Below are 72,089 nucleotides of genomic sequence, written 5' to 3' on the forward strand. Positions count from 1 at the left end.
TCACTTGTGCATCAAAGAAGTCTGACTTCTTGGGAATTGCAGCACAAGCTTTACTGACTTCTCAGTAATATTGTACTGCGAGCTCCTATTTAATAAAATTAGAAGCTAATTCATGTATGTTGTATGGATCACAGCTTAATTTTTCATGCTGAGTGGTGTAAGGTATTTATCAACTGGTTTACTAGATTAGATCTCTGCCTGCACCTCCCCGCACTCAGCTACGTGTGGATGGAGGCTGACAACTCTGCCTTTATAAAAGCTTTCCTTGCTCAACCCCATGACTAATGCACATAATTATTTTTAAAACAGCTTTGGTTACCACTGCAGTACACTTTCATGTGCACACAGAAATGTGTATTTATGTTCATCTAGAGTTTGTGAACCCCAGGGTTCCTTGTAAACCTTACTCTTACTCTGCTGTTTAAAGAAATACTTTGCAACTCTAGTGTCACAGTGGGGAGCCGGCTCTTGTGATCTGGATAGTGGGACATACAAAGCAGTGACTGTAAAAATATATGAATAAACACTTAAAGATATCTAATTTCATGTCACATTATTTAACTCCTGTATTACCAAAGTCCCCTGAGGTTGTTCTGTTTCCCTCAGTGACCAGTTATTTCTCCTTTCAAAATGTAGCTGGACATGGAAGAAAAAAAAAGCAAAACAAACATATCAAAACAAGAACAATAGGGAGGGGGATCACAAAACAAAGAAACCTCAAGTCTCTCTCAGGTTTTATATCCTTTTGTGGCAATGAGTTAAAAACTAGATTGATTTGATGTGGTCTTTTTTAATGAGTTGGTGATGGTGGTTGCTTGTAACTTGCTTGCTTACTACATGGTCACATCTAATTAGATAATTTGTTCCAGTGCTTTTCTAAGAATTGCAATCATTGGACATTTCAGTAATTTTGTTAAGATGACCATCTTGCTCTTCTCTTTTCTCATTATCTAGTGCCCCTCTTTCTTCAAGTGCTCAAAAAAAATTTTTGGTGGTTCTGACAAATTCACCCTGGGTGCCTTTCCTCACGTTTAGCCAGTAAAACAAGCTTTTAGGCATTTTCTACCTTACCAGACTAGTTTATGGCCTGCTCTTTTCTGGTAGCTCTTTTACCCTTTTCCTAGGTGTTATACTTCTGCCTGTCCACGTCCTGGAGGTGTCCTTTTCAATGAATTCCTGCAGAGTAACATGAATTGTTTTAATCCTCAGGGCTAGCTACTCCCTTTCCCACTGAGAAATGATCATTATTGTCTTGCTAATTTATTAATTTACATAATTTCCTGATAATATTGCTGTTCTCTGGGCCTGTTCTGCGTCTTGAGCCTTTGATTTTACCCTTATAAATTCATGCTCTTCTGTCATGTTTCTGCTGAATAACTTAGCTTATGTCCTATTTTTCTTATTCTTCTCAAGTTTCAGGCTGTTTCATAGCTCCTAGCAGAGCCAAGTTGCTCTCCTGCTATGCTTCCTCCGCACTGGCAGAAATGTGTGTGTGCTTTTAATACAGTTTCTTCAGAGAGCTACCCATCCTCCAAAACTCCCTCTTCCGTTTACTTTGCAGAAAATCATTGCCATTGTATCCCAACAAGCTCTTGAATCTCTCACCTGTTTCATAGCTTTGAGTTGGAAAAAAAAAGGCTACCAGAGTTTTCAGCTAATGCCTTAAAAAGATTTTAAAAAAATAAAAATAAATTAAAACTATTTACCCATGCTGTTTGTTAGATGACCTGTAGCAGAACTGTCATGTGTCTCATGCTGCTTCTTTCATTTTCATTAAGTAGAGACTTCTAAGTTTATCCTGTGCCCTGTCTGAATAAAACCAGAATATATATATATATTAAAAAAATATTCATTGACGCACGAAAATATTGTTTTAATCTTGCTGGGCCTTCCTAAACAGCTATGAACTTGTTTCATAATAGTCTAGTCACGTGTCACCTATCAAGCTTTTGGTATTCTAGTTGCTTTGTAATCAATTACTTCAGTTCCTTTACAACTGGTCTGTTTTTTAAAGGAAAGTGTTCCTCAGAGTGTTTTTATTTTTAAAATAAATTAAAAAATAAAAGCAGTAAGTTTTGCTAAAAACCTTTTTATTTTCATGTTGATTCATTTAATGGTCAAATTAATCCCAGAAAAGTTGGTGGCTTTCTTTGGATTCTCAGTGCACACAAGGTATGGAGCATAGAGGGAACCTGATACAAAGGGATGGGAGAAGCCTCTGTGTGTGGCAGTGAGACAGGGAAAGCACAGTGGTGTCAGGGTAAGCAGAGAGCTATGGTAAATAGAAGGGACAGGTCATCCTCCCTGAATAGCCCTAAGCTCTGTTCATATTTAAAAACAAACAAACAAAAAACAAAACAAGAAAACAAAAAGCCCCACACACCTAGAGCTCTAACTTGGTTCACTCATCTAGCCCTTGGAACAGACACAGAGTAAATGGCTTGACATGTCCTTCTCACCACCTGAGACTTTCAGCAGTCCTGAGCCCTGATGCTGCTACAGCATTAGCTCAGTGGGAGACTCCCGAGGAGGCTCTTGTCCTTCCTGGAGCTGCTTGGTGAGGACAGAGGAAGAAGCCTAACAGTTGACTGATGTAAACACTGGCAGTGCGGCTGGCAGAGAGGCGTGAGGGAGCTGCTGTGTCTGGTCTTGATCATACCAGAGCATTTAGCTTGTAGCTGTGCCTGCTCTGGAGGCTGACCAGCAGAGATGAGAAGTTAAGCAAGTGGTTCCCCTTCATTTTTGTTATTTAACCTCTTGTGTTTAGCAGCAGATAAGTATAAAACCCCAAAAAAGTTTCAGAAAAATGTTATTGTGAATTCATAGGTCTGTTTTCTTTTGCTTTGCAGCCCACATCATTGATTAGCTCAAGTAAAATTGTGACATTTTATCCCCTTCCTTGAAAATGGATCAAGGACACTAGCAGGCTGGAGAAGCAGGTTACCTCAGCTGTATCCTGCCTCACCAGGAGTTCCATTGAAATCTCTTGGCACTTTGGACCAGCTTGGATTTTATATGGGGTTTGTTGTTGGGGTTTTTTTTTGCACATCAGTTTATTACTCATAATGAATCCAAGAACAATAAAGATGAATTTCCGCAGTCACCATCCCTCTCTTTCAAGGAGGCAACATGGTAGTGCATGCAGTGATTTTTTAATGCACCAAATATCTTTTCCCTCTTCTGGTGATGAAGCCATGAGCTGAGTGGCAGATCTGTACGCTGAAAACAGCTTGCTGTCCAATCCACCTGGCCTGTAAAACAAGAAAACTACTTTGCTTGCTGTTTTCAAAGTGTAAGGTGGGATTCTGAAAGCTGACCTAAATGGTTTCCATTTCTGTTGGATAAATTGGGCTTTCATAGTTCTTGTGGAGAGTGCTAGCTATTTACAGGAGTAAAGAACTTCTCACTATGAAAAAGAATACATCCAATAGAGATAATGATTTTTAGTCAGATATCATAATGCATCCTGAATTATATTTTAGCTTTTACCAGACAAGCTCTCTTGCCTGACATTGCCCATGGGGGAGCAGTATCCCTATACCCAGTGATGAACACTTTGGGTGAACCTGAGTGGGAGCCTCAGTGTGCAAAAGGGACTGGTCTCAAAAATGCCAAGGTACAGCTCTTATTAGGCCCTCAGTGGCACTTGGAGCTAAAACCACTCCCAGTATTATTTTTTTTCATCCCCATTTTCATCTAATTTTCAAGGAAAACTATTAACAGTGTGACTTTTTTTCATCAAAAGTTTTCCCTCAGGCTAGAAATTCATTTGCTGCCCTCTTGAAATTCTTGTTTGTTAGACACCAGGGGAGGAATGTAATATCTGAGCCTGGGATACTGAAGTAGCACATGTACAATATTCCAACAAGCAATTGGAAAGTGAATCCATTGTATTTGCATCTCACAGCAGCTGATATTAATGTGCAAAGTTAAAATAAATCCAGGCAAGTTCATAGATTTATGATCAATACTTATGCAAGTTGTTTTCTTAGTAATCAGAAAGGCTAATGATGATTAGTTCTGTCTGGAAATACACTGGCCTGCAATAAGTAACCTCCTTGCATAACGGAATTATATCTTTAAGCAGTGAAGGGCTCAAAAAGTAAACAAAATTTTTCCTTCCAGCTGTGTATATACTTATGAAAGCCTTAGAGGCAGTCTGTGGTTTTTTTAAACAGCAATAAGGGCATTAAAAGCAAAACCTGTTGGAACACTTCTGCAAACAGCCATTTGAAAGAGAAATGCCATGAACAGAGCCAATCCAGAGCAGCAGTTTCAGCCTGGCATGGCCATTACCTGTGTTAAGTGCCAAGCAGTGCAGGCCCATTTCCCTACATTTGTACAAGTGTTGAGAGGTTCCCTGGAGCCTGTGAGAGGGAATGGAAGGCCTCTGTGTTCCCTCTCTTTCACTCTTTCCTTTTTCTTGTTTCTAGATGTACAGTGTCCTGAAACAGCAGGGGTGCATGTGTATTCTGAGGCAGCAAATGAGTGGTTCACAAAGTCTCTTAGGGCTCTTTATTTTCCAGCCTCTGTGCACTTTGTGCCTGAAACTAAAATAACACTGAAGGGAACATCTGCAACTTGTCACAGCAGGGAGACAGGTAGCTCCCATGGCAGTGTGGCACCCATAAAACATAAAATGGATGCTCAGGCAGCCCAGGTTACAATACGTCTTAGACAAGCATTTTCCCATCCAATGGAGTGGGATGCCATTTTCCTGGCTACGGTGGGTGCCCAGGTTGATTCAGCAGCTCTTACGAAGAGGCTTGCTGCAGTTTAGTCTAGCCAACCCTCTGGTTAGAGAAGACCAAAGAGTGGAGACACACAACACCCTGGGCCAGTGCAGGAGGCAGAGCTGAGCCCCACAGCAAGGACAGGGACATCTCCTCCATGAAAGGCAGAAGAAGCTGCTGAGAGGGTGCATAAGAAATGCTGCCAGCGGGTAAAGCCACCCACGCTTTGAGGCTGATGAGCCACGGTGTTACACTCCTGCAAAGCTAATCAGCAGCAATCAGGGGTGGCCACAGGCAGGGGAAGGCAAGGGGTTGTGCTGGGCCACTGGCACCTGGTGAATGTCAGAAGCCTGCTGGGAAATGGTCACAGATTAAAATGGCTGTAAGTCTGGAGCTCACAGGTTTGCTACTCAAGAGGATTGTTTCCTAGAGCAGAGACTGCTTGAAAGGGAAGAGCTGGCACTCTGAGCAACGCTGGGGATGTTGCTATGGCCACCAGGAAAGTGGAGAGGGGGTGCATACAGGAGCACAGAATGGTGGTGACATGGCAGCTGCAAAGAAAACCTGTGTTAATTATTTGGGGGATAATTCCTGCTGATCAGCAGCACAGGGCAGCCTAACCTCCAGCTGAGGCCGTTCTGAAACTCTGAAAGAAGTTTACCTGTTGTTTTGCTGCACATGAGCACAGCACCTATGCAGAAGCATAAAGAATGTGTGTGTGTCTGTGTGTGTAGCCTGTGTCTGTGTCTGCTCTTGAATCGGTGAAGGGGAATTTAGTTAATAACAGAAGAAATGCAAAATTTTTTGCCTCCCTCAGTCCTCTGTAGCCAAGCTGGTATGATCCTCTGCTATGGTGCACTGGACTTGCATGTAACTGGAAAAATGTTTTCCATTCCCATGTATTATTCACTGTAAGATTTGAATATTTTATCTAAGGCAGGTTCTTGTTACTCACACTCACTTTTTCTTTCACTTTCCTCCCCCACAGCCCTGAGAACAACTAAGGTGAAAACACGCAGTCAGTATCCAACTCATCTCCTGCAAGCAAGAAGAGTGAGAGATGCTGATGAAAGCTGGCTGTAATTGGAAAAAAACTGTTGTATGGAGAAGGCAGAGAGAGACATGTAAAAAGCCTTTGTGTTTGCTTCAGTGCTTAGAAATACGTGGATAATTTATTCCTGGAATGAGAGTTGCTACTGTTGAAGAAAGGCATGAAGGCAGAGAAACATCTTGGAGGTTTTCTTGCATTAAGTATTCTTTATTTCAATATCTGCTGCATGTAGCATCTTGGCGCTTAACAGGGGACACATTCTCAATTTTAAGAAGAGTGGCTGAAAGGTGACATGTTTCTGTATAGCTCAGCTTACAGCTAGTCATACCTGCTGGCTTTAAAGACCACTGCAGCTCCTGTAGTGCTTGGGAGGGAACTCTGTCACTGGAATAGGAACTGGACACACCACTTGATCCTCTGTAATAATGAGAATTTCTAAGTGGTAAATGCCTCTTGTTGTGTCAAATTGCCTTGCTACTTCTAATTGCAAAACTTTCCTTGGAGCAATAGGTAAGCAAAAGGGATTCTCAGACAGCTCAGACAGCAGGTTTTACACCTGTTTTGCAGTCTCTGACACTTAATGTGATGACTTAATTTATACAAGGGGAAGGCTAGAACAAGAAAATAACCCCTGGAAGGCCCTGCAAATGGCCAGAAAGGTGGTCATGGGCTCATCTCAAAGCTCCGCTTGACTGGAAGTTGTGTCCTCAGGAAAGGACAACCTAGAGACTACCTAATCTTACATGTGGCTTGAGCCTTCCTAACAGCCTCCCAGCTCCCAGCACTGTGGAAGTCAAATGGCTTCACAAAATTGGAGGGGTTTGTTGTGGGTCTTGAGCAGACCATTTATGTTTTTGTTAGTCAGGATATTCAGAACTGAAATGTTCTGCTTTGAGAACCTGAGGTTTGTTGGCTTACTGAGGATGAAGCTATTTCAGCATTCAAAGAGCAATCACCAGCATTTCTGCAGTATCCAGGACAGATTCCGCTCCATTAGCATTAGCAGAGTCACTGGTGGATTTGCTGACTTGACACAAATAGAGAACTCCTTGCTTTTTTGTTCCGTGTAAAAACAGTGAGCATTTTAAACTGCATAATTTTTCTGGCTATATTGTGCCAACTGGACAAATATGCTCTCTGTCCACTCCCCTCCCCCTTGACACCTTGCTGGGGACAAAGATTTGCTCTATTTATTTCTGTGAATAAATTGGAGACCTATCTTCTCTGCTCATTGGTTTTTATCATCTCCTTGATTTGTGCTGTGGCAGCTGGTTTCTGGAGTATGCACGATCTTTAATTACAGCAATTATCAAGTGTTTAGATGGTGAGAAGGTCAGCTTACTGCTGAAGAGCCTAACTAGTCTTTGAGTTTTCCTTTATTGATGGAGTACCAACCACTCTGGTAGCAGAGGTGGCTGCTTGCAGGAAAAAACTCATCAGTAACTTTTGGGAGTTTGTATCGCTCACTTCCATGCAGTACATCCTCTGGTCCCACTGTTTCTCCCAGGCACTAATGGTTTCTTCTTTTCTGACCTTTTATGTCTCCCTTCTCCCAGCAGACCCAAAAGCAGTTCAGCACATATGCTGATGCTCAGTGCTCTTAAAATTCACAACACTGAGTAGTCAAGTAGCTGCACGTGGAATGAAACACAGAGCCTTGGTGCAGCACCTCAATGCTGGGGGATATGATTGTGGGACTTTTTTCTAGTTATAAACTCTTTCACTCCCAAACTGCCTTCAAATTGCAGCTATATGGGTGGTTGCAAGCTTCACTATACAAACAGTCTTGGATTTTTTAATGGGAAATAATTGTGATGAAAAGCTGAATGTTGCAATGACCTTCCAGAGAAGCACAAATAACCTTTTTGAGGAAGAGGAAAGGTAACACATGACAGAATTACAAAGCTGGTATGTTGTCCTTCTGCACTGCAGACCCAGAGAAATGCAGGCATCCATGTAAATGTTCCTTTTCTTCCTGACACTGAGCCAAACTGTAGAAAACTTCTGGTTTACCTTTCTGTTGAAGCAGACTGGAGTATCAGCTGCTCAAAGCCCATCTTCTTTTATTTATATGCAAAGGTTATCTCAAACAGCATACAAATAAACCTTTTCTCAAAGAAAATTCATTCTTATGAGCCCAGAGTTGTGGTTTTGAAGGTTTTCTCTCTAAATGCAGGAAATAAACCTCAGAGTAAGCTCCCAGCTTCAAGCCACGATTTCTCTCAAAATTAGACTCTTTTATTAAAAAAAAAAAAAAAAGAAAGAAAGAAAATAATTAAAAAAAAAAAAAAAGATAAAAATATCCCAATCCTTAACAGTACATTATTTTTTTGAAGATTAAAAACTTGCTCAGAAGAAATAGACAACCTAACAGGGCCACCTAGTGATACCACCAGCGACAAGGCACAGCAAGGACCATGGCCTAATTTCCAATCTGCTCCATGAAGCAGAAGAGGAACCAAGAAAGACAAGCTGGTGCCTGTGTTCCCAGGTACTCTGGGATCCCCATCAGAAACTGGCCTCATAGGTCTCTTTACAGTACATAGCTCAACTGGAGCACCTGGATGGACTAATGCTATTTCTAGGGAGAGGAAATCAATCATGTGTTGTGAAAGTCTGCAACAGATTCTGCCTCCTAAAGCTCAGGTTAATACCTTGTCTGCAAAGGTATTAACCACTTTGTTTTGAGGCAAAATTGTGACTAAACCTAGGTGTTTTTAACCTTTTTCCTTTTTTTTTCCTTTTTTTTTTTTAAGGCTATCTGACAAACCATATAATCATTTTATTGCTTTTTGCTGCCTGATTTCTCCATGCTTTAAGGGCAGTGTAGGTATCATACTTCAAGCTGCACCTTTGCATAAAAAGCCTGGCATTTAACTATGCTTCAAGGAAAGCCATTTATTTCTCCTATCAATTTCCCTACAGCCAGATGCACCTCATCTTCTGACTCATAAAACAGTAAGCATTATAGGGTTCATGCCTGAGGAAGCAAGAAAAAGCCTTGAGACAACAGAGTTAAAACACTGAGCAGATTCACTGGTTTCTTGTGGAACTCGCGCAGGGGCTGTTTAGCCAGACATTGTGGTCACCTTTTGCAGGAATACTGGTGGGTAAGACCATTTTGCCTGCTCAGCCTATCAGCATTTGTGGGGTGGCAGTTATGTTATAACCCCTTTCAATGATTTAGATGGGGATAGACCACGAGGTCTTAACCTTTGCAGAAGTTGGCAAATTGACATAACAGAGCTTTTGTATCTATTTTCTGCTAGGAAAAAGCTGGGCCAGGTCAGCCAAGGCAATCTGTTTTGGCAGCCCACTGTTTTCTGGGACTGTGGGAATGTGTGCATGTTTTCCAAGGAGCAAATTTGGTTTCAGTGATCATCTGATGAAGCCCACGCTTCGTGTGCAAGCTGCCTTCATCAAGCATGATCAAGGAGCTTGCACTGAGACCGGGCAGGGCTGTGCCAGGGGTCCCTGTTGTTCTGACAGGTCATGGGAGCTTTCTCGGGCAACAGGGTGAAGCCCTGCTGGCAGTATGTCACATCATTAATACGGAGGTTGATGAAAATTCATTTAACTTTCCTTGAGCTCCCTGTTACATTCATTTTTCTATGACTCTCGTCTCAAATAATACCATGGGTCTGTGTGTGTCACATTTGCATATAACTTGTACAGATTTTAAATACAAAGATACATGTGTCCTGGGCTTTATTTGAGCATACTTCTAATTATGAGGAAAATGAAATTAAACAGTCTTCAGAGTCTCTTGCTCCACAAGAAGGCAGAATCTCAAGAAAATGAGCAGTTTCACTTCATACTCTCTTTGCTGGGCTGCACTAATATTTGCAGAGGTGTATTATGTTTGATCAAACATTTTACATTACTTAGAACAAAATCTCCACTAGTAAGTCTTTAAAGAGAATGTTTGGGGTTTTTTAAATCTAAGTTTTGCTCCTAGAAAGACCTGAAAATATCCCTTCAGTTTCACAATGCCATGGGAAATTCATGGTCACCATCTGTTTTGTAGAACAATGGAGTGGCAGAGATGGATACTGACTGATTTGCCCAAAACCAGTTCAACAGCAATGTCAGGCAAATGAGCAGGATCCTGACTCTGTGGGCTGCTCTAGAAGCTTGAGCAAGGCTCTGGATCCTTATTAATATGCATGAGCTCCATCAAGTCCCTAAAACATTTCGCATGATCTTCGGGAAAATTATTTGTCTGACCAGCTGTTGGCTAGCATGTGCTGTACTAAGTACATCATACTAAGTACATACATGCACTAAGTATGATGTACTTTTGTTTTCTCTCTCTTGTTTGTAGGAACTGCTACACTGGACTCTGAGATCTCAAAGTTACCCAAACATGTCCAAGGTGCACTGCAGAGGGACCTTCAGATGTCAGATGCCGCAGAGCTAAAAACAAGCAGCAGTCACAGCTTCTCCTATTAAGGGTTTTACTGCAGCACCCAATATATAATATTCACAATATTCTAAATGCCAGTATAATAACCCAGATATGTGATCTCAGATCAGCTTCCAATGTTTTATATCAGAACAACTTAAGCTAATTACTTTTTCCTCAATTCATTCTGCTTTACTTCTTTTAGGTAGGCAGAATTGGAAGAGCTGGATTTGATATTTAGTTAACTAAATTTCTCTTAGTCTGATGAGCAGTAATGTAAATGAGGCGCATAGATTGTAAGCATCCCTGCTGAAAGGAAGATGGAAATGTGACATGTCACAACTGTGAGAGGTAGGGAATCACCACAATTCTGAGGTTCTGCGTGTCACTTGGGACCATACAGCATTCAAACAGTGGTTAAGACCTATAAATTCCAAAGCAGACAAATTAGCCATGAAATACTTCTCTTTCAGGGGTTTTATTCACAAACATCCCTGTTGCTTTTTCAGTGGTTATAGGAGATATTGTTCCTGGACAGCTGTTATTTACATGGCAAGACAAAACCAAACCATTTGTGCTCAGGGATGTTCTGCAATGATGCAGCTGCCACAGTCAAACTCTGGCTGCACTGGAAGAGACTGTACTGCATCATGGGCTGTGGGCAGAGGACAGTGGAGCATGAATCCCTCTGAGACATCTTGGCATTGTATCATAAATGAGCTATACTGGACTTGGGCTTGAACACTTGGGTTTAAATTTATTCACTCAAATGCAATACCTTCTTTTCTCTTTCAGCAGGCTGCCCAGTTTCTCCCACAGCAGTGCACCGGTGTGCCAATGAACGCAGCCTTGCAATAAGGTGTCATACTGTGAACACTGGTGGAAGGGGTGAGGGATGTACCCTACTCTGCTACAGGTGTGCTTGCTAACCCATAATAAAGGAGTGAGGCCAGTGGGCAGCAATGCCTGAAACCTGGACAGACAGCCTTCTGGGCAGGGCACCTGGCTGAGTGTAAGGGGCAGACAGCTGGGCAGGAATGGAAAGCTGTCACTCCTGTTGGCTGAGGCGGAGTTTCCCCAGAGTTTTTGTCCATTCAGTGATCTTGTGTCTGCTCTCTCACTGGCAGCCAGAAAGATCAAGCCTTGGATATAGATACACACAAAGGCTCTCCTGCAATTATGCCTATTCCCTGAGCAAAGGTTCAGAGGTTTGCCTACCACAGTCAGAAACTATTAGAGAGACACAGATGCTCTCCAAGTTTTTTGCTAACAGAAGGTAGTTTGTGCTTTTATGTTGCCTTCTGAAAGAAGCTTGATTTAACACCTAAGGAGTTACAAGAGTGTCATACTGATGTCTTTCTGTTCCTTGGAGCTGTGACACCTTGAAAATAGTCTCCTTCTCATAGTCAAATTGGCAGCTTTCATGCAAAGCTCTACATGCCATTTAATAAAAGTCTGAATGACTTCATTAGGCCAAGAGGTTTTTCTGTGGCAATGATACCAGGGAAATTGCAGGCTCTTCTTTGCATTTATAACACAGTATAGTTGTGATGAAGGAAAGGATGTGCTGTAGACCACCCAGCATGCTATAGGACTCTGGGCTTACAGGCAGGCCATACCAGCAAAACCAGTATCATTTTATTCACAGTCCTTCTGATCTGCTGCCCTGGGTACAATATAGCTGACTTTGTCATCCAGCTATTGCAGAGTTACATCTGCTCCTACATCTCCTGTGACACACAGGAGATGTATTGCAGAGAGGGCACTTAGGGGAGCAGCCCACAAGTGAGGAACAGAGGAAGCAAGAGGTCAGTAGCTTCTACTACTACTAGAAGTTTCTGACACAGCCATAGCAGGACAGAGTGATTAGTTTGCCCCAAGTAAACTGGGACATGACTTGTAACAGGACAATGCTAACTTAGAATACATGGCTGGGTTTATCAGTAAAGAGATTAAAAGAAAATAAACCTTTGGAAGCATCTTGTCCAACCCATTCTGAATTTGTGTGTGTATGTGAGGATTGTTGGTTTCCCCTGGAGAGCCCTTTCTCTGCAGATTGGTGTATCTGAAAAAGGAAAAACCTCCAACCCCAAACACAGTTAGCTTTCATATTCGAGAGCTAAAATCTGCCTGCAGTCATATCTGTGAGGCATTTTTATATTACTGAGGTCTCCCTGGCACAGTGTATCAGAGTGTAAAATGTGCAGTCAGTGACAATGCACAGCTTAGATCAATGATACTTCTCGTGCTGTTTGCAGGTGACCCTGTTGCCACACCTCATCATCCTTGTGTACCTGCAGGCATACCTGGCAGTGCTAATCAAACCCGGGATTGCTGGAGAGTAGAGAGGCTGCATAGAGGCAGGGTTGGGCATCCAGTTAAACAGCTGTGAGGGCAAGACTTGCAGGCAGTGTTTAATTAGGTGACCACGTCTCTCAGGTCTCACATGCTCAACACAGGGTTTCTCCTTTGGTCTCCTACTGAGGTGCTCAAACCTTGTGGATGCTACCGCACCTTGTTCACATTAGGAGATGAGGTGTCGCCCTCATAGAATCACAGAATCATAGAATCATAGAATCATTTGGGTTGGAAGGGACCTCCGAGATCATCAAGTTCAACCCTTGATCCACTACCGCTGTGGTTGCTAGACCATGGAACTAAGTGCCGCATCCAGTCTTATCTTAAAAACCTTCAGGGACGGAGAATCCACCACCTCCCTGGGCAGCCCATTCCAATGCCTGATTACCGTCTCATGTGTACTGTCAGGACAGCCTGGTGCTGCCAGCCCTCTCCCATGCCTACCTGGGGGCCCCCTGGCACCAGACAGGGATGCTCCATCTGTCCAGCAGCACAGCAGAACACAGCACAACACAACATCTGTGCCATGACCAAACCACTCCCTGTTGAAGGAGTCCTGGATGCTGACTCATGAGTTAGGGAAGGTTTTTTTCAATGGTATGTAAAAAGGGACAGAGCTCTATTTCCAGAGGAAGGAAATAATAGAAAGAGAGCAATAATTCAGTGGTTTGACCTTGTGCGGACTGCGAGCAGCTCCAACTCCCAGTGTTCATAACTGAAAGATGAAAAACTTTTCTTTCACAGGTCACAGAGTAATGCAAAGAAAAGAGCTACCCAGCCAGCCTTAAGCAGGTGGGAAGATGTTCATACCTTGGCTGCCACTCCCCTGCTCTCACATCCAGCAGGCAGCCCCATCTGGAATCCAGTCAGAGGGAAAGCATTGGGTGTGTTTGTCTGGCAAAGAGAACAAGCTCCAACTGTCACTGCAGGTATTGTTCACCAGCAGTAATCACACCCTTTCACTTCCTCCTCTCACCACAAGGTCATCTCCAGGACATGTTTATAACTGAATTTAGTATGCTCATTTGTACTTTTACCCTTTTCATTTGGAATTTACCTGAAATGCTTTCACATACTGCTTTCACAACACAGATATACAAAAGCTAAAACAGAAGATAGGAAGAAGCAAATTTGTCTGAAAGGTCTGAAATCGCCTTTGTGAAAGTGAACAACTAGATCAACAGGGTTGCCCACAGCAGTAAAAGATGTTAGATGGTTGCATTTGATGGAAAAGTGTTTTCATGCAGCTGTTCAACAGATTGAGTCCAATGTCAATAAAATCAGTCATTCAGCAAATAATTTCTATCACTATGTTTGGATGATGTGCATACACATATAAATGTGTGTGTGTTGACTGTGTGTATGCCTCACCACACCATTACTTAGTTTTCTTACTGTCTTAGACTGCCTATTAAGTCTTTACTTCATTTTCTAATTAATCACTATCTGTAAATGTCATGAACACGTTATTCATCTTGTCCAGGTCACTCATGCAGATGTTAAACAGGACCCATACCGAAGAGGGTTTCTCCCTGTAAACCTTTGTCATATTTCTGATGACCCAAGAACTATGAATTTACCAAGCAAATGGGTGAACTTGCCCTATGGCCATTACCTTTGTGGGTGAGAGATGACAAAGCAAATTTTTCTCTAAAAGTACCTTTCCCATATCTCTTCTCTCAGAATCCTGGACCATTGAACCTTCCAGAGTTTGACAGAGCCTAGTGTCAGAAACTTTTGAGGCAACATTGATCCTTTACATTTCTCTGAAATAGAGAGGACTACACCTCTGTGCTTTTCTGGGTGGGGGTATAAAGTTTGCTGCAGCTACTCATAAAATTTGATTCCTTTAAAAATCTTCTGTTGTGTGCTGACAGCTACCTCCCCAAACAAGGCCATTCTTTTATATGGTCAATGCTTAAAGCCACATCTAATAGCTGCTGGGGCAGACCTTTTAAAAAGGTGGTCTGAATGCTGATTTGTGAGACTCACACGCTTATCCTGTGGTACCTTCAAATTCTATCTCAGCTGTATCGCTCAAAAAAACATCCAGAATTTGTATGATAAGCTAGATACTAGTTGAAAGCTTTTCTATCTGTTCTATCTGTTTCTTTTTAGATTTTTTGTTTGCTTTTTTTGCTAGACAGATTGTCCAGAGATTGTCTCTAAATTCTCTATTAAAATACACTGATGTCTCTTCTGAATTGATGTACTCCAATCAGTACCTAGCACCATTTGGAAAGAGTTCAAACTGTATATATTTAATCTGACAATGTTTTGTCTGTTTTTCCACCTTTTTTTCCATTTCCCCTGGAATACACCCAAAATAGCTCTGTGTCATCAGCAAATCTTGGAAATGGAACTCAGACAATGGAGAACTGTTTATGGACATTGGTGTATTCCAGCTACTCTTTTTTTTTTAAGAATTCATGTAATAGTTAATTGAGCACAATCCATCTTCATTTTTAAGCCAGTGTTTAGGTGTTAGTGACAAACTGTGAAGGCCCCATACAGTTCTGTAATCTTCTGTATCAACAAACCCTGGTCCCACCTGAAAGACTAGAATATTTTGAGAGTGGAGGCCATCTTCTGTGCTGATGAACAGGCTGCTGGGACTACCTTGTTCCTGGGGCCTGGTCTTCCTGTTGCACAAAACCCTTGAACATTTCAAAAACAGTTTAAGAAATATTTCTGTTATTTTTCTAATTGTCTCAGTTTAAAGAGACTGGAATGTTTGCTAAGGAGGATGAGTTATGAGATAGACCAAACTCCCCTCTCTCAGCAATTGTAAATCCAAAATTAAGAGGCTCCAATCGAGGAAGTATGGAAAAAAAGGAAGAAATAACAACCCTTTATTAAAATACATATGTATGTTGGCAAAGACAGTAACAGAACACAAAGAACAACTAGACAATAGTCTTGTACCCAAAAGTCCCCTTCAAAAAAAAAAAAAGAAACAGTCTGAATACTTCTCTGTCCTCTAGCACAGTTCTAATCACGGTCGGCAGGGGGCGCTGTTGGATCGCTGGAGGTGCAGAGCCTGCAGTGCTCTGTGTTGGCCTGCAGGGGGCGCTGTTGGGCTCTGGAGGTCACTGTATGGGGCCTCGGATCACGGGAGAAGCCAGAGTGGGGCTTTCTCCCATCAAGAGGGGGAAGGGAAGAAAGGGAAAGAAGGGCAGCCCACTTCTCATGGAACTCACCGCTGTCCTCGGCTGGCGGTGCTCAAGGCTCGTCTTTTTCTCCCAAGGAGCACAAACTCTCCAATGGAATTGCAGCAGGTTCAGGCTGGAGGTAGGAGCAGCCTGCAGGCAAGCCGAGGCGAGTGGTCAGAAACGACCAGGTTGAGAGGAAGAAAAAACGGCCTCAAAGCTTTTCCAAATGCGCACAGCCTCCCTGTCTCCATTCAAGTAGAGAAACCAAACTGTTCTCCCGTTTGTGAGGAGGGCAGCAGCAAAAACTCCTCCTCCTTCCCTCTAGTCTTAGGTGGACCATTAGCCGGGAATGCAGTTTTTGCCAACCAGCTCTTTTGTACAGTCAATTGCCCCTTCCCCCAATCCCACAGTGGGGCAGGGGAAAGGAAAAAAATTCCCGCTTGAGTTTTTTGAACAAGCCAACCTACAACACTAATTTTTCTAATCTGTAAACCAGTGGCCTGGGACTTTGGCTAGATTTCAAATATCAAAGAGCTGACTGAAATACTCTGGACTGACCCCATAAGGAACACTCTGTAATCCTTTTGTTGTGCAGGCATTAGTTTCCCTTGAGCTATGATGATTTATGGATTCAGGAAGATAGTGTTTTCTCTGTGAACCAAAAGCTGTATATTTTTTTTCAGGAGTCAGAAGTTCTTCTGGGCCTTATCATATACATCAGGGATGGGGTTTGTCACTAACAGCTTTACAAAGGTGTTACTTCTCATCATCTACAATGCGTCCCACTGCTGTCACACACCTAACCTCTTCCCGTGATTACATGGTTCATAAACACCTCTTCAGAAGGCTGGATTTCCCAAATACATACACACAAAGTGTGGGTGGTACAGCCAGCTAAGCTGGTGTTTATGCAGAGGTAAGTCTCTGTTCTCAACCAGGTACAAGACTGGATGAAATGCTACAAGAATGGTAGCTTCCTTTCATACTCAGTTTTCAGAAATAAGGTAGAGCACAGCTGCTTTTGCCACTTGGCCCCGAGCAGGTCTCCACCGAGGCAGGAAAAGAGCAGTGGTGTCCTCAGAAGAGGTGACGGTGAAGGAGGGCTGTCGTTTTTATTACCCTGCAGTCCCAGCATCATGTGTTGCTTGTTGAACATCCTCGTCTTAAAGAAGAAATATCCCCTCTCTGCACATTTTGGTGATTGGCAAAAAAAATAAAAAATAAAAAAAGCAGCCCAGAGCTGTGTGAAAATGCCAAGTAAATAAATGAAGACCTCTTGCCACAAGCAAAACATTCATGACTCAGGGAGTTTAATTTAATTTAATTAATTTCCAAGTAACATAACCTTTTAATAACTGGTTTTGTTATTGAGGGGAAAAATAAGGGGCTGATTGATAAAACAAACACTGAGGGAAATGCCTTTCTTCTCCTTTCCCCATGCTGAGCTTCAGTCTAACACTTCTCCTCCACCTTTTCTGATATCCACTTTTCACTTATTTTCACTGCATGTTGCACTTGGTCCCTCCCCATCCCTTTGGGTGAGGTGACAGGTGACACAGGAGGTTGCGCTGGTGCATAGCAAGTCTTCCTCTGCTGATCCATGCCACCCAGTGCTCCTCATCCTGGTGTGGGTTCTTTGTGGGCTGCAATCCCTCTAGGGTCTCCCTCAGCAAAGGGATCCACCTTCCAGCTGTGTCTCTCCAGCCCTGTCCTCTGCTGCTTGCCTCCCATATGTAATTTCTCCAAATTTTGGAAGTCATACCAGTAAAGCATTATTGTCCCTGTACTGTCCAAATTTATTCTCTTCCTTACATATCAAGCTTTTTCTTCAAATGAAGTTATTTCTCTTTCCCTTGAGCCACTGCAGGCTGCCTACACCAGCCCATTTGTTTTTTCCACCTTACGGTAGTCCTCAAATGTCTTTTAGTGTTTCTTTTTCCATGTGGAAGCGCTAGTAAAACCAAAGTTCTCACTGGCAATTCCTGGCTGAACAGTTCATATTTTGACACACATCAAAACCTCTCTTTTTCAAGTATTCAAGGCCATGCATTTTAGCGGTGTGACTCTTAGATATCCTCTCTGAAGTTTACATTGGAAATTTGTGGAGTGTGTGCTCAATTGAAGGAGCACTTTTCTGTGATTGAAATGGAAAGGTGTGAGTGCTCTCTGGTAAGTCGAAACTGCTCAGCACATAGAGCAATACACTTGAGCCACTGTGATGCAAAAATAGCTCCTTTCTTCTGTTCCTCTTGAGGGATTCAAGACACAGGAGTTTGTTTGTATAGATTAATTAGTAACTGTGCAGCTTACTAGTGTTTTCAAACTGAGAATTAGCTATGAATGTCCAAACAAAAGTGACAAAGGATTGTAGCAGAAGTTTCTGAAAAATAGTCAATGTAATACAAAGAATGATTTTTTTGGTTATAGGTTCACTGACAGAACTGTGCTTCCTATCTACATGTAGATATGGATAAAGAGCAATTTTCTTGGCCATTTAATAATGCAGGGAAATATGGCAACAGGTCTGTCTATTCAGGTCAAAGTTCCTCAACTCTGTCATTGTGCTTGGATACAGGTACAAAAATGCTCCTCTTTGGTTGACTGAGAAGTCTTTTCAAACAAAAAGCACTCCAGTCTAAGACCTTCAATCCAGTGATACAGAAAAATACTTTTTTATTTCTTCAGATATTGTGGCTTTGAGAACTTCAGCTTTATCTCCATGTTCCCATATCTGTTTCAGTGCAGGTAGATTGGTCCTGTACAAATTATTGTTACAAAGCAGTTTGATATAAAGCAAATACTCTTTCCAACTGAAGCAAAATGTACATGCTAAAAGGACATACATGTGGCCCTGAACTATTTGCCATCCTTATGATGGTTCTGCTGGGACATGGAGGAGTGAGGAGGTTGACACAGGCTATCACTTTTACAGATGGGCCCTTCAGAAATTGCTCTCACATATTGGACAGCACAGCAGGCAAGGTCATCTTTGCTGCAGCATGTATCCAAAATCCCTCTCATTGTTGCTCATTGTTGGCCTGGTGGAAATGATCTGTGTCCACTTCCAGTGCAGTTAGCTATCCTCAGAGGGGTAAAAAGAGACAGAAAACAGTGGGCAGTCTGCCCATTCTATGCTTTGCATCTGAAGTCCTGGGCACAGGGCCCTTACATTGCAGATGCCCTGAAAAATCCCCAACAACTGCTGTCCAGATGTTACGGTGATCCTAGAATTGCTTACCCCTCTGCCCCACCATTATTCCACCCATAGAATACCCCATTCTCCTTAGGCTCCTCAACAGGACTGCTCACAGGCAGGTAATCCAGCCAGAGCTGGCTGTCTCCTCTGCTGGACTCCATCTCTAGTGCACACAGCCACACCATGGTTTCAAGCAAGTGCTCTACCCCTGAGTCTCTGAGTTTTTCACCTTCAGCTATGGAGAGCTGGGCATTCTCTTATCTAATCTCAAGCTTGAGAAAATTACCTCTGTTGAAACATGGCTTTTATGTTAGGTTGTTCTTTGATCTTGTTTTTGTACTACTTTGGGAAAGGCTGGGCCAGTTCTGTGTTGTTCTGTGTTACTTCAATGCAGTGCTGGTTGCTGTACCCTGATTTTTCTGGATAGGCCAGGAAAAAGTGGAAGGTCTTATAAAATTTAAATATGAAATCTTATTTGACTACCCCTCATGAGGATAAAATCACAGGGAAAACTTTCATTATTTGGAGCAGAAGCCCAGCCAGTGTCATTTGTCTGTGAAGGCACACTCCTGAATCCTTTTTCAGCTAAAAAACAAGTATAAAATAAGTAAAAGAAAACAAGCAAACCAAACCAAACCAAACACAAAAAACCCCCCAAAACCAAAAAACAACCCACGAAAAAAACAACCCAACACACAATAGAAAAAAACCACACAGATTTTCTCAACTGTATATTAACATCTGAGCTGTTTACTTACATGTGTAAGAGATAGGGACCTGACTGTGCTGCAAGTCATTGAACTTCATCTTAGGGATGAAATGAAAGTTGTTTTCATGAAAAATTTCTTTGACCCATCTACAGGCAAAGTCACTCCTGGTCTTTTTATCTTGTCTTTGCATCCTGCTGAGATAGCAATGCTGAAGCCAGAAGCTGCTGAAATGAAAGGTTTTGCTGCCTGTTTTGTCACAGTAAATGGGTTGTGGAAAGGAAACATTTGAGGGTGGTGACTCCAAGAAGTCATCTCAGCATTAGTTTCTGTTGCAGGAGTGCCAGACATCTCTTAAAAACAGCTCTCATAGCCCTTGGAGATGACATTCATGGAAGACAGATCCAACTTCAACTTCTATGTGCTTTTCTAGCAGTAAAAATACTTATTTTCTGGAAACTTTAGTTTAACTCTTTAGAATAAGTTTGCAGGGAGAAAATAACTAACAAACTTTTAATATACAACAAATTGATCTGGTTATAGCTATTTGTTGCTGGTTCCGCTCTTTCAGCTGCACCAGCCATGGGAATAAATCCAATCTGTTTTGAAAGAGGAACACACTCCTAATCCTTAGATGTACAGAAAACCTTTTTAAATTCAAAGTGTAGCTTGAGAATTATTGGAGAGCTCAGGTAGCAAAAATTAGCGCAGACCTGTGCAAGACGTCTCATTCCTTATACCTGAGGAATGCAAGTGATGCAACCTTCTTAGCATTAGAATTAACTAACACTGACAGCTGAAGCTAAAATAAAATTGTCACCTACCACCGAATATCTAAGATCTTTAAACATGATGTGTGCTGACTTCTTAAAAGTCATTTCTATCTGTTGAGCATTTTAAAGAATGGAGTTTCTTCATAAAGAGGTGGGGGGACATATCTATTTTTCCTCCCCAGTAGCTGCACTGTGACGTCATTTGCATGTTAGACAGCTTTGGAGCTACCACAAACTAATATTAACTCTCTTTATATTGGTGAAAATAATAAGATCATTCTGATTTATACCAGTAGGCTTTTATTTTGTCCATTTCTGACACGACTCAGTTTGTAGATGTGTGTAAGGACCTTAACTTTTAAGGATTTGCATGACACAAGCCATGAAGGCACCCCAGTTATTGCTGCCAGAAGGGAAGCTTCACCTGGGCAGCGAGCTGTACTCATACAAGCACTCCACTGCTGTATCCCAGCCATTGCCACACAAACTGCATTGTGCATGAAATACAATAGCAGAATATTATCCCATGCTAATAACGGCAACCAGCTGAAGTACTCTCTGCTGTGGGATGAGAGTGAGCTAAACCAGCTGTGTAGTTAAGGATATGAAACCAGGGGGAAATTGGTACAGATTGGTGAAACTCCCTCCAAAACCACTGACGATGTGAAATATGGATTTCCTAAAATATGAAAGGAATGACTTGTTCTCCCATCATTAGCGGCTGAAGGCAAATACTCGTGATATTGAATTAACAAAACTACTACCTTTATAATACCATGGCTGAAGGCTCTTCAGGGAAGACACTGACTCATATGACTGCTCTTGCTCATCCTTTTCAGCCTGAGCAGGAGAAGGACGTGCACAGAGGTATGACACATGCTGCTTTGAATCTCAAGCAACTGGGGGAGGTACCATTGTTTCAGATACTAACCTCAGTGTCAGGAACAAACTGATATGCTGGTCAATTCTAGGATTTTGAATGTGAATATTTACATTAGTAAAATAGGCAACCTTATTTTGCATTAATTTTCAATTTCTCTTCTTATTTACCCCTTTTCTAAAAAATGAAAGGTCAAAAGTAGAGATGAACAGGTAAATTGGAGGAGGAGAGGAATTGGAATTGATAGCTGAATCAAAAACTTGGAGGGGAAAATAATTGTCTTGCATCTTCTTTTTCTTTGGTTGGAGTTTTTTTTACTTTAAAGCGAAGGGGGGGAAAAAGCCCATCAGTTTGAATTCAAAGAAGGCCTTTTGTATGAAACATGCTCTGTGAAGTTTTGGGGTTATTGCACTACTTTGTGGATGCATTTTCACAATTTAAAAATGTTATGCACAGGTGAAAATACAAAAGGATCGTTATTTTTTTTATTGAGAAAGCAAAACCAAACTGGTTTAGTTCCTTCAAATCCTTCCCCTAACCTCTTTTGTTTTGACAAAAGCTGTTATTTAGATTTGCTCTGGATTTCTGGGTTGTTTTAGTAGAGATTTGTGTTTCTGGTCAATTTTATTATATGTCCATATCAATGCAACCAGTGTGCAGTAATAAAAAAGACAAAAATAAGGATCTATTTTCATAACTCTCAGAAGACTTTTCTAAAAACTTGTCTTCCTGCTTTCTAGTTAATTGAAATTTCCTTCCCTTGACTCACTACTTTCAAGGGCAAAACCAAAGGGCATCTTCTGGGCTCAGTTCCCATAGAGGAATGTGCATGTAGTTGCTGCCCACTGCCTGGGAATGTATTTTCTAAAGATCTCTCCTGGTTGTTTTCAAATATATTTGTTATTTTTTTTTATTTTGTTTAATCAACTGTTTTCTCATTGGTTTTATTTACACAGTGTAACATGCATACAAATAGCAGTATATAAACTATAACATGAAATTACCACATAGCCAAATTTCTGCTAATACATGCTTACTTTTTCTTCTCCACCCCCCAAAACATCCCAACATTAAAGCAAAATAAAAGAAAAATACAAACCAAAATCCTCGAAAAAACCCGACAAAGACTTATTAACATTTTGGAAAATAAAAATAGGCCTAGTAATGCTCATTAGAAAATTGAAGCTCTTCCTATTCTTTTCCAGCTGAAGGGGCAGACCTTGTCCTTTCCATGGTGGTATCTTACAGAGAGAAAGGTGAGTCCTCAGGCAACCAGATCAAATAGAGGACGTTGGTTAAAAGCTACTATTACTGCTTGGAAATGTGCTGAAATTGCAGTAACATGTCCTGTGATAAATTTACAAGCAGTTGTGCCATTGCTTCTCACTGTGTATCTACACAGACTCTTGAGGTGTGAAAATAGATAAATCCTGGGTAAAGAAATCAAAGTTTTTGCTGTCTGGTAATACATGGCTTAGAAAAAGGTGAGGCATGCAATAGTGTGTCTGTGTGTGGGAAATACTTATCTGCAGCTATATTTTAATTACTGACACACATAGATTTTTTTAAAAGAGCTTTTTCCTCAGGGCTTGTATGGAAGGCCCAATAATGGAGGTACATGCATACTTTCCCAACTGATCTTGGACTTAGGCATGCACTATGGACATACATCACAGAAATGTGAAGGATTATAAGGACAAGGGAAAGATCAGAACAGGATAATACAGCCTAGGATGTGTTTCATAATGCCGTGACATATTACAGACCCCTACAAGGTACAACCTTACTCACTGTGTAACACCTGCAGGACTCTGTTGTACCATGCCCTTCTTAGTAATTTGCTGACATTTGGCTACTGAAAAACAAGTGCATATCTTTTTATGTTTTTGTACAGCCATATTCTCTTAAATAAAACCTATTAACTTGAAAATGCTGGAGTTAGATTTTTATCTCTCCTTCATGCTTGATTCTGAAAAATGTTCCCTAGTCCTTTCAGATCTACTATAATTCAGACATCGTCTTTAAATTAACATAAAATATTCAGAGAGAAGGATTTAGGTGAAAATACAATGGATGTAACATCCTCCTCTATTCACCACACATTTTCCATTGATTCCTCCCAATTATGAGAAATGCACTCTTATGTACATTGCTTTCTGGGATTTTCAGTTTCTGCGTATCATTTTTGGGTTAAGTGCTCTTTTGGTAATCCACGTCTATCTGTATTTTTATCGTGAACCCAATATCAAATAAATGTAAGTCCTCAGCTAATAAACACCTTGACCCCTGCTTTCAACGGGAACTGAAAGAAGCACAAAACAAATAATACACTTCCTTTACTGTTTAATATATAAACTGTGTCATACTCCTCAAGGTTTTTCTTTGAACCTTCTCCTAAAATGAAAAGTAAATTTGTAATCAGAGCAGATGTCACAATTTTTACTTCTGTGTACATCTCTCCATAGTGCAATGAGATGCTGTCTATTTGCATATGAAAGCTCAAGTCATCAATTGGCCCAGGTGGTTGTACTTATTTGACTTAAGCCAACGTGGGTGTGAAACCTTGGAATGAAAATATACACGTTGCTTGTACTGCTGCACAAATAACATCCCTGAAGAGAACTGAAAGGAAGTGGTAAAGCTGAGCTAACCTAACATGCTCTGTTTAATAAGGGTCTGGGGCTTTGGAGCAATGACATCTCTGTATTGCAGGATCACTTTTATTCCCACTAGATCTTTAAAAACCAGAACAACATATGTGCCTGTGTGGCATTGCTATCAGCCTAGAAAATACTTTTGGATCTGACCTGGTTCTGTCTTGTCCTACCAGACACCCAGAGATGTGTTCCCAATTTGTTTCACCTGCTTTTAGCCAGTACACCCTAGGAGCCACCACATGGTGCTGGGGGGAGCCCAGTCACACCCACAAGCTGCTGGGCAGCCAGTCCTTAGCTGTGCCAAGACCATGGGTGAACACCATCCTCTTGCCCGTCCCTCAGCACCTCCAGAGGCAGAAGCTCCACACCCCTTTTGCTCCAAGCAAGCTCATACATTCACACTTTTCAGCACTAAGGCTTTGCTTTTTGCTCCAAGTAGCGGCTTGCATTTTAAGTGGAGGGGTCAGGGATGGTGGTTTTTCTGGGGGGGAGGGGATTGCTTTTTGGGGGGCAGTGTGGTTGTTGTTGTTTTATTGTTGTTGTCCTATTATTTTTTAACAATTGTAGAAAAAATACCAGCAAATATTTTCTTGGTGTTTCACTTTTTATGACAATATTTATAATACTTCCTGTTGCAAATTTGTGTTGAGGAGATTCTGCAAATGAATATTGCCTTAATGTAAATTTCTAACTTTTCCCTAGGAGAAAATAAAATTTTTCAAGATATTTTGCAGTCTTTTTCTTAATGTTTTTCTCTCATGAAACCAAATATAACCAGTCTTTATTTTTTGGATTGCCACTTTGCTGCTGTCCTCTTTGGAGAGAAAAAAAAATTGAAATAGACTGAGGTAGTACAGAGGAGAAATAAAATAGAAAAATGTCTCCCAGGCATAAGTTACACTTTTTAAAATTGGTACATTTGGGAATCTCCAAAAAGGAAATATTAAAGTATGTGATTTCCCATATCTCTGCTTCTGACAGACTCTGATGGTGTGTTTTCAATAGCATTTCAAATTTAACCTATAGAGTATCAGAAAAAGATAATTATCATTCTGAGGTTTTAAATTGCTTCCCAGAAAGATACAGAGATGAATTCCAGGCAGATCGTGTTTGTCTTTTTAGGGGTGAGTAGAGGACAGTGACTGGATTTTTCATCAGGTCTTGCCATTTTCAGCTGTTTTTGCCTGAAGATGTATTTCTAAAAACCTGAACTATAGCAGGGATGGTGGGAAGATGTCCCTCTTCATTGTGCTCTGGGTTAAATGCAGATTTTGACCCTGGATCACTGTGATTTAGGAAATTTAGAGACTCGAGCCTGGGTACCTCCTTTAGGCTTTCCTTTAAGAGTTTTGTATCATGATGACGGGTTGGATGTCAGCTGTTTTGGACGGTACCTTAAATTTTGGGATGAATTTTAAAGTATTCCCAACTCCAAATGGATTTATTTAAGTCTGTGTATTAAATAACTGCAGTAGGATTGTATTCACATAGATCTTATATGGACCTAGAGAAAGCAAGACGAGCAACGTTCACTTCTGTATTGTATTTATGTTTGTGTGTGTGTGTGTAAAATATGGGGTAGGAATACTGGCAATTCCCTGTGTTCACTCATAGATGGCACTAGAAATTCTTGTACTTACTTTCTTTGGAAAGTGAGTAAAATCATTTTTACTCTTCTACCAATAGGTGGAACTAGTAATGCCTTTGCTACTTACGATCTGACTCAAGGAGCAACGCTTTCCTCTTCCTTGCTCCATTTAATGAAAAAGCAAAATGCAAGAAAACAATCCTCTATCATCCCAATTTTCCCATCAATGCCTCTCAAAGAGTAACCCTATCTCCTAAAACAATGAATAGTTTTGAGTTTATTTCAATATACAGCCAGAGCAGGGTAGCAGAGGAAGAAGAAGAAATCAATGTCATTTAGAAGGCAGGTTGCTGGCATTCTTCCATTCCCAGACAAGCTGGAAAGCCAGATATTTTATTCTATCCCTCATTTCTATGAATCTGACTTTCCATTTGAAAGCAAACTTTGAACGTGGTGCAGCACAGTGACCATGCTGCCTGCCAGCTGCTCTCAGGTGTTCACTAGATGCTAATCAGTATTCTTGAGACAATGCTAAATGCATGAAAATTAGGGCAAACAGTCTAATTTCATCACATCTAAATTAGGTTATGCTCACCCCTAATAGCTAAACTTAGGTATTGGCCTCCTTAGTCTTCCAGCATTTTTACTTCCTATACGATGTAGATGTTGCTGATTTAATTGGAAATGATCAAGTATGCAGGGCTGATGGTCTCCTAGATTAATGTTACTGGAATGAAGCACTTCAGGAGCAGGTGAATGAGGCACTGTCCAAAATGAAAGGATGTACTGAGAGCCCCTGAAAGGGTGAATACATCTCTTATTAACGTACAGCAAGGATGCCAGGATGAATGGGGCTGTGTGTGTATCTCTTCGCCTTTTGATGGGCTGAATGAATTAGGCAGGCTCAAAGGTTTATCAGTTCCCTTTCCTGGCTGAGATTTTCCTTTGACAGAATAAGGGAAGAGACCCAAAAGTCATCAGCTGTATTTTTCTCACCTCATATTCCATGGTTGCCTTTCAATGATTATATGTTTGTCTGTGTGTTCATGAGGAAAATAACCAAAAAGACCCTGAAATCTGAACATGTGGGAAAATAATTCCTATTTGTAAGAACTAGCTGAACAACTCAGAAAGCAGCACATTCTCAGACACTCTGCAGCACTGAAAACAACCTCCTTTCCAGATATGTTCCTACCATGTAGCTTAGTGGTGATTAAACACTGAACACAGGAGTCCCATACACAGGACAATTTATAGATTGCCCACTGCTCTGTGCTACATGACCTCTTCTGTTTTTCAAGGGTTACAAATGGTAGACACGACAAGGCATTATCACTGTGCAGGTAGGACTTGTAGGGATCTCTCAAGTTACTCTCCAGTTAGGAAATTATTGCAAACCCCTAACCTGCTCACTTTCATCTGCCTTGGCAAGCTCTCCTGTAGGGCCATACCTCGAAGAAGTGCTTTTTTGCAATGGGAACATTTCACTCCATGCCGAAATAGTACAGACAAATCTTCTCCAGGAGTTAATTTTCAGTAGGGTCCCCAGCATACGGATCTTGGAGGAGAAGAAAGTGGGGGGGGAAAAAGCCAGTTTTCAATATAACTTTGTCATTAAAAAAATGTTTCAGTTTTATTTTTAAATAATCATCCTCTCTTTCCTCAGAATGAGTCGTCTTTACAGCTTTTTAAAATGCTACATTCTCTGTATTACCTTGACTTTTAACACCATCCCTGTACCCGATGCCTGAAATATTCATTTGTACAATTGTAGTAAAAAGAAGAAAATGAATGAAAATAAGAGTGAATAATATTGAGAAATAACTAGGATTTTGCTTGTTTTCAAGGTCAGTAAAGCTGGTAGGTCAAAATGTCAATATAGCTAACAAAAGGATGAGTTCTACAGTACTGAGGGGTACAGTTTCTTTATATTATGAAGTTCAAAAGCCTAACATTAGTTTGTTTGGCTGACTTGGTTTTTTGTTTGTTTGTTTGCTTTATTTTTCCTCTACTCTGGATTTCTCTGCAGAGCTGCTCCAGAACTTTATCTTTTTGATAGTTAGAAACCTTTAATTTCCATAATGTTCATTTATGGGTACTTTATTCTTAGCATAACTATTTTTAGCTGACTCTCTCCTCTTGGAGTCTGTTTACTTTTCAGTGTGGAGAACTGAGCTGCTGGTGTCCATTTGCACTTTGAGGACGAATATATACATAAAGTATTGTCTACCATATTACCTTAAAAACAGTTGTTATTTTCACATAGAGAGAGAAAAAGAGGAAAAGCTAGTTCAGAGGAGGAGCTACATTTTGAGAAGGCACATCCTCAGGCAGCACACCTGTGTGTCCCGGCACAAGTTTGTTTGTTTTGCTGAACACCCTAATATTTGTGCTGCTCAGAGGACCAGTACTCCTAAGGCTGGTAGATCAGTCTTGTACTATTTTCATCAGAGTCATACTAGCAATGCAGTATGTTTCCTTACAGAGACCATCGGAAAAGCAGTTTTCTAATGAAGAGATTGGATGAAGAAAGGCTACCTCATCCTATGAAAAGAAGTTATATCAACTTCAATATATTTCCTGTTCTACCTGTCTAGAAACCTGCAAATTTAGCTCCAAAAAGTGAGAATATTTTTAGGACAGCACATCCAGCTACCTAGTGGTTAGAAAATTCATCTAAGGGGAAAATACCCAAATTCAATTCTCTACTCTGCCCTGCTACAGTGTCCCACTTAAACACAAGTTATTAATTTATTTTCAGTCAGTGAATAGCTTCTTAGCGGTTCAAGTAGCATCCATTAGTTGTGTTGGTTATGCTCAGAAATTTCACCCAGAGCGTAAATAACTTTGCTGTTAAATGTTTCCATTTGGAGGAATCATCATGAATAACTATGTTGTCAAAACAACCTCTGCCGGCGCCTGATGAGCGACCAAGGAGCTCTTACACAAAAGCATGCAGGAGTGTGTGCAGTAGGGACACTAAATGTCAAGTGTTCATAAACATATTCTCTTGTAAATCATGGGGAAAGCTGATTGAATCTCTGAACTTACCGTGCATGAACTTACAGTGTATGGAGCGCCCTAAGTTCCTCAAGAAAAAACGGGAGGCGCCTCCTGCTTCTCTGGTAGGGGGACACTAGCCTGTGGCAACTTATTTATGCTTTTTGTAAATGCAGAAAAAGCTGTAGGACAGCAGCTGCAGAAAAGCTGTCTGAAGGGCAAGGCCACACAGGCCTTCAGCCAGATCCTCATTCAGTCGTGAGCCACAAATCCACGTGGAACCAGTAAGAGCCCTTCCTGGGCAATACCCAAGATCAAGATCACGTCCCAGCTACTTAATATTACTATCTCCACACTATTATTTAGTTTTCCCATTGAAGCATCACAGTAAAGAGCAACGTGAAAGAGAAGAAAATACTTCTGAGTGAGGTAAGGGGAGAATGACTGGACTTGGTAGTTTTCACTTGTTGTACATTGAACCTGAATTCAAAAGCAAAATGATTCTAGGGTGGAGAGTGCTTGTATTGTTAGCTCTTGTGTGAAGTGGGTTTTGACATATATTCATTTGTACTTACATGAAAATACAAGTTTCTTCATGCAATGTTTTAGAGACACACAGTTTAAAATCACAGGACTACTAGGTGTTGTTGTTTTTTTTTTAAATATTACCGTAAATTATATATAACTAAAAGACATTAAAGGGGAAAAACCTCACACTTCCACTTGTCCAGACTAAGTATTTAATTCTATTTTGTACAAAATTTCCAGTTTGCATCTCCCATCAGTAGAGGAGAAAAAGGTATTTTAAAGAATGGCAAAGCCCAGCTGGAAGTTTGACAGACAAAGAGAAGGGACAGATGCTTCCCAAACTCACCCCTCAGGTTTTAATTTTAAGTTAATTGTACCCTTAAGAGGAACAAAAGTTCATTTGTTCCTGTTCTAAGGCTACTCAACAGCTACAATGCATCTAGAACAAATATGTAACCCGACCTGTTATCTTGTACACATAAAAGAAACCCCAAACTCATTGTTCTGAATGTGGGTATTGCTGCCCTGGTAAACAGAAACAGAGACTTTTGATAACCAGGAATATTGTTAAAATAATAAAAGTTCATGAAAGCTGCAACTAGAGAGAATTTAGATACAGAATAATTAACCATGAAATTATGATCTCAGCCAAGAAAGAAGTGCCAAGATTCATTCAACTAATTTCAGAGGCTTTTTTTCACGGTCATTAAAAAGACAGATAGGAGAAAAACGATCATATCTTTCTTTTCTCCTCCCACTGTGCAAGAGAGGGATTGCCATTACTTCCTAAGCTGATTTGTCTGTAATTACATTCATTGGTAAAAAGATAAGACAGTTTAGGGTATAAAAATGAAATAACAAGCCTGGTTTGTTGGTGTCAGTTGCTCACAGCAGTATCACAGGGATTTGTGCACAAAGATCAAAGACTGGAAAGTCCTGCCAGCTGATGGCAGGGAGGCAGGATCACATCCCTGTGGCAGTACTATATCACGGTCAAGCCTGACTCGACTTGTGCAGAACGACCTGGAAATTTTCAGGACTTTGAATTGACCTTGATTTCTAAATTTTCTTCATTTCTTTTCCATCTGTGTTGATCTGAAAATCACTCTGTGAAAAGGATTCTGTGATTAGACCTGTGGAAGTTGAACATGTGTGTGGGTGCTTCAAACTATTCACAGTGGTCGTGGGCTGGAATACAAGAGTGGGTGAAGTTTCTGCCGCAGAGGAAAAAGCATTTTAAAAATGGCAAATAACTTAAATAGAGACCACATCATCTTTGAATGTTTTTTTTACTTTGTTTCCTGAGAAATACATTTCATCTTTTTATTTTGTGAAATATCTGTCTTATAGACTATATTGTAAAATGCTTTTTCATGACTGAACCTTATAAAGTTAAAATTAAATATGACAACATAGAAATTAAAAAGGTGGGCCAGATGGAAGATCTGAGGGGGTACAAAAATACTGTGCAGTTGATAAAAGTTAACCAAAAAAATAGCATGTTGACCAAGAATTGACATGTCCAGGTGCAGGAACAGAGGCAATGCCTGGTTTGGAGGAAAAAAAACCCAAAAAGAGATGCAGTTTGAGACTGATCTGTAGCCACTCCATGAAGCGTCTGTGGGTAGTTTGAAACTGAATCAGAAAATAAATGTAGAAGTATTTAAGACTGAGAGCAACATGAAGATGCTTCTTATTGAGGGCAGAAGCTACAAGTATGGATAAACTTTAAACTTTTGGTGGCGTATACTGATATATCACTTGTTTTTTCTTACAAGAGTATGACAAATCATGCTTAATAAACGCTGTCTTATTTGCCTTCAATTTGACGGAAAAGAGAGTGTCTTTCACAGAATCACATAACCATCAAGACTGAAAGAAACCTTCAAGCACATCTAGTCCAACTGTTTAGCAAGCACCACCATAATCGCCCCTAAATCATATCCCCAAGTGCCATATCCAGGTGTCACTTCTCTTCCAGAAATGACTCCACCATTTCCCCAGGCAACTTATTCCAATACCTGACCACGCTTTCAGTGAATTTTAATTTTCTAATATCTAATTTGAACCTTCCTTGGTGCAACTTAAAGCCATTTCCCCTTATCCTTTCATTTGAGACATGGTAGAAGAGACTGAACCCCACCTCTCTATGACCTCCTTTCCAGTGGTTGTAGAGAGCAATGAGATCCCCCCTGAGCCTCCTCTTCTCCAGGATAAACAACTCTGGTTTCATTAGCCTCTCCTCATAAGACATGTTTTCTAGACCCTCCACCAGCTTCATTGCCCTTCTCTGGACACCCTCCAGCACCTCAATGTTCTTTTCAGGGGAGGGGTCCAAAACTGAACACAGGATTTGAGGTACCACCTCACCAGCTGTTACTGAATTTCTAAACAGGAAAGGGAAGAGGATTGCTTGAAGCTTCTGAGTGCTGTGTACATTCGTGAAATTCTAAGGTATTTCAATTTTAATAAGTGACAATGGAACATGAACAACAAAACATTTGCCAAGCATGATTTTTAATGTTATCAGAGCATTTTCCAACTAATTCAGGGAAAAACCAAAATTAAGCTAGTAGTGGGAAAAAAGTAGATACCATGTGGAATTAGTACTGGCTTAGACACAAGAAACCTTGGTTCATGTAGCTCCCTGGGTGACATCCCTGGCTGGCTGGAGGCCTGATGATTGGAAGAGCTCTTCTAATACCCAGCTTATGTTGGACAAACTTTGACCTTGGTGCACAGTGGGCAAAGCCCTGTGCAGTGATGGGTGTGGGGCCCTTCCCACAGCCAGGGCAGCAGGCAGAAGCTCTGCCTTCAGGTCACACAGTGCTCCTGCAGCCTGGATGGGATGGTGCCTGCAGGGGACTGCTGTTGTGAGTGACACCTGAGTGCAGCTACCTCCAGAAAAGAAAGGCCACGGGGAACAAAAGGGAATAAAATATTAATTTCAATTGTATTTGATCAATTTTTAACACTGTGAGACCAATGAATTGAAGGCCAAAGCTACTTTCATTAGAAAATGGAATTACAGTATTTTGTAAAATGAAACCAAAGCTGGGATTTTGTAGAGCAGGGATTTTTCTGAGCTCTACTCCAGTGGCAATACTGTGAGTCACTCCTTTCAGTGAATAATAGCCCTGTGTTCCACTCCTTGGTGCTTTCACATAATTTACATTAATTTGTGAATGCAGCTCTCTTGTACTGGATAAGCTGCTTATCAAGGTGACATACAGCCATTGTGGCTTCACACAGAACCTGTGACAATTGGGAGATTTTCTGTTTTACCTATTTTCATTCTGGGAACACTAAATATGGCAAATCAAGATAAAATATTGACCTGTCTGAGAAAATAAATGTGATTCAGTCTGAAGAATAGGGTGTTCACACATGAAGAACATTACATCCTTTCCTTTAACCAGTGTTTTTGCAGGCCTAGGGTTAACATGCAGTCTGAATTTTTTCCTGTTGGCAAAGGGCTTATCAATGTACAATATATTTTCCTTCAGATCCAGGAGCAATTAATATCTTTTCCTTCAAACTGTAAGGTATATGTTGAAACAAATAAATGGTCTCACCTCTTTTAGGAAGAGAGAAGATAGTAAGTTGGAAAGACTGACGTTCTAGTTGCAATGTTTTATTACTATTGTGTTTTTCTACCCAACTAACTAGAATGAAGATGGACAAACAGATTAAATCAGAATCTATCATTTCTATTGCATGCCAACTGCAAGAGAAAGATCTTACTTATTCCAGTCTTACAGGTAACATTTTTCCAAACATCTATACTAAAAAAAGAAAAAGGAAAAAAAAAAGGCACCCTGAACATTTTTTGTTTGGCTTAGACATCTGTATTCCAAAACTAGGCAAAAGCTTTGATTATGCAGCCCTTATAGAAAGCACCAAGGCACATACATTGGCTTTGATAATGAAAGGAAAAAACACAGATCACAATCTGCATTTTCTAGCACACAGTAGTGCTTTTTCCAAACCCCAGAAGATAGTCTTTAGTCTTTTAACAAAATCAGTAGAAATCTTATCCTCTAAATATGCTACAGTTTTCTTTAAAACTACAGTGCATAAATGTGGCATCCAGAAATTAAGTCAGCTGGGAGCTGCACAGTAGTGATGAAGGGACGTGGGTGCAAACCTCTGCAAGTAACTCAGAGCAACAGTTCATGAAGTTTCCACAAACCTGTGGCTGTCAGGTATGATTGCTTGCTCTTTGTCTTATTCTGCACTGATGAACTTCCTACTGTATTTAATCTTTAAATTTGAACAAGAAATAATCATATGTAGAATTATGTATGCATATGCCTGGTGTCTTAGAGTCTGCCAAGCAAGCTGGTACTGACATATTCCCTGTGAATGGCAGGGCCCTTCCAGCTGCTGCCGCCATCCCCCTGTCCTCCTCTTCCTGCCCCTAAGGTACATGCCCTCAGTCAACAGTTGCTGCTGAGGCCAGGGCAGTGGCTGAAAAAGCTGGACCACTGGTTAGGAGTGTGCTTTTCATAGCTTTCAAATCTTGTATCATCTTTCGATGTCAGTGGGGGTGGAGAGAGAGGGGGAGAGACTAGCACTGAAACACACTAAAGCTTGTCCGTGGTTTGTTATTTATGTGTTATGCATCCTCAAGCTCCTGTTCAATTGTGTTTCTCCTCCTCTACTCTTTTGATGGGCTTTGCTCAGGGTCTTGGGCTGGCTGTCTTGTTTACTCATTTATCACAAGCCCTTTGCTGCAGCGGAGACTTCTGGCTGGTGTGGCCCCACCAAGCCACTACAGCTCTGACCAGCACTAGCTGTGGCTTTCACTTGGCTTTCAAGATGAACATGATTTTTCTAAAGGTAATTTTTTGTTCTACAGTTTTTCCATATATCTATTGTGCTTGGTAGTTTAAATGTATGGCACATTTAAGAGGCATAAAGATCTTTGAAAATGGGAAAAAAATACCCGTCTTTCTTCTTAGGCTACTGATTTATTTTTATTTCAACTAGGCCTTTGGCTCTGAAGCACTGCTAACTGGCTCTTGCTACCTTTTAACTTCCTTTTCCTATTGCTCTAAAGCTCTGTTGCCAACAGCAGGGTCAGACCTAAACTATAGAGGAGCTGCTGAGGACATTTACAGACCCTGCGAGCTATCATCTGCCCAAGTCTCTGGGGTACTGATACACAGTGACTTTATAGCAGGAGTTGAAAGTCTTGTGGGTGCACTCTTGTGGACCTCAGCAGACTTAGGAAATGGCTCCTTATGCATCTGCTGTGGGCACTGTTCCTGCTCCTTGCCCCCATCCCTTGCCTCCTAGGTTGGGCTTAAGAGCTGCCTGAGAACAAAACTTACTTTAATACTCCAAGTCTGACTACCCAGAGGACCAAATAACCTCTGTTCCTCAGAGGGACTCCATGCCATCAGCAAGTCCAAAGTACATGTGATGTCCTGACACCATTAGGAAAATCTGCGCCTGTCTGCGTAGGTGGACCTGACATCAGGGCACCCAAAAAAATATGGTGGTTCAACACACCTCCCCATGCAGTTTGCTACTGGGCTACAAAAGATCTCCACTTAATTTTTTCAGAAATGTTTGAATAAATTTTCCATGTTTATTCTCTACCTTGATTTCTTTTCTTATTCAGGCAGTCAGTGTGTGTTTTAGCTTTTAGATCCCAGCTGGGAGGAGTTTTGTTTGATGTTGTTGTTAATTGTACTGAATTGGAAAGTTTGTGAAGGATGTTGTCTGAATGAGCAGTGTTGTTATTTATTAGTGTACACACATTTGCACATGAATAATGAAGGATGAGATGATTTCTGTCAAAGTTGGGAAAAGACAGCATTTTTTCAGGCAGAAACTAACCTTGAAAGTGCCAAGAGAGAATGAAGTTGCCTCACTAGATGGGGAATAGTAGGAAATTTGCTATATTGAGCGAGAGTGAGCAGGATTTAGTGAACAGAGAGAAGGATAAATTTTTATTTTAAGGACGTATTCTGGTTGTATAGTACCTCTACTTTCAAGGGATCATCCTCTGCTACAGTTAGCATATATGTACTGCTTTTATATAAACAAGTCAGTGTAACTAATGTAAGACTTTCGCATGTAGGCTTTGTATGACTACTAGAAATATATTTGCTCAGTATTTATAGTATTCCATATGCATGCATACGTATTGTTGAACTTATGTGTACACTACATTACTACAAGTTTACAAATTATAAACCCATAATAGAAAAAGTTGTAATGGTTGACATTTTATCAGGTAAATTCTCACTATTAGGAGTAGAATAAATCTCCTACCCATTTAACAGTAAGGCAGTACAGTAAGGAGAGTACAGCTGCAGATGCAGGACATTTTGTTATTTTGCATCTCTTTGTAGTATCAAAACTATTATAAAAGCACATTTTTTTCTCTCAAAAGGTGCTGATTCATCTAAGTTGAAAACTCTTGGTTAAATTGAAACAATTTTTTTTCACGCAGTTGTGAGGCTTTTTATTTTGACCTGGTGGAAATGCAGAGGGTTTGATGAAATTGGAATGGATTATGTCAACTTTACATTTCCTATATAATGATTGTATTTAGTAAGTTTTAGGTTTCATCCTATTCACTTAATCAGATTTAAGTGTAATTTTATTCCATTCTGTGGTAATACCCGTGTCTGTTTTTCTGTCCTGGTTCTAGCCAAGCAAACAGAACCTGGAGAAATCAGATTTTCCTAATGGTGTCAGAAGTGATTTTCACTGACCTTAATTCTCTTATATTGAGGTTTCATTTGATGAAAACCTGATTAATATTTTCTTCGTTTCTGTGGGGCTTGCATTCAGTGTAGTGAGTGCCACATCCCCATCAATGTCATTTGACACAAAATGAGTGCAGAATGAGACTGATCTGGTAGGGGAGTAGGTGGATGTGAGCAACTCTTCAGGGTAAAAAAGAAGCAGACCTGAAGAGTTATGCTCAGAATCACAAATGAGTTGTTCTCTACTGGATCAAAATGCCACAATTCAGGAGTTCCTGGCCCTAATTCTTTTCTCAGGCCTCGAGGCTCAGAGAGGTATTTTGGCAGCCATCGATACAGGTAGGGGAAAGAGAAGCAATTGTTAGCAGCTGGCTGCAGAGTCACTTGTAAGATAGAAATACAAAAGAGCTTGCCTGGACTTTTTTTCCCCTCCTAATTAGGTGATTTGTGACTATATTCTTATCAGTGACCTTGTTAATGCATCTGTAACCATTCTCATTAGCTTCTGAGTTATCCTTGGGATTTGCCTAATGAGAGTATGCACTATCAGGACGTCAGATACTTTGCACACTAGCCCTCACTAGCAATACTATTTCCAGAGAGAACAGTCTATGTGGGACCATCTAGGAGAGAAGAAATGGGCTATGTGAAATAGATGCATTCACTGGCAGCCATAACACATTTTGCAATATCCTAATTCATCAATAAACCTGAATCATGACAAGACAAGGTGTTTCAGTGCCCTCTATGCTGAAAAGAAGGTTGTGGCAATGCTAAGAGTAATCATGCAGGCAAGTAGGAGGGATGGGTAACACCTGGGAGGTGTTTGCTTCACACTGCAAATTCTATTATGGTAGTAAATACTTTAGGAATTATGTTTTGGTCTATCACCTATTTAGAAGTGTCAGCTTTCAACAATTACAGGAAAAAAAAAAAACAAAAAAAACCCCAAAACCAAACAAACCAAAAAAAACCCACAAAACCTCTAATTTCATTAGAGCAAATACTTGGAAAATGGGCCACAAAATATCAGGTGCCATGAAGTATTTAGTTTGATTTCTTAAAGTGGAAGAGAAATTAGAATTCTAAAGGCTGTTTGATGAGAATCAGAAAGACCTGAGGGAAACTGAATCACATATGAGAGAGAAAGTGATTCTTCTTTGACTTGATCTCTGCTGTAGTCCTGACTACTCATGCAAATGGTGAGTAAAATGCAGCCAAATCAGAAAGGGTCCATTTTATACACATGGAAGATCATAGAACATAGTGAGTTGGAAGAGACCCATCAGGATCATCGATCCAACTCCTGACCCTGCACAGGACACCCCAAGAATCACACCACGTGCCTGAAAGCTTTGTCCAAATGCTTCTTGAACTCAAGCAGTCTTGGTGCTGTGACCACTTCCCTGGGGAGCCTGTTCCAGTGCTCAACCACCCTCTGGGTGAAAAACCTTTTCCTGAAATCTAACCTGAACATCCGCCAACTCAGCTTCATGATGTTTCCTCGTGTCACTGGTCATGCGAGTGAACAGATCAGTACCTGCCCTTCTGCTTCCCTTCGTGAGAATGTCAAAGACCACAATCAGGTCTCCCCTCAGTCTCCTCTTCTCTAGATTGAAGACAGTAAATTACCTCAGCTGCTCTTCATAAGGCTTCCCCTCCAGACCCTTCACTATCCTCATGGCCCTCATCTGGATACTCTGTAATAGTTTAATATCCTTTTTATACTGTGGCACCCAAAACTGCACACAAAATTCAAGGTGAGGCCACACCAGCGCAGAGCAGAGCGGGACAATCACCAACCTCGAGTGGTTGGTGATGCTGTGCCTGATGCCCCCCAGGACACAGCTAGCTCTCCTGGCTGCCAGGGCACTGCTGACTCATATTCAACCTGCCATCAACACATGGTATAGATAGACTTGTGGAGAATCTCTCTGCATTAACCATTTGCAGCAGTTTACATGCTTGCTGTCCAAGCTGGGATTGAAATTTGCAATGAACTGATCTAAAAGAGGTCTAAATCATATCTTGTAGCAGTAAGGCCCTCTTACCACATGCAAAGACACTTCATTGAGGTGAAGTCTTGCTGATGTGCTTACAGAGTACCACAGAAACATATCCTCAGCTATGCAATGTGTTGTGCTTGGCTGTCAACTTATCTTGAATGTGTCTCACTGGCAGTGTGTCACCCTGGTCATCGACCATCTTCTCCAAACCTTTCTTATATCATCATCTTGGGAAAATGGGGAGCAGTGATGCCAGCTCCACAATAGGAAACACACAGGCAGTGAGTGACAAGGACACTGCTGGATGCCAGACAAATAGTCTTCTCCAGGGCACCATTCTCAAAATACTAAACTGTTTGACTTGTCACATCACTCACTATGCAGGTAGTGCTACGACCTTTCCTCTAGTGACAGCTTTTGCTGTTTGCTTCAAAGTTGATAAAGCTGTTGTTCTCCATTATTCCTATATTGGCAGTGTTACTAGTATACTTAGGCCATATCCACTCCAACACGCTTATTGAACATGGACTTTAATTTTATGAATCTTCCCTGGCGCCAAGCAGCAGATCTTTGTGCTACCAGGGCCTGTGGGGAGGATGGAACTTTTCTGTGTCAGGGGACAAATTTAGAAGTGATGGCAAGGCAACTCAGTCCTGAATTAATAAAAGTGCACTTGATTGCTTGATCTGCTGCCAAGTTACTCCCAGTCTGGAACAAAACTAAGGCCTGGAATAGGCACATATCACTGAAGGAAACTCATTTGCAAGCTGAGGACTTAGAGGGGAAAATTTTAAAAAAAAAATCCTCTTTTTTTTCCCCCTCTTTCTATATTTTCTTCCATAAAGAACTTGAAACTGGCAACCACCAATGGAAACAACACACTACACTTCAACCAGAGCGCTGAAAGTGTATGACACACCACCACACACTGAGCTCTTCCCATTCTTTACTATGCAAATTGGCTTCTTCCTTTTGCTTTGGGTAGTTTCATGTTCAGTTTGTCCCAGGAGAGGGAGTTAAGTCTTGCATTATGAATACATTAGCTGTATCCTTCTTCCTCTTTGTGTCAGTTTTGTCTCTTCGTCATCAGATTCCCCAGCCCTTTCCAGAACCTAATATATTCTCATTTAGTAGTCAAAAAAATTCATTCTGCAAGTACTGAGGCTATTGTCCCACCATCTGCAGTGCCAGAATAGATGTGCTTCAAGGGATGGACTATTTTTCAAGTGATACATCCCCATTCTGGGACTCAGGGTTGCAGGAAGAAGCACTCTTACCCTGCCTTGTGGAAATGGCTCGCCTTTAGACTTTGCAATAAGACCTTGGAAGGCAAGAAGGAAAATTCCACTGGCTGCTTTTCCCCCAAGCTGAAGCACAGGCAGCAGGCAAAAAAGCAAATTACATCATATATGAACAAACAAGGAGCAAGACCATACCATGCATCCCAGAGGTACAGTCAGTTCGTTATATATAGTTTGCTTTTTCAGGGGTTATGGCCAAGCCAGGGTGCAGCCAGCAAGTTTGGTGTCAGCAGCCTTGTATGTATCTCCAGAGGGTAATCTGGGGACATAAATATACTATCAGGCTATACCAAATGCTAGTTATTAGTGTGTTAACTATGTGAACATAATTCATTCTTCTTCTCTATTGTCTTGAGTGGACAGTTTACAAGCCAATGTGAACTGATTTCCTATTGAAACTTCATATGCAGAGAAGAAAGCAGACTCCAAAATGCTCCAGGATCTGTATTATGTGTTGTGCTTAAATTGGATTTTGGTTGCTCTGTGTCTTTTACGACTCAGATTAGAGGCACTTAGCAGTTGTGCATCTCCTGTATTACAGTCTCTATGTTTCTACCTTCCACGTGCTGTAGGGAGAGGAGGAGGGGAAGGATGAGCAGCAAAACTGCAGCAGCACTAAGGAGCACAGCAATGTCAGTGCCAGCAGGCAGAGAGGGCCGACACGCAGAGAGAGCAATTTAGCCGTGCTGAGCCAAGGGCTGGCTTCAGCTGAACAGAGCCAGATATAAACTTTGCTTCCTAGTAAGTGCCTTTGTGTTATGCTTTCATAGCAGCTAGATAAGGGTACTCTGGCAGAACCTAGGGACGTTTATGACTTTCAGCAGGATCACACACAGCTTTGACTCAAAATACATCCTTTCATCCTTTGGCTGTGATCTTAAAACCAGTTGAATATGTGAGAGATATACTACTTTTACTTTTTTTTTTTTGAGTTATTGTGGCAGTGATAAATAGATGCACTCAGCCAGCTTTGGGGCTAAATCCCATTGCAAGAAGTGGAAAGTGGTACTCAGATAAACGGCTTAAACAAAGAACTGCCATTATCTTGTCTGTAAGGTGCTAGTAAGGATTCTCTACATCATTTCAAACTGTAAGGCTTATGCAGGAAAGGTATAACTCTACGGTGTCACTACAACACCAAGTGCAGCCAAAAGAAGACTTGGATGTGAATATTGATCTTAAGTGAGCAAATATTGTAGTAGACATGCTTTTTAAAATAAGAGTGCATTTGCTTTCGCAGGTGCAGCAGTAATAAAGTCAAGAAGTTTCTGCTTGCTTGATTTGTTCTACATGGTTTATCTGTTGGGAAGAAACTTATAAGGGACTTGGTATCTACAGTATTGTTGTGCTAATTTTTAAAAATTATTGTTATTTGATAGATTAGCTGAGATATAATTCTGCTCGCTGAGTTGTTCCCTGTTCTTTCGGTAGAACTCTATATGCCAACCTACTGAAATTATATGTGAGCTACGTGTGCACGTCTTTTTTTTTCCATTGCTCTCATCAAACCATCTGTGTTTGACCAATGGAAGCAATATTCCTCACACTATGGCAAAGCAAAGCTATATACCAAAGCAATATGCTCATGATATGAAATCTGAGGATCTTTTTATTGAATATGTAACACTGCCATGGATTCGCAAATATTATTGCATCTTTATCAAAAATACAGAATTTTCAAACCATATTTTCAAGTCCTATTAGGAATTATGAGAGCACAACATATATGTGGGATTTTTTTCTGGTAATTGCTGTAATTTTATTTCTAGGAAAAATAGATTCTGCTTTTTCTGGACACATTATTTTTCTTATTTAAAGGACAAAAGACATATTAGCAATATTTCATTTCTTCACTCTCCTATCTTCTAAAAAACCCCATTAATACTTATCTCTCAACATTTCCTCTGAAACAACTGCGTTATGGAATGTTTAATAGCTTTATCTTCTTTAGTTAATTCCTCATGATTTAGATAATTCCCAGTCTGACAGTGCCTTGAACCTTTTACAACACTCCTCATTGGAGGATCCCAGAGCTCTTTTCCAGCAAGTCTAAATACAACTTTACATTACTTTGAGTAAAAAAAGGAAAAGTAAGAAAAATTTGGATGTGGGAGGAAACATAGTGACTAAAGCTCAGGAAAAGCCAGAGGTGCTTTATGCCTTCTTTACCTCAGTCTTAAATAGTAAGGCCAGTTGTTTGCTGGGTACTCAGCCCCATGAGCTGGGACATGGACAGGGAACAGAATGAAGCATAATCCAAGGGAAAATGGTCAGTTACCTGTCATGAGACTTAGACGTGCACAAGTCTATGGGGCCAGATGGGATCCACCCGAGGGTACAGAGGGAGTTGGTGGATGTGCTCACTGAGCCGCTTTCTATCAGCAGCCCTGGCTAACTGAGGAAGTTCCAGTTGACAGGATATGAGCAAATGTGATGGCTGTCTATAAGAAGGGTCAAAGCAGAATGCAGTGAACTACAAGCCTGTCAGCTGGGAAGGTCATGGAACAGACCATCCTGAGTGCCATCACATGGCATTTGCAGGACAACCAGGGAATAAGGCCCAGCCAATATGTGATTATGAAAAGCAGGTCCTGTTTGACCAACCTGATCTCCTTCTATGACAAGGTGACCCACTTAATTGATGAGGGAAAGGCTGTGGGTGTTCACCTGGATTTTAGTAAAGACACCCTTTCCTACAGCATTCTCCTGGAGAAACTAGCTGGTCATACCTTGGACATATGCACTGTTCACTGGGTAAAAAAAACACCTGAATGGACAGGCCCAAAGAACGATGCTGAATGGAGGTACATCCAGCTGATGGCAGGTCACTAGTGGTGTTCCCCAGGGCTCAATATTGGAGTCAGTCCTGTTTAGTATATTTATCAACAATCTGGATCAAGTTCACCCTCAGTCAGTTTGCAGACAACACCAAATTGGGTGGGAGTGTTGGTTTGCTGGAGGACCGGAAGGCTCTTCAGAGGGATCTGGACAGGCTGGATCAATGGAACAAGGCCAGTGGTATGCGGTTCAATAAGGTGAAGTGCTGCTGCGTTCTGCACGTGGGTTGCAACAGCCCCATGCAGCTCTACAGGCTTGGGGCTGAGTGGCTGGAAAGCTTCCTGACAGAAAATGACCCGGGGGTGCTGGTCAACAAGTGGCTAAAGATGAGCCAGCAGTATGCCCAGGTGGCCAAGAAGGCCAATGGTATCCTGTTTGTATCAGGAATAGTGTGGCAAACAGAACTAGGGCACTTATCATACCCCTGTACTTGGAACTCATGAAGCTGCACCTGGAATCTTGTGTTCAGTTTTGGACCCCTCACAACATGGAGAACACTGAGGTTCTGGAGCATGCACAAAGACGGGCAACAGAGTTGGTGAAGATTCTGAAGCACAAGTCTGATGAGGAGCAGCTGTGGGAGCTGGGGTTGTTTAGCCAGGAGAAAAGGAGGCTCAGGGGAGACCTTATCACTCTGTACAACTACCTGAAAAGAGGTTGTAAAGTGAGGGGGTTTGGCCTCTTCTCCCAGGTAACAAGTGACAGGATGGGAGGAAATGACCTCAAATGGTGCCAGGAGGAGTTTAGGGAAAAATTCTACAGTGAAAGAGTTTTCAAGCATTGGCATAAGCTGCCCAGGCAAGAGGTTGAGTCACCATCCCTGGAGGTATTTAAAAGATGAGGTACTGAGGGACAAGGTTTAATGGCATGTGCTTCATTTAAAGCTGGACTCTCTGATTTTAAAGGTTGTTTCCAATCTAAATGATCTATGAAAATTGTATCTGGTCAAGATCAGGAAGCCAAAGGGCCTGTTTGATTCTGCTCTTCGGATTCCAGCCATTCTAGTCTACATAGTGGGATTCTCTTCTCTTGAATACTTTATCTTCTTTCTTTGCTTCCGTTAATGGTATTTTTCAATCTAGTCAGTCCATCTTTTGCACATTGAGATAAAGCATGTTTTGGAGAGCTTCTAGTACGCACCTGCCTCTGCAGTCTGATTAATCAGGATCTGAGACTTTGAGTGAGAAGTTATGCAGTGCAAGCTGCTGCTACATGGAGCTGGTGACCGAACTTTCTATCTCCTGCAATGTATGTTACAGAAAGAAGTCACAGCAGTTTGGATTTTTCCTCACAAAGTTTATTAGTTTGCTACATTAACTGAGTACAAGCAAATCTTACGGAGTTGTATTTACACGAATCTGCCATAATAATTAGCCAAAGAAGAGAATCAAATCTGAAGCAGGTGTGGATTAGTTATAAACACATGAATCAAAAGTCTCTGAACACTATGCTATATGTGTACCTTGAACTTGAGTCTCAGACATGAGCCTGGGCCTTCCTTCTACTGTGATTTTACCCTTCTGGCTTGTGCAGACCTTGAAACATCAGTTAGGGATATTCAACTTACAGGTTGTGAAAAGTTCCCTCTTCTGAAGTACAGACTTCTGTAGGCCACCAACAATTCTGTTTGGTCCTGCTGGACAGTGAGACAGAACCTCAAAAGGAAGGTAAAAGGAAGATTTGGCAATGCCAGCTCACTGTAGCGTGGTTGTGACAGTAGTGATTCTCCTCACAAGTTCATTGATAAAGCATTTGTAAATTAAATTGGAGACTTAAGCACTAACATACCCTTACACTAAAACTTGCTTTTGAATTGGAGACCAGTGCACTGGGATGCAAAAGTCAAATCCAAGTCAAATTGCTGTCTGCAATTGCTAATGGCCTAATCCAGGGTCCAAACAAGATAACTGAGAGGTTTTCCCCGCTTCCTGATTCCAAATAAAGCCTTTATTGGAAAGAGTGAAACTAGAGCATATAGTGATATCCAGGAGCCTGTATTTACTGGGGAAACCCAGGAACAATCCTGAGGATGCCAAGCTATTTGTGGCAAGCCACTACGTGTTGGTGAGTCAAGGCAGGCAGTCCTTGCAGCTCAGTATCAAAAATGTAGCTGACTTATTTGTTAGGTAACAAAAAACTCTGTTGGGTACAAGACTGTAGTCTCTGCCTAGTTTTGTAGTTCTGACCTCTTTAATTAGCAGTATGTGGTTAATTAACATTTTAGGGATTCACAGAGGAATAATTAATATGCTAATGTTGTTGGTAATAATCTACATAAAAGCTTTATAACAAGTTTGATGGTTTAGCCTTGGCCAGAACAATTAAAAAGTCTCAAATAAGCAATTCCTTCTCTTCAGGAAAAGATATTTCTAATATCAGTGCCATGACAAATGACTCATTTGCACCAGCAATGAAAGAGGGAAGGACAATAAAGTAGTAAAATTTCAGTAGAAGGGCAGCTGAGTTTTGGTCTATAGCCGTCTTCATTGGAAAAAATTGCAAGAGGAGAGGTAGCACAGTGTGAATAGTAGACATTGAACAAATCCAGCAGGCAGGAGACAGTCTTCTCCTACTTCTGCAAGGACCGTTGCCTGAAGGCTAGAAGATGAGTATATGCATTCAGGTCTGGATGTGATGCTTTCTCTGCAGTCTGCACAGGATGGATGTAGCCTGAATCAGGAATTATCATTTCTGGAAGTAAGATCCTCTCTCCCACGTTGCCTTGTTTGATTACAACTCAGAGCCATAGCACCAGAAGGACAGAAGAAATTCACAGTATATAGGGTTTGACTTCTGAAGTCTGCATGTAAGGACTGCTTGTGAACATGAGTAGGAGAGAAGGATGTAGCTGATGGGGAAAGAAACCCCAAAACATATTTCACTAGAATTAAGTAACGTTCTCCCAGTAGCTCACCCAAGAGTAGAGATATGTACATGTTATAAAGAAACAAAATGGATTTCTCCACTCTAAGTTCTCACCTTGCAGCATCTGATGTAAAGTATTTACCCCCTACACAGAAAGGGGGATATTAAAAGCAATGACAAGCTGCTGTTCAACAGTTGCTGTTCACTCCTCCAGAGACAGATAAATATTTCCAACCCAGTTTTGTAAATCAAAATCATCCAGGCATAATCCTAACTACATTTGCCTGTGTGTCTCAGTGCTAATCCAGCCAAGTCTCCAACCTCCTTCAGGTTTACAAAGAGGGGAGGTCCCTAGGGATAAGCGGTAGGGACTGCAAATGAAACAGACTTGAAATCCTTAGAGGGAAAACTTTGCATCCATGCAAACCTATTTATAATGATAGGTGTCACTTTTCTACTCAATACATGTTTATTTTAAAAATTTACATAGCCTGTAAATATAAATCAGTATGTGAGTGCTCATTTAATAAAAAATAAACCACTGCAGATATTCCACTGGGAAAGCTAGGGTATATTTTTCATGATCCCTGAAGCCAAGAAACTCTCATCTGCTTCATTTAAGAAGTAATAGTTATTTGTTTTTGCTCTTGGAGGCAGAGGCACTAAATCAGAAGGGAGTTAGGAGGACTCCATCTTGCGGGACTCAGGAGGATTCTGCATGTGTTGCACATAATAAACTCAAATTCAGCACTTTGTAAGTGTTGGTTTCTGCTGTTTTCTGGCTACACCCTGCCTTGATTGAGGCACAGCTATATTTGCAAATGGCACTTTGGGTTCTGTGCCAGGGAACAGTAATGGTAATGACAGGTCTCATTGCAAAGACATGTTAAGGTTAATCAAAAAGCAGATGACAAGTTGCTAAACTCTTCTTAAACTGAGTTGTGAGTATGAGACCGCTGAATAACTGTTTTGCATTATGGATATTAATGATAATGAAGGTCAGCAAGGAAGAATAAGCTGATATTCTCCATGCAGAAATTGCTACTGTGTTAGAGCAATGCAATACAATGTCCTACCTGCTTCCACTCACCATTTAGTTTAACTGAGTTTCAACTATTGAAAACATTAAGTAAAACCAATTCCAGTGTGTATTGGGTATAGTGGCAAGATGTTACCAGTGCTGGGAAGCCTATTATCTGATCAAAGGCTTCTTAAACATGCAATAAGAAGTGGTCAGTGATTGTCCTGTGCCGGACACAGCCATCTCTGCAATGAACCAACCACAGTACATAGCTGAACCCATCAGCTGTCACTTATTTGTATGGTGTATTTTTAAGCAGACTTACCTCAGAAATTAATGACTGTATCAGGCAAATCTATGACACATAAAGGGAAATATCAGGATGTACTCATCCAGGAAACAAGAGAAAGTAGGACAAAACTTGGGTAAATATTTATCTCAAGGGATGATTAAATTTATTATTAGATAGAGAGAGGTTAGTGAGGAGTTAATATACTGAGTTTCTTTCTACTAAATCCAAAAATGGGTGAGGTACATCCATCAGTGTGTGAGCACAAAGGTGATTTCCTCTCTTCCTTTGCATTCTAGCGGAAACATTTTTTGATTAAGTTAGTGACATATAAATTACAAAGCTGACCAGATGGTTAGGCTAGGCAGATAACTAAGTGATTGAGCCCTATTTAATGTTGTATCTTGTCAAATTCACTTGGTAGGTACTGTAAAAATACCATCTCTTACAAATAATCTGGCACTGTGAAGTGCTTCCGCCTCTGACTGAATTGCACATTTACTTCTCTACCTACATCTATAGAGCTACTGAACCTTCAATGAAGTGAATGGTGTTTCACCCACCACAGTGTCTCTCAATGAACACTCTGTTTAGCATTAGACCTCCTTGTCCTGTAGCTAAATCTCTACTATGGATCTGGAGTTTGGAGAAGGGTAGCTTAAGATATGTTCTGGCTTTTTGCACAGGTGAATTTTCACACACAGGTGAATGTCTCTTTGTTACACATGCTACCTTCCATCCTATCACCTACCACAAATATAAGCATCTGGATCACTCAAATTTAAACTTTTAGCAGATTAATGTGAGAAAAAAACAAGAGGACTGGTGAAAAATATAAATTAAAATTTATTTAATGGAGTGACCCAAAGCCTTAGTCAAACTAATAGGACAAAGTCACTTCTGTGTAGGTGTGAATTCTAGCTATTGCATGAAATGGGATATATTTGGCAAAAGACTTTTATTCTTTCCTTTCAAAACTGGTGTATTATGAATAATCACATCATCTTAATTTCTATTCTCATTTTAGCAATGATTATTTGGAATGATTACGTGGGACATTTTTATTTACTGACTTTCTCTGCAAATCATCTAGCAGAATTACATCTATGAGCATTGTTTTCTATGATCTTTCCTCAGAGCTTAAAGACAGGCTGAAAAATTTTCTGAGGTTCCTACGAGCATTGAAGTTCTGTGGCAGGATCATAATTTTAAGGCAGAAGAGTTCCTTGTTTGTCAGATCTATTCAGAATTGTAAAACTCAAATTCCCTTTTAAGTAAAATGCCTAAATAATCAAGGGTAGTGTTAGGCATTTCACCACACCTGAATGCCAGGCCTCACTTTTAGAGCTGATAAGGAGTCTGTCTAATTCCCACAGCTTCTCATGATCCAGGAAGGCTGAGATTTCAAATATGCATTCAGATGCCACCTGTGTGTCAGCTGAGCCACTGTGCCCAGCTGGACATGCCTCCCTGGCCTGGAACAAACAGCTGCAAAACTTTTTAATTCAGGATACTTTAACTGTGAATTTGAGCCCTGTATCTCTTTTCAAAGAGTATCTTATGTCATCTCCTAATAGTCTGGAAAAGCTTAAAATCATAAGAAACATGCCAGAATGACTGCTGTAAATAAACAGCCATTATTGGTGCTCACTAAAAGTAATTTGCATCTCAAGAAAGAGAAAGCAAACATTCGCTTCATAGATGAGTTTTTTAATTTAAGTTCTTCATATAATTCCAGGAATCCAAGATCCATTTTCTTTTCCTCATTCAAGGTCTAATCAACACCTGCAGAGACACTATTGTGCTACTCAGGTTTGTAGAGATGAGAGTCACCTTCCTTAACTAATGGGCTGGAAGGTTTTATATTGATTTATCTAAATTCACTATTAGTGGTTATAATGAAGCTAGCAAGGCAATGGAATAAAGAACTTTAGACTTTCCCAAAATATAAGCAGAGGGCTTGAATGCCTTTGAGGACTGAGACTTCTGTTGCAAGTTGTACAAACACTAGGATTCAGGATAAAAGTGGAGCACAGAAGGTTTTATTTGTAATATTTTTCTTAGTAAAATTGGGAGATACTTTTAATGTAATTTTGAACTTTTTGAAGTGAGGGTCTAGTCTAAGCAAATTCTCTCTCCTACAGAGAGAATTCAGTTACTGAAGAGTGGTTTGTATTTTCGGATAATGATTCTTCCTTCTGATCTTAAGCAGCTGACAGTGCCTGTCTGTGGAGCATGGATAGGCTGTATGGACCACAGGGATCAGGGCAAGTAACTTAGAGTTAGGTGCTGATTTTTCAGACTTTTGTAAGCTAGAGTGGGAAGCCCGAAATTAAGGGCTTCTGAAACAAAATTACTCGAGACAAACACACTGTGGGTAACAGAAAGCATTGCCTACTACTTACTTTGGAAGTGAGTTTTAGAAAGAATGAAAGAAGCAGCTGTGTGTAGTGCAGACTACAATGCTTGGCCTGATTCTCCACCCACAGACATGCTGCATCATTTTAGGTATTTCAAACTACCTGGTCCTCAGCTGTTTCCCCAGAAGTGTGGTGGTCTCCTGTGAGGTTTAAGTCATGTCCTGCTAGTCCTGTCTCTGCTAGGTGGTGCAGTGGATTGACCTTAGCCAGATGCCAGGTACTCACTAAAGCCACTCTCTCACTCTCCCTCTGCAACTGGACAGAGAAGAGAAAAAAAACCAGCTAAGGATTCATGAGTTGAGATAAGTGGTGGGAGAGGTCACTTACTGATTACCTTCACAGGCAAAACAGACTCACAGTGGGTATAGTACTTAAATTTATTACTAACAGGATAAAAGCAAAAGAGAAAGAAATAAAATAATCTTAAAAAACACCTTCCCCCCACCCCTCCTTCCTTCCATGTTCTCCCTCCTCCTCCCCAGCGGTGCAGGGGGACGGGAATGGCAGTTACAGTCAGTTGTTTCTGCCACTGCTCAGGGAGAGGAGTGCTTCCCCTGCTTCAGTGGGGTCCCTCCCACAGGAGATAGTCCTTGATGAACCTCTCCAGTGTGAGTCCACCCCTCGGGCAACAGTTCTTCCCAAACTGCTGCCCCATGGGTCACTCCTCCACAGGGTGCAGTCCTTCACGAATGAGCTGTACCAGTGTGGGTCCCCCACAGGTGTCACAAGTCCTACCCAGGAAAAACCTGCTCCAGCCTCAGCTTCCCTCTCCACAAGCTGCAGGTCTCCAGCAGGACCCTGCTCCATCTTGGTTCTTCAAAAGGGTCACAGCCTCCTTCCTGCATCCACGTGCTCCAGCGTGGGCTTCTCCATGGGCTGCAGGTGGATCTCTGCACCCTGATGGTCCTCCATGGACTGCAGGGGTACAGCTGCTCCACCATGGTCTGCACTATGGGTTGCAGGGGCCTCAGCTCCAGAGCCTGGAGCACCTTCTACCCCTCCTTCTGCACTGACCTTGGTGTCTATGTTGTTGTTCCCATATTCTCACTCCACTCTTCCCTGGCTGGAATTCCTCTTCGCAACAACCTTCTGTTCTTAAATATGTTATCACAGAGGCATTACTCTCACTCCTGATTGGCTTGGCCTTGGCCATCCTGGAGCCAGCTGGCATTGGCTCCACCAGACAGGGGAAGCTTCTAGCAGCTTCTAAGAGAAGTCAACCCTGTAGCGCCCCCCCTACCAAAACCTACCCACAGAAACCCATTAGAGATGGGTAGTCTCATCCCTATCCAAGATGCTGTGTGATATCTAAAAAGGCCATAGGAGCCATATTCAAGTATTTGAATCCTCTCCACAGCATATTCTATCAGCAAACTACCCCTTCTTCAATAACCTCAGCTCTGGGCACCTTTGCAACATAGAATAGGAGAAGATACGCCAACTCTGTTCACAGCATAGGCCTAGATGAGGCTTACAAATGACAGGCCATAGAGTATTTTGAAAGCTTCTATTGTTCTGGCCCTTCAAGTAAGCTGCAAACCAGTTGTGGGGTTTGGGGTTTTTTTGTGGGTTTGTTTTTTTTTTTAAACTCTAGGAGTTTCTCTTTAGTTTCTGTGTCAATTGGAGATTTCTCCACAATATTATTTGAAATTCCAGATATACCTGTGGTTTGTATTCGTTTAGTAAGGGATTTAGGCTGGAAAGGGGAACTATGCATAATAGTATCCCTCTACATCTGTCAGAAAAAGCCATATTGCAGCAGGATGCTGAAAATATGATATTGTGAACAAATGGATATGGGAAACCAACATACCTCCAGTATCCTCCTTAATACCCTGTCTTCCTCCTTGATCAGCGATAGTCAATCTCCAGATGTTTTGAAACCTGCAAAAGCATAAAAGAAACAAGTGGTATCATCCTTTGAAGAAGATGAAAACTAGCCCTATTTCCCTCTCTCTCATGGAAGAAAAAGAAGTGGTGGTTTCCTTTTTCAGGTTATGCCTTTTGTAGCTTGTCTTTACCGAGACCAAACTTCCTTAGATTATTTTGTAGGTAAGCTCAGGAAATGTGAATCAGATGAATGGACACTGAGGTGGATTAAGAACTGGCTGAATGTCAGAGCTCAGAGTCGTGATCAGTGGAGTACAACCCAATTGGAGGCCTGTAGTCAGTAGTGTTCCCCAGGGATCAATACTGGGTCCAGTCTTATTCAACTTGTTTAGCAATGACCTGGGAAAAGAGATAGAATGTACCCTCAGCAAGTTTGCTGATGATCCAAAACTGGGGGGAGTGGCTGATACACCTAAAGGTTGTGCTGCCACTTAGTGAGACATTGATACACTGGACAACAGGGCAGAGAAAAATCTGAGAAGGTTCAACAAAGGAAGGTGCAGGGTCCCGCCCCTGGGAAGGAATAACACTAAGTACCAGTAGTACAGGTTGGGGGCTGACCTACCAGGGAGCTCTGCAGAGAAGGACCTGGGAGGCTTAGTGGATGACAAGCATGCCATGAGCCAGTGTGCCCTTATGGCCAGGAGGAACAATGGTATCCAAAGGGTGAATTGGGAAGCGTGGGGCCGGTAGGTCAAGGAAGGTGATCCTCCCCCTCTGCTCGGACCTAGTGAGGCCACATCTGGAATACTGTGTCCAGTTACGAGTTCCTCAGTACAAGAAAGACAAGGAACTATTGGAGAGGGTCCAGGGGAGGACCGCAAAGATGATATCTTATAAAGATTGCTCCAAAATTAGAAAAGTTTTTGAAATATGAAAAACATATGAGGTGTCATCTACTGGTCCATTGTCCATGTCAGTAAGAGCTACATGGTTTTTCCTTACCCATAGGCTTTGCAAAGGCTGCTTCTCCAGGGTCTCCATGTACCTTCATCCTGCATATCTTTCACAAGCATCACTGATGGAGACATAGACATGACATTGCAGGGGCATCTGTGGCCTCCTGATCATTCACAGTAACTAGTGTCAGCAAGACCAGTGAATGTCACAGTTGCCTGTGAGGATAAAACTGCAGTTCTCCTGCCCTGCAGCTGAGGATGTGTTCTTCAGGTGTAAGCAGCAAACTGCTGCAATTCCCAATACCAGTCACTTGGGAGCATGAACACACATATATACAAAAATGTGCTAAATCAATTGGATTACAGGTGATCCCAGTGTCTTCCTCAGCATGGGAAGAGAGATGAATTTTGCATTCCTGAAAGGAGCACACCAAACCACAGATCCACTTGTCCCACAGCTATGAAGGATTTGGGATCTAGACCTAGATCAGCACTCAACAACTTGCCAATTTCTAACCACTTGCCAATATCTTCTTGCTGTTTCTTTTCCTTTTGTTTCATTTAACCATGTGTCAAAGCACTGAAGCAGCTTGTTGCTCTGCTACGATTGCCAGCTGCTCAAGCATAGATGGCACAATAGCAGTTTTGGTGCTTGGATAGGAAAATATTGTTGGCTGTATTGGATACCGGCAGATGGCAATTTCCCTCTTTCTGTCATCACATAACACATTTTCAGTGAGTTGTTTCAGCCAAAAAATGAAAAACAACCATGTGCTTTAAGTAATCTGAGTTCATTTTGACCAAACTTGACTCTTTCCCTTCCTCCTTATCCATCCTTACGTCATTTCAGTTCCCCAGGAACTGGACATGGCTTCAGCCTCCAGAAAGCACAGGTTATCTGGGGACAATATTGACAGCCACCTGGCAAGACCATGGTCACGTGTAGCTTCCCTATGAATTTGCACTGTTTCTCTGTGCTTGTTTCCATTTCTTTTTCACTTTGGTGAAAAATGTCTTCTTGCAGTATTTAGTCCTTCAGTGAACTGCATTGTTCACATGTCCTGTGCTGAGTCAGAAAATAGTAATATATAAGGCTATTGTACATAGCAGGAAGTGCTAAAGGGTCATGATGCTCGTCAAATAAAGAACTACAACAGTGGAAAGGGAGGGGTTGTCATCCCCCCATGCAGACGACAAAATCTTTTGTTGTATGACCTCATAGTTTTATTCCCACAAAACTGTGCCTGTCACACAAAGCGGATGGTACCTAGTTTATGAGTAAACATAAATTTTTGTTGTTCTTTTATTGTTTAATGGGCTACTTGCCAAGTGCTGTACAATCTCAGTTCGGACAAATAAGTTACTCTGGTTTTTGGGCCTTTATGCAGCACTAGACAAACAATTTTTTTTGTCATGGTCCTTCAGATTAGAGAGGGACCATCCTGACAAATGCACTCTGACAGTAGTGACTCCACAGTTCATGGTCAGTGCAGAAGAGCTTGGTTTGCCTTCTTCAGCAGAGGTAGGGAGAGAAACCAGCCCTTCAGGACTTCATTCAGGAACTGTGGCCTTGTGATGGACTAGGACAGCGGGGACCACTCCTTCCACTTCATAGCTTGCTTTGCTAGTTTGTAACATAAATGTTTTTTAGCAGAGATTAAAAGATGTATTTTAAAACCAGCAGGTCCACAGGCTGGTCTATTCTGGACCAGAGTTCTCTGAAAAATGCAGGAGACATGATAGAGGCAAATCAGCAAACTGGTACACAGCAATGAAGTAGGGAAGTGAAATAATTTTAAATTTCTTTGATGATTTCAGTGTTAACACAGCTAAGGTTTGACATTTCACTTTGAAAGCTTGGTTTTTTAATGTACATATTAATTTTACCCTTTATCACCTAATTCTAGGAGGTATGCTATATCATGCCTTAGGTTTTTAAAATATGAATGGGAAAATGCAAGCCCATTTCTTTTCCCCCTCACCACTGCTCAGGGATAAAACAAGGTCCTACCCACATACATGATCCATTCAAATCTATGTGCTACACAATGTCTTTGTTCTAATTTAGTACCTAAAGTAAAGGAAAGGCCTTTCTAGGGAGGTGTAGGGCTATCACAGCTTTTCAAGTGAGCCATCTTGCACTAGGTCAGCAATAGGATAGGGCACCCAGCAGTGGGGCAGCACCATGATAGCACCTGATCTGTAACCAGATACCTGTGAAACTTGCTGCGCTGAACTTGCTCATGCTGGTCACAAAGTAAGGTCCTACAGACTATGAGCTATGAGATCTGAGGAGTGGCCCAGCTGTTAAATTGTTCAAAAATATTATTATATGTTATTTTTCCTCTTTTCCTTCATTCAAGGCATTTCCTTTTCTCCTCATTTAAAGTTGGAATAAAGAAAACCATTTTGTAAACATTTTGTCATGTCAGACTTCAGCTTTGCCCTAAATTTTATGTTCTTTCATGGCCAGATAAAATCAAACATTTCACTTCATTTCAAGTAGTTCTAGTAATTTTTTTGCATGATTGCCCTGACTTAAAACCAGTCTTTTATTTCTGTAAAACTGATTTTCTTTGTCAAAAAAAGTTTTATCATTTTTTTTTCTGTTTTATCCCTCTCTATGCTCAGTTCTTTTCCAGTCACCCTGACAACAGCAAGGTTAAGTATCATAAGTCTGTATTTTTCATGCAGCACTATGAAAAGTCTCCTCAGCTAGCTGGAGTGATTGCTGCCAGGCTGATTATTGCCTGATGACCATATTGTTCTGTGTCTAAAAAGAGAGTACAAGTGTTCTTCTATGGGCATTCCCCCTTAATGAGTCTACTCAGGACACAGTTGTCATTGATGATGTTGTCTTAGCCTTGAAGGGATCTGACTTGTAAAGATTTATACTTTGAAATGTTTGGATTTTTCTGAGGTTTTATCTAGACTTATGTTTTTTCACTTTCTAGTGTGTGCTCGTTAACTGTCTCCTTGTTTCCCTTTTTCCATATGCTATGGATACCTATGGCAACTTAAGGGAAGAAACTTTTGTTGACAATTCATGTTATACTTCCCCTAAGTAATAAATATTAGTCCAGACCTAGAAGAAGTGGACCCATCTCCTTGAGGTACGATCAGGTCATATTTTTTTAATCTCTGACAGAAGAGTCACCAAATATGAGTAAAATAGAAATTAAGCAGTTGGACTTCTGTAAATAAAACCAGCTACATAGATGGTAAATATTCAATATCATTATATTACTATTTTATGTCTGTACACGCTTAAATGAACAAAGCATTAAATAAGGCTCTCAAAACTGTGAACATAATACAATGCCAACAACATGTACAGAAGTTTTGAAAGCCTCCTTGCTGCATGTGACAAGTAATATAAGAAAAAGTGAGCTGTAGAGAAATAATTTCCTATTTAATTTTATTAATTTCTTTAGTCCAGTTGTTTATGTAATAAACAATAGATGCTATCAATGTATAGGAGTGCAGCCAAACATGCATTTAGTTGCCAAAGAAGAAAAGTTTGCCTGTTTCTAGGGGAACATTATAAATGTTTGCATGAGATCAAATAATGGGGTTTGAGCATCTGCTTTACGTTATTAGCATATGTGTGCAAACATATACCCTGCTATGTTGCCTTTCTAAAAGGTACCTGAGTATTCACCAGTATAATATGGGTGTTTCTGGAGAAAAGACACTTCTTAAGAAAGCTAAGGCCCATTTGGGTGTGTATCTACCTAGTCTCTGAAGCATCAGCCTGATCTCCTGTGTAGCAGAGGTGCCAAGCTATGAGTCATTAGGGTGGTGGGCACATGTACTCTGCCCTGCAGCAATGGAGGTGCACCCTGGCTTGCCAGACAGCCCGACACAAAGTCTTCACTAGGACCCCAGCTCACAGGACACCAGCCTGTTCCTGGGCAAAGGATGATGTCTTCGACCTCTGCCTCAGATGGCTGGTAGGGGGCTAGCTGCAAGGACACCCTGTGACACAGGCAGGAGACAGCTGACAGGGCAATGGCAATTAGGAGCAAAGAGGCCCTGTGAAGCTGTGGACATCATGTCCTGGAGCCTCCTGAGGGCCTGGCCGCCCTTCCACTGCAGCACCATTCTGTATTCAGGCCCACAGCATTTTTAATGATAGTTGTGTGGGGAGGGACAGACATCTCCCCTGGTCTCTCTCTTACAACCCCAGGGAGCTGATGTAGTGTTGGCAATTGAGGAGAGGTGGCTGACTCACTGTGGTTCTGGAGGCATTGGGGGAAACATGCCAGACACAATTCAGGGTGATGGATTTTGGTCCCAGCAGATTCTCCCTGTAGCTCTGACAATAAACCTCGGCAGCATGTCCTGGCCAGTCAGAGTGCTTTTATTACTGATATTTATATTTTTAGAGTTTGTGCTATGATAAAGCACCAAGTCCTAACCCCCCAAACAAAGCATGATTAATATCCCAGGTAGGGTTGATGGTTCTAAAATTACAGATTGCATTTTCAGTTTGAAGATCCTAATTTAGTGAGTGAAGTACCTGCCACTGACATCCCTGGTACTCCCAAATGCATTGAGGCAGAATAAGGAGAGAGCAATAAACTCTTGAGGGAGAAAATAAAAGTTGAGGAACTTTGATTAGAATTAAGCAACTGAACAGAAAAAAAACAGAAGGAAAGGAGTTTCTTAAGGTGTAAAGCACTTGCACAACAACTTTTTCCACTATTCTGTTAAGGGTCCTGATGTAGCTGCTTTAACAACTACCCATGAGATTGAAGAAGGCCAGAACAGAGGTCTGATCCAGCATTAGATTTCCTTTTTATTTAAGTACCTTTCCTTGGTACTTAAAACAGATTTCTGTTGTTTTATTTATAAAACCCAGGCAGTTTCCGCTGTATTTCTTGCTCACTTTGGTAGGACCATATGTGCTACAGCACAACCTTGGTACAGGTCTTTCCTGTTGTTTTGGGGAAGGGGTTTAGGTATGTTTCCTTGGGACTATGGAATGCAAACATCTCATAGGGGACCAATACGGATTATTTTATATAATTATGATATAAACATATTATAATGACTTTTATAGCAAAAGGCAAAGAAAAAGAAGTGTCGCTTCTTACAAATCTAGAACTCTCCATGTTCCCCCAAAAAACTTAAGCCCAAACTTCACTGGGGAATATGAGAGTGAAGGTGAGATGAATAGTATGACTTTCGGATTCCACAAAGAAAATGTTACATGTATTATGCATTTCCCAAGCACCAAATGTGAGGCTTTGACAGCTTTCTGCTGTAATTTTAATTCAGTTCTTCTACTGTATCTAATAATGGTGAATGTATCTTCATTTGTTTATATAAATAACCGCTGAAACATATACTGTGCAAACAAATAGATGTCTTTATATGAACATGCTGTTGCAGCAATTCTCTTTTTTCCTGTGAAAACTGTAAACAAAAGCTGACACAGCATTAATAAGCTACTGTCAGTGTAATTAATATGAAGAAGAGACGCATTTCCCAAAGGAATGCCTAATCCTTTTCATTTCTGTTTATCACAGCAGCTTACCAGTAAACAAATCTGTGTTTATTTTACTCCATGTAACCTGTGCACTGTTATTTCCAAAATAGGGCTTACTCTTGCAAAGACTTGCTACCATAGCTACCAGGCTACCTATACTTATAGCAAGAGCTGTGTCCTCTTCTTGTTTGCATCTGCAGGGGGGACTTAATCTGTGTGAGCATAAAGGAGCAAAGTCAGTTTCAGTGGCTGAAAGAATAAACATTGGTTTAATGTGGGAGATCGTTTTAAGAAATGAGAATAATATCAGGATACTTTATGATATTACTGGTAATAGCATACAGGCTTGAAACACAGGAATATCTAATTGCAGCATTCAGTGTGATTATACCTACACACTGGTGTAGACCATGGCTTTTTGTATAGTTAAATAACAACTCTGCAGCTGGGAAAGTGTTTTTTACAAACTTCTGAGGACTTTCATGCTGCTGCAAGGATTCTGGAGTTGGTAGCGTGTCAGTCAAATGCAGCTTTTGCCTCAATAGAGATAAGGAAGCTTGAGCAGCAAGGCTGGGAGGAAGGAACCCTTCAGGCACCTGTGGGTGCAAGGGTGGGTAATCAGTGCTCATATGACTGATATTCAGCTGCAGCCTCTGCTAGCAACCTCTGAATCAGATGTGCCTGCCGTTTCCCTCAATTCAAGGAGTTAATGATGAGAAAATTTAATGGAAAATGAATAGTGCTTATCTGGTCATGGAGTAATGGTGTTACTTATAAACACTGAAGTAGACACAGGAAGTTTAAAAGCAATATTTTAAAGGAAAATTTAAATGCAGACTGCTTAGACAGATTTTTTTTTAATAACAAAAAGTCACTTTTATCAAAAAAATTGATCAGTCTGCCAGTCACTCTAGATACATTCAAAATGCAATTGTAAATATATTACATTGAGATAGTGTCTGGTATTTCCAAAAAGCAATACAAGGCACAGAGCCAGTGAATTGCAGGGTTTTTATGAGGATGTAGTACCTGTAAGTAATGGATGGTCAAAGCTTTTAAGTGCTGTTCTACCCAGAAGAGAATCACTCTCAGCCTGGCTGGGGAGGTAACTGTTTCTACCCAAGTAACTTCATACCACAAAATCATCATACTCAAGCAGGTGATGGTCTTCATGCAGGTATTTCATTAAGGTTCTGCTATATTAATATTAAAATTATACACATTAATTAGTAATGCTACATTATGTCCCTTTCCAAGAGCCTGAAACTAACAGTGATTGGATGGTTACTTATACACTTGATTCTGCATCTCCTAAAACCAGTAATCAGGAATCAGTAAGTGCCCTGGCAGTACTGGTTCTAAACAAAGAGAAGCAGTGCCTGTGGCATCATGAGCAAGCACTGTGTATCTTCTTACCACTGCACACTGTAACCTCAGTTTACCCCATGGTTATCAATCTACCAGGAAAAGTTAAAAGCTGGAATACTACAAAACAGCTTGCGTCCAATGACTCATTTTTTATCTTACCAGCCTGTCACACACTATTCAAATTTATTTCTAATACTTATTCCATCCACTGTCCCAAACATGATTCATTAAGGTTAACGATTCTTCTGTCTGTGTGCATCAGTCATTCTAAGCTGCATTAGTTCAACTCCAGTGTATTTAAGGACTTATCATTAATTAAATACAGCTTGTACTGAGATTTGTAAATGTAAAATGCTATCTGAAGACTAACTATTAATAATTGTCAGATCCTTCTTAAAATTACAGAAGTACATCCATATTTCCCCCCATCTGCTATCCTTGGTGGAAATACAATTCCTCCATCAAATTTTATCTGTAGAGAGACGGATGTGAGTGTTCCAGAGTAATTTGTTTCAGACACCTGCATTTGGTGCAAGCTCCATCTTGCACCGTATAATCCCCATCTCTGTCTGAAGGTCCCTTTCTGTGTGTATGCTTAACAACAGTGTGCATAATCTCAGAAGCTAGGGGTTTGTTCCCTACCTTCCTGGAAACATCAACTACACTTCATCATGGATGTAGCATTTTCTGTGCCGTAATTTTGTCTACAGATGTGATTTTGGAACATCCTGTGAATGAAGGGGCAGTGTGGGACAATTTTTCTGCTCCTCCTGCAGTCCATTTGTAAATAGTTGGTTAGTCCAGGTGTGATAACATCTTGCTTGGACTGTATTTTATATACACTTGCCTGCTAGTGAACAAAAACAAAGATAACTGACACAGAGAATTCCCTCAGGGAAGAAGTAGTGGCGGAGAGACCAGACCAAAAGCTTATTCCTAGACCATTTGCATACTTCAGACACAAAGTCTGCTTTTGAGAATTTGCTGAGGTGAGATGCACAGACTGTTGGTTTAATGATACTTATGGAGGAGCATAGCACTGTATTCCAGAGCCATTATGATTTCTGTGGAGCTCTTTTTTCAGGTGATATCACTGCAAGGTTGAGCGCGTCAGTGTTTGGCAAGTTGGAGCTGCAGAATTTCACAAGTGACTTTGACAGAAGGTAAGAAGATTTTGTATTTTCCTATCAAAAAATACAATGCTTAGAAAAATTTCAGGTGATCTTGGAAGTACATCAAGAAGAATGCTTCATTCAGGAAACCCCTAATCTTGCTGTGGGCTGGCAGCACATGCCTCATTTCCACTCCTTTTTCTGTTCATATTGTCCACTAGAGTAGGGAACACTTCCAGCAGACCTACTCCAAAGACACTTCAAGGCCACATGCAAAGTCTTGATGGGAAGATAAGTTTGCAAAGGAATAACTAGCACCAAAACCTAGGAAGAAAAGATAATCACGTTTGGTTTTTTATCTTCCAAATCATATCTCATCACATGTAGATGATTTGTTCTGACAGTTGATGACCAGATGAGAGTGTTAAAGTTTCACCTTTACTTGAGAAGAGTTTGGTGGAGCTTTGCTTCTATTTTCAAAATATTTTCTATAATCAAAATCTCTCAAGTACCACAGTACTGATCTCTATTGGACATCAAAAGTTGACCCAAATCTGCAGCAGCCTAGTAGACATCATCTCATCATCCAGTAGTACTGAAATAAACCCCCAACATTGGATATGAGATAAAAGTGTAATGAGTGATAAATTAATGCCATTTACAAGACATATAAAACCAGTTTGATCATAGAATTATTAAATATTAAACTGTGGCATTTTCCCACTATTGTACATATTAGGTATGTGTACATGTTTCAGTCAGGAACAAGCAGATTCCCTTTTACAGCAGGAAAGAAAAAGCCTTCTGTTTCTGTGAATGCTATAAAATGTAAAATATATTTGCTTATATTTCCTGCACTGCTAGAACTTGAACAAGAACTTTTGATTTGTTCAACTTAAGAATCAGTATCTTGTTTCTCTACAGACATATTACTCTTTAGTTAATTCAATAAAAGCCATAGACTTGAAAATCTAAGCATTCTCCTACTATTAAAAAGAAGGTCAATAGTTATTTTAAGTAGCCCATTACAAATCCATTCTTAATTAGCAAAATATTGTTACTGGACTTTATACTGATTTTTGTTTATTTTAATTTTATTCTCACACTGCTGCAATAATTTCTACACTACTGAAATAGTACATCTATTCAGTAGAACAATTAAACCTTTAATGAAATCTAAAGCCTCCATAGATCTTATGAAAAAGTCTTCAATCACATTTAGCTTTATATTGCCACAGCTAAAACCTATACCTGAATGGGAGCAGATGATGAGACAACAGAGAAATACAATTGCTGCCACGGAGAAAGTGTTTAAGCCTCAAAGACTGCAAATGAAATAGTCTTGACAGAAAGGAAAAATGAAATGTGGATCTAGAATCAGAAAAGATAAAATATACAGTAAACAACATTCTGAGAATACTAAAATGTAATAAGCAAGATTTAACATGGTCTATTTGCACATTTTTCATCTTTTTTTATTACAGATTTTGTTATGATTTAGCTGCCAGGCTCTCCAAAATCCAGACAAACCACTTCACAGTGTATGCTATAATAAATATGTCTGGGAAAAGTCTTTGGTGAACAAGTCAGTTAAAAAATACTCTTCAGCGGATAGTATTTGTTTTGGTGGTTGTTACTCACCACTTCTCAGAGCTCTGAGCAATTCATTAACACTTTTTCAGCTAGTACATTTTATCTTGCAACAGTTCATTTCTTTCTGCCACAGGTACATGTGTTTGTGGGAGTGTGCAGAGAATAAATACTATGAACCAAAATACTTTAACAAGAGAAAAAAGAAGTTAATTAATCCAAATGTCCAATAGAAATGGCAAATTAATCCCACTATTCATAAAAATGTGCAATGGATACTAAATACATTTCCATGTAGGATTATGATTTCCCTCTTTTTTTACTTTACCACCACCACTTTATAACACGTCTTCTTTCATCGGACCTATCCACAGAAACCTTTTCAAGTCTCATCATTTGCTTTTGACCCATATACTTGATTGGTGAATCCCATCCAACCTTCATCTGACCTCCATGCTCTGCCCCACTCTTGCCTTGTGGCAGGGACATTTTTCCTCATCTCCTGTCTACCTCCTGATGCTCCTGTCCAACAGCAAAATGTCTCTCTCATATCTCTCATTGTTTCTGTCCTAGGCCTTCATCCCTCCAGATCATTTCTCCTTGCATATCTCTTTCTTGTAAAAAACTTTCCTTTACCCTGTACCCAGTGGCTCCTGATATTCCTGTCCCATCACTCTCAGCTTCTCCTCTCACCCCTGTGACCAGACAGACCTGCAGTTGTTGTGTCTAAACTTCTTCTGCAAGTCCAATGCTTGCCCCTTCTTTAATTAAATCAGAAATTTCTTTGGCAAAGGTCAGCTAGGATGCATGGAGAGCTTGGAGCAGACATGTGGGACATGTAAGTAACGTTTTACAATGGATCTTGTGGAACAACCTCTGTAACAGGAAATGGATTTATGAATTTATTTTTTATAATTTATGTGTGCCCACTGGTTCAAAAACAGGTGAATGTTTTTGAAGGAGTTTGAAATGCAAGTCGAGTACACAGCTATGTACACACAAATATGTGCATGTGCTTAGGTTAATCCTGATTTATTATTTTAAAGAAGAATTCTGTGATTTAGATGTAAACTTTTATGATTCATTTTCTGGCTCTTTTATTTATTCATGTAGTTTCACTCTACACCCTTAAGCTATAATGGATATTTTATGTGACAGTACTCAATTGTGTTCATCCACTAGAAATGCTGATTGAAAATTAAAATGTTCCTGCTCATTTCTTTCTGGGGATATGCACACTGAAGATTAATAGATTCATTTTTATTATGTGCAAGAAAAAACAGGACTTGTTAAGATGGTGAAATGCTTAAATTAATAGTTCCATCACTAGAAATTCTGAAGCAGTTAGTTTGGGCTTTAATGGGTGTTCCACTTCAGCCATGATCAGGTCGCTAACAGTCCTAGTACTTGAACTTTATCTTCATTATTGGTTTAATGAATTGAATAAAAAAAGATCAAGCTAAACGCATGTAAACCTTCCATGAAAGTATACTAAAACTCATTATAAGCAAGGTAAATTCATTAAGCAGGGTGCAAACTGACTTTCATGGCAGGTGAAATACATTCCTGCATTTTCCTGGGAAAGGAAGAGTGGAGAAGGAATGAGGGATGCTACAAAATACCACATTGGAAGAGCTGGATGAAGAGTGTTTTCCTTTTAGCGCGTCCCACTGCAATATGTTGGTGCCTGTCAAGTGAGTTGAACAGATGGCAAGGCTAGGCTGTCCTCATCCTCTTTCTCCTGTCCTCAAGGTTGGCCTCTAGGAATAACAGGAGCAGTGTCGTTGTTAATGCCTATCCCCTCCACCTCATCTTTGGAGAAGTGATGTTTGCATTCCCTTCCCTTACAGAAGTCAAACAAGGGTTTTGAGGGCCACAACCAGTGCTGAAGCCTCTCAACAACAAAAGACCCTTCAAGGTGTGAGTACCCTGCAGTTGCCCTGGACTACCTGGCAGCAAGCATTTCCCTTGCTGCTGTCATCCTCCCTGAGGTAAAGAAGGAAAGAGAAAAATTAGGCTGGGTCTAAGGCTCACAGACCTCCCTGCTTCTTTCCTGGCTGAGGGAAATCACATCCCGGTTTCAGTCTGAAAGAGAAATATTCATCCACTTTTCCTTCTCTGCTGAGGCTCAAGGAGACAAGCTGTGATTGGGAGGGAGGACTAGAGAGGCACTGCCTATAAGACAAGTATATTAGAAAAATATAATCTAAATTCACAACTTGCTGAAAATTTGAACTGCTGGATGTGGAATTGCCATTTTGGGCTTTAACCCACCCAGTTCCTCAAAGGTTAGGTTGGGGAAAAGAAGAGGAATATTTGGTATAGCTACACATTTAACCCCAGGGACAGCATGCCTTTGACCTTGAAAGACAACAGCAGATTGTTCCCTTTTGAATTAGGCCTTTTCTAGTTGGGAATTGAATGTTGAATATCTTCCACTGCCAGTGAATTCATTTATGCCTGAAATGAAACGAAAAGGAGGTAACATGGCAGGTTCTTACAGGCAGATGCCTGTCCAAAGTCTGGGTTTGGTATGTTGGGTATGCAACAACTGTCTGTGAAATGCTTACTCTGCTCCCAGATATCTTGTGTTTCCCAGTATTTCAGTGTTTGAATATCTCACTTCCTGTGACACAGCCATGTACTGCCTTCTTGTGCCAAATCAGAAATATTGGTAGGTAAATAGAAAGGATTTTGTCTTTCTTTGAATTTCATTAGCCCAGTGTCATAGGTTTACTTGTTCTAAAAATCCAAGCAGAAATTTTTCTTTCCCTTGTCCTGCTGTAAAAGAAGGATGCTGAACGGGGAGGAGGAACTGGTGATTGACTATACAAAAGAACTAGCTGGCTGACCTGCATTCCAGACTAATGGACCATTCAAAACTGCAGGGAAGGGAGAGGAGTTTTTTTTTCTCCTCCTCTCCTTGCAAATGGGGGACACTTCACTTTTTGCTTGAACTAGGGCAAGGTGTGTTGGAAGAGCTCGGAGGCTGTTTTGCTCTCAACCTGGTCATCTGGCTGCTCTCCGGCCTCAGCTTGCCTGTGCACTGCCCTGTCCCCAGCCCAAATCTGCTCAGAATTCATCGGAGAGTTTGTGCTCATCGATGAAAAAGGGGGAGTCCTGATCACAGTGAGCCGCAGACAGTGGGAGTTTAGTGGGAAGGAAACTGCTCTTCTTTCCCCTGTTCCCCTTCCCCTCCTCAGTGGGGAGCGAAAAATCTCCGTTTTCAGGCTTTTCCTGCAATCTGGGGCCCCCACGTGGCAACAGCTGGAGCCCAACATCGCCCCCTGCCGACCAACACCGAGCACTGCAGGCTCTGCTCCTCCAGTGGTCCAACAGCGCTCCTGCCAACTGTGATTAGAACTGTGCTAGAGGACAGAGAAGTATCAAACTGTTTCCTTTTTGAAGGGGACTTTTTGGGTACAGGATTATTGTTTAATTGCTTTTGTGTTCTATTACTGTTTTTACCAATATACATATATCCTTTCATCAAGGGTTGTTATTTCTTCCTTTTTCCATACTTCCTTGATTGGAGCCTCTTAATTTCGAACTTACAATTGCTGAGAGAGTGGAGTTTGGTCTACCTCATATCTCATCCTCCTTAGCAAAACACTCCAGTCTCTTTAAACTGAGACACCCATTTGCATAATATTAGTCAATACGGTCTTACGTTAAGAGAGTTTTTAACAGAAGTATAATTCTTGTGCTTGAAATTAGGCTACTATGAGTGAAACATCTTCTTTTGCTGCAATAGGTTTGCCTGCTGGCCACAGGCAAAGAAAATTGGGGACAGGAAATCCCCTTCTGAATTACAGAATCAAAATAGAGAACAGTGGGGAAAACTGGGTGCGTTTCCAGATTTTATGGTTTGCCCCTAGTTCTAGCTTTGGGACTAGCAGTAATGCACCAGGTAGAAGCAAAGGTAGGTAAAATATCCTGAGTACAAGACAAAAGTGGTTTAGGGGCTTAATTGAAATTGCACCAAACTACACAGAGGGAGCATGAGAACTATTTGCCAATGTTAAATATTTTAGAATTCAGCACATTGCTCTTCTCTGTAAACACATGCATCAGAGCTGTGAAAAAGTGACAGTAGTCATAAGTTCAAGCTCCATGCCCGATAGTCCCCAACTGGCAAGTGTTTAATTACATTAACATTCACATTTACTTGCTCCATGTTCCTAAAATGAAGATTAATTTTCATTGTGTCAAAAATCTGAATGTTACAGGATTTCTGTAGTCATCATTTACAGTACTTGCTGGCAAATAATAGTGAAAGCAATTCCAGATGTTGGTATGGAAGTCTGGAGGTTCATGAGGAATAATTACACAATCTTTTGAGAAGAACTACATAGTGCTAACCCACTTCTTGGCATGTATAACTTTGAAAACCCTATGCTTAAATTTTGAAGTAACAATATGATTTCTAAAAATTGTAATGCATGTTGTGTTCCTAATTAGCGGCTGCAGGCAGTAGAATCACTGGGGGTATACTAGTAGGTAGGGAATGTAAATTGCTATAAATTGAAAAAAATAATTGAAAGTTCTGAGTTGTGAATAAGAATTATTCTCTGTGGTATAATTTGGGTGGAGGGACAATCATGATTTATGCTAACAATAAAGAAAAGAAGTTATAATTATGCTTTATTAATGTAGTTATTAATTTATTCTTTATTATGCATATGAAGAGAGGCGGATGGTCTCATAAACATCCTTTCCTAAAGCATATACAAGAAACAAATGGTAAATGAGACCACGGTTGCAGCAGCAGGTAGGAATAGGAAAAATGTTGTTGTGCAGAGCAAGATAATGAATGCCTTGGATTGAGAACCAGCATTAGAGCTCTGCATTGCTGTTATGGCTTTCAACCTTTCTAATCAATTGAAGCTGCTTTCCTGTTTCTCCTTGTTTCTTGTTGACAGCATATTACAGGCAAGCTTTGCAAGTTACTGAAGCCCAAGTGACAGCAAAGGAGGACAGGTAACAGAAAGCCTAACGACTACTACAACAGCTCCATGTGTTGATGCACAAGAAGCATTTGAGCTGCTGATTCAGCCCTTACGAAATCTCTCCAGAATATGGGCAATGGCTGTCTTTTTTTTTTTTTTTTTTGTAAAGGAGGAAGTCAAAACACTGGTGGTGGTGTTTTAAACACCCAATCTTTTCATAAGGAGAGGGCTAAATAGGCCATGTTCTGCTAAAGCTTGGATGTGCCGCCACTGAAAAGTTCAAACCTAGTGCCAAGCTGATGGCTGAGGACTTCAGTCGTTGCTATGGGACTTCTGAAATTGCCCTGCACTGGCATTTGTTCTGAGCTGACAGAAAGGCTGTTCAGCTACTAAATTACCTTGTCCAGATATGGTCCAGATGAAGAGAAAGGTGCTGGAGGCAGTTCTCATGAGTCTGCTTGCACACATTAACTCGGTACCTTGTGAGGCAGTAGGTCACAGTTCCTGTGCTTGTTCTGAGCGAGCCTTTACCAGAACTAAACTTCCTCCCACAAGTTCATTAACCAGGAGGTGTGGATGCTTGGCAGAGATGCAACAGGAAATCAGAAAGCAGAGCATGGATGAAGCAGAAAGACATTGCTCTGGTCTGACATTGTGCAGTAGAAGGGAATTGAATGTTCTCCTGGATCAGCAGTTGGGAAGGAGACACTAATTTCCTTCAGATACAATAACTTAACATCACATTTCCTAAACGTAGTTTGGACTTTACCTATTGTTCTTTCCCACACTGATAGTTTGAAAGGCAAAACCACACCAAGATGGTTGATTTTCGGTCATCAAGCTTAACCAGCTCTCATTTATTGAAAATTGAGTTCAGTGCTTACCTGCCGTTGTTGCACTTCTGTAACTCTGACAAGACAACTTCTGCAACTCTGACAAGACAACTTCTGCCTTTCCAGCGTCCTCTAGACAATGCAGAAGTGCTCACTGCAGAAAGGAGATTTGTGCTGCTTCTGCAACGTATTCCCTACTTTGTGCTATTACCAGTTTGAAAGCTTTCAGTATGATTCTTCTCTGCGTATTTGACCAGAAAGGAGAGGACTTCTGTCCTTCCAGTTTGTCCCCTCAGCAGGGGGACACCAGGGGCAGTCTGGCTACTGCTCTGCATCAAGCAAGACCCTGTCAGAAGAGATCTCTCCCGCAACCTTGTGTTTTCCTGCCCTTCTATTTGAGTCAGGCACGAAGATTTGAAACTGCAAGTCAGAAAAGGAAATAAGACATCATTTGCAGCAGCAATAGTCTTATATCAGCTTAAACTGACATAGAAATGGCACTTTCCACAGCAATGCAAGGTTATGCACAGATATCTAGCAGAACTGGTCCATTGAGGTATGACCTTGTTTGCAGGGGAGGCCACATCCTAACGACATGAAATTCAATTTTTATCTATCCATTACTGATAACAAGCTGGTTTATAACTATTTCACCAATTATCTTACATCAAGTATTTTCTGCTCATGCCTAACCAAAGTACCAGTATTTCATTGCCACCATGGTACTGCAGTCTCTATTACTGTCAGGGGCTGCTGAGCATGTGGATATAAACACAGTTCATCACAATCCCATCTGAAATTCAGGAATTCCCATGCTCAGAGGGATTACTAGGCCTGCCTCAAAAAGAGCTAACTATCCAAGACCGCTTCTGGATCAAGATTACGCTATGCTGGAAGCCATCTCAGATGCTGACTGAAGATCATTTTGTGTTGCTTGCACAGAGGAAGGGGTTTTATAGGGATGATGTATATTATGAGGTTTTGGACAGGGCAGAGAGGGAGATGGTAAAAGAGACATCATAATATCACATATTTATGAAGTAATTTAGGAGTAATTGATTACTTACAAGAAGAGCAATCTAACCATTTTAGGAACCTTTGTTTTCAATTTGCTTGTATTTGGCAATCAAAAGGAATAATAGATGTGTGGGGGGGGCATGATTGATAGACTGACTTGCATTACAACTTGCTGAAATAGCATAAATGTTTGATCTAGGCTTAATTTACTTATGTTAAAAACTGTAAAATACATACTGATTTTGTGTTAACAGTGGTAAGAATATACTCGTTGGACACAAACTCTATATCTCAGAAGAGCCTGAAACCACAAACAGATACTTATTTGCCCTTGTGAAAAGGCAACAGCCTGCTTGAAATAGATCTGCTCCGGATCTCTCACAGTTTCTCAGAAATGCACTTATCTCCTCCCTGAAGTGTGTTTTAGGGAAATAAATTTGCTTAAAATGTAAGCAAAGGATTTCCAAAATGCAGATAAATTATGAAACGCTCAATATCACAAACTGGGAGAGTGGTTGCAGTATCTTTTGTATATTTTCCAAGACATTTGGGATTCAAATACATACCTGGTGAGGTCTGCAGAGGTATCACAGTGAGATGAAACCCACAGAAATAAATTACAAGCCATTTAGGTACTTCAGAAAATCCTCCTAAATGCATAATCATTTTCTTTAGGAACCCAACGCTTCCAGAAATCTTGCCCACTTCTCATATCTGCAAATGCCTATACAACGCAGGAAACAGCTCCAAGGCAAAGGAAAGGAATTTACTGTAAACCAGTCCTTCTCAAAAGTGATTTGGATGAGCTGAGTGGGATTTAGTATTTGAGCACTGCTGTCAAATAGTTGAGCTCCAGCATTCAGGATAATGAAATGCTTTTGAAACCTTCTAGCCTATCCCTGTTTACAAGAACATTTTTTTTTATTCTCATATTTAAAAAAAAAAAATCAGTACATTTTTTCCTTTGCAAAAGGATCAATACTACAATAATTGCATACATGAGACCTTGATGGTGAATGCAAATGCTTTTTGCTTCACTTGACTGTATTGCTTTGCTAGATTTATTATTGTTTTGCAATATTTTGGCTTCATTTCTCTCTCTTCAGTTACTGTGTCATCAAAAGGTTTTCCTTCCCTACTGTTACATCATTAACATTTTCCTAAAAACTCTAATGGGCAAGCTCTACTCCAAAATTATTGTCTAGTGACAGATAATAGCAATGAGTAGTTTAGTAATCCTTATAACTGTGGCTTGCAAAACAGACTGCTGAGCTAAGCCATGTGGCCTGAAGCTATAGAGACAGAGATTTCTTTGCCTCTAACAGAGGGTGAGCACTGAGCAAGACAACCACTGAAAAGATCATTTTTTCTAAGAGCTTTCTTGCTTGTTATGTTGTGAGGATGTCAGAAAGGTCTGCAAAATCATAGAATTATGGAACAGTTTGGGTTGGAAGGACCTTGAAGATCCTCTAGTTCTAACCATGGGCAGGGATGTCACCTGCTATACCAAGTTGCTCAAAGCTCCATCCAGCCTGGCCTTGAACACTTCCAGAGATGGGACATCCACAGCTTCTCTGGGCAACCTGTTCCAGTGTCACAAGTGTCAAAGGCTTTGCACAACTCAAGTAGATGTCTTTTGATCTAGTAGCTTAACTAACTGTAATAGGGAATAAAGTCCTGGATTTCTGCTGATTTTGGTCTTTGGTGATGATATGTGATCCTGGATAGATCTGAGGTAGAAGGTGGTACTGGACTGATTCTCTTAGTGAGTATTAGATCTAGGAGGATCCTGCCTGGTGCTGCAGAGAGTAGTAGAAGTTCTGAGTTAATTCAGTGAGACCCGTTCTCCTTAGCCACCAGCTGAAGTAAAAAATCATAAAGGGAGACGAACAGTAGAGGCAGATGGTATTGCCTGAGTTATGGAGACAGCTTTAGCCACTGTACCTCTAACACTGGGATTACATTGCTTCCAACCCAAACTATAAATTGTCCTAAGCACAACAGAAACTGAGAAAAAATGGGGTCCAAGACACTTCTACATTGAATGTTCAACCTAGTTACAGGGGACACAAGTTAATAGGCTATTCTTGATTGATTGACTTTTTATTTAGCATTTGTCATCCTACCAGTTGTACGTAGGTACCTCACTGGTGTTGATAAAATCTTATTTTAGCCTTGTCTGACAGTATATCAGGATGAGATTTTTCCATGCTGCAAGGATGCCTCAAACTAACTTGTTTGCATTTACTTGTTTGAAGAAAGGGATCCAATCTTAGCTGACAGAGTTTAGCCACTTCCAAAAGCAAGACAGAAATTTTGGAAACCTTTCTCTAAAAAGCTCTGTCATGTTACTGCTTGTGGACCAGTTTAGTCCTAGTCACTCTGTGGAAAAGGCTTTTTAGTGCCTAATCTGTATAGGACTAGAGAAAAATCACCTCTAATAGGATGCTGAGGTAGAGGACTACACCACCTGGATGGGACATACTGTCAATGGTGTCATATAAGGCTTTCACTTTAAAAATGACACATAAGGTTTTCATTTTAAAGATGACCTTTTGCTGTTCAGTGTGACTTCACTTCTTGGCTAAATCTCCAATTTTACTTTGCTCTTTGATTTATGCTAAGCCATAATGACTGGTGTCTGGCTTTTTCCTCTTACAATCTTGCTCTAACTGAATAACTGTCCAGAAGAAGTTTCCTTCTTACCTCACATTACTGCATTACACTTAGCCAGGTGTCCTGGTTCCAACTAGAATAGAATTAATTTTCTTCCTAGTAGCTGGTACAGCACTGCGTTTTAGGTTTACTATTAGAATAATGTTGATAGCACACTGATGTTTTGGTTGTGCTCAGCATTGCTTAACCCTAAATCAAGGACTTTCAGTGTCCCGTGGGCTGCCAGAGAAAAGGTGCACAAGAAGCCAGTAGGGAGCATAACTGGAACAGGTGACTTGAACTGTCCAAAGGGATATTCTATATTACAGAACATCATGCACAGTATGTAAACTGGGGGGAGTTGATTGGAAGGGGGCGATTGCTGCCTGGGGACAGGCTGAGCACTGGGTACAGGGTAGTGAGTGATTGTATTGTGCATCACTTGTCTTTCTCGTATTTTATTCCTCTCAGTTTTTATTACCTCCCTTTTCATTACATTTATTGTTATTATTGTTGTTGTTGTTATTTTTTTATTAAATTTAATTTATTAAATTGTTCGTATCTCAACTCACAGGTTTTATCTTTTTTTTCTCCCTCTCTCTTCCCCATCCCACTGGGGGAAAGGTGAGGGTAGAGACTGAGCAAGAAACTGCATCATACTTAGCTGCCAGCTGGGGTTAAACCATGACAAAAGGTTACTTTTTAAAGTCTGGTGTCAGCTGAACACTCTTCCTAAAAATCACAGGAGTGCCACTGAAGAGTGAATTGGTGGATAAAGGTCTACTGATACCCCATGCAAAAGTGTTTCATCATAGAGCATCTCACAGTGAGATTCCTTTGTAGTCTGTGCAATGTGGGATAAGACATTACTCCTCTGTTACCCTAGGTAATGGCAGCTTTTAAGTAATACAGCACTCTTGTGGGAGGCAGAAGTTTGCTTCTCTTATTTTAGTATAAATTTCCAAGAAACGTATGTTTTGTTTACTGAAAAGTTCAACATTTTTTTTAAAAAGGAGATTGATACATCTTCATACCATCAAAGTTATATCTGAATTTTGTAGTGCTGAGGCTTTGTGGCACTGAAGTGTATTATCTGATTGTTGAAGATTGCAACTGGATGGAAAAGCCACCCTGTAGTGTAGGAAGGACAAGGAAATGGACAGTAAGATTTGGAAAGTTACACAATGAAGGACTTTATTTCCAAAATCTCAGCTAAACCCATAGAGTGATAAAATACCGTACTGCTTAAAAACAGAACCTGCACAGAACAGAGGAGGTAAATTTGATGCAAAATCCATTGTCAGTAAAGAGTTACCTTTAAAACTGTATTTTAAACTTGATTTCTGAGATAATTGCAAAACTAAGAGCGTCTATTTTTAATATAGTTCCTCCTACCACAGAAATCCCTCAAGAATGAGGTGTAGCACCTGTTTATAGGTAAAATTAGTGCTTACTGTAATGATGTTACATGCCAGACTGCTACATAAAGCTTGTTCAAGTCTCACACAGCTATCTGCAAGTCAGTGGCCTCTGAAGGTCTCTGAAGTGATACACAGCACTATGGCAGGACTATCAAAGTGTCCTCAAATTTCTTGATATGAGAGAGAGAAAAAGAATTAAATTATTCTCCCCCATGTATGACTTATAACATAGCAGACAATAGTACATGATTTTTATTATGAAGTGATGGTTGTGAGACAGTCAAGTTGTATTGTGCTGTACTGGACAGAAGCATATATGCGAAAGTCCAAAAGATTCTGGATAAAGGCATGCAAACAGATATGTAAAA

At 40.7% G+C, this 72,089-nt stretch overlaps 2 long non-coding RNA genes across 3 annotated transcripts; one reads left to right on the forward strand and one right to left on the reverse strand.

The window, feature by feature from the left end:
* Positions 1-3,158: 3,158 nt before the first annotated feature.
* LOC113947474 lies at positions 3,159-12,687 on the reverse strand. Its single transcript, XR_003527744.1, has 3 exons — positions 12,496-12,687; positions 5,689-5,771; positions 3,159-3,251 (listed from the first exon to the last, which is right to left on the reverse strand). It is a non-coding gene; the product is annotated as an uncharacterized LOC113947474 (long non-coding RNA).
* A 2,949-nt stretch (positions 12,688-15,636) lies between these two features.
* On the forward strand, positions 15,637-23,185 carry LOC113947497. 2 transcript variants are annotated; one of them, XR_003527761.1, is made up of 4 exons: positions 15,637-16,030; positions 16,383-16,615; positions 18,275-18,444; positions 22,461-23,185. It is a non-coding gene; the product is annotated as an uncharacterized LOC113947497 (long non-coding RNA). The 2 variants fall into 2 exon arrangements; XR_003527762.1 differs by lacking the exon at positions 22,461-23,185 and adding an exon at positions 19,758-22,357.
* Positions 23,186-72,089: the final 48,904 nt, after the last annotated feature.

This window comes from Corapipo altera, unplaced genomic scaffold (genome assembly GCF_003945725.1).
Source record: "Corapipo altera isolate COAL_440 unplaced genomic scaffold, ASM394572v1 24b, whole genome shotgun sequence".
NCBI classification, from domain to species: Eukaryota; Metazoa; Chordata; class Aves; order Passeriformes; family Pipridae; genus Corapipo; species Corapipo altera.